This window comes from Onychostruthus taczanowskii, unplaced genomic scaffold (genome assembly GCF_017590055.1).
Source record: "Onychostruthus taczanowskii isolate IOZ18803 unplaced genomic scaffold, ASM1759005v1 scaffold121, whole genome shotgun sequence".
Classification (NCBI taxonomy): Eukaryota; Metazoa; Chordata; class Aves; order Passeriformes; family Passeridae; genus Onychostruthus; species Onychostruthus taczanowskii.
This window is the reverse complement of record NW_024498363.1, coordinates 633,227-704,851: the sequence shown is the minus strand read 5'-3', so window position 1 is coordinate 704,851 and position 71,625 is coordinate 633,227. Positions and strand designations below refer to the sequence as shown.

Here is a 71,625-nt window from a genome sequence, read left to right as displayed (position 1 = left end):
CCAACTCCTGGCAGCAGGAGAAGTTGTAAAATTCCAGCCAGGTCTTGAAAAATAAAAAAAAAAGATGGTAGAAAGATAGGCCTGTAGCACTCCACACAGAGATGTAAAGTTTGAAAATGTGGGTGTTCTGAAAACTCAGATATATGACAATGAAATTTATGTTGGTTTTCCTGCCAGCTTTCCCCCCATGTCAATCCCAATCACGAAGTTCTAAAGTCCTGACAAAGAGGGATGGGTCCCAAAGCTACTGCCTGCTGTAGTACTATCACAGTGATGCTGACAGCTAGAGGGGAAAAAAATATTCTTTTTCTGCTCGACTGACACACGAGTTCATCCCTTTCCCTCAAACATCAGAAAGGCCTCTTTAGCAAAAGCTGACATGAAACCCTGCTGTGCAATTCTGCTCTGCACAGGCCAGCTGCTTTTGAAGGTCTGTGGGGGTGTGAAAGTGCCAGTTAAGAGCTTCTCAGATCAGGCAGGATTTTCCATAAAGCCTCTGCATCTTCTGTGCCTCCTGCAGTAGAGCCAAAAAGTGACACCAGGAAGGGAAGGGGATGAATTCTGCCCACTGCTGTGTAGGTACACCTGGAGCTGGACAGTGTTTTTAACACCATATATCTTACCAGGCCAGTGCATGGCAAAAAAACCAAGATTCTGATGATCCACTGAACACCGCCCTAATCCCTACCCTGGTAAAAGAGTAGTAGTAGTTGTCACATTTTCAGGGCCTAGAGGGGGAACTGATCATAGTATGGGTGCACTCCACCTATTAATACAGGGTATCACTGAGCCATGGCTTCATTTTTGCATCTGCGGTGCCCAACATGCAACACTTCTGCCCAGCACGGCGGTGTGTGCCAGGACTGGGCCAGGCAGGGCTCTGTCCCGTCCCAGCGCCACTGGCAAGGATACCTTGCAACGCTTTCCCACCTATGTCAGGCTGAGCGGAGGCCCTGAGGAGTTGAGGGAAGAAGGATAAATCACCACCCCAGGCTGCCCTGCGGGAGCAGCAGCTCCCTGACAATCCTTCCAAACTTCCTGGCAGCTCTCCCCGCCGCCTCTCCTTCCAGCTCTGTGTCGCCGCAATTCCATGGGCTCAGCATCCCAGCCGGGGTTTTTTCTGCTCCCCGAAACGCTGCCACTTCCCTTCCCTTCCCGAGGCTCTGCGCATCCCGCAGCCCCGGCCCTGCTCCCGCCGAGGGTCAGGCATCCTCCAGCCAGCGCCCGCCGCCGTACTCACCCCGAGACACTCGCTCCCGCCTCACCACCGCCGTCCCCCTCTGGCCGGGTCTGAGGGGGTTTGGGGTGTTTTGCAGCTTTTTTTTTAACTTTCAGCCGGTGCACCCACTTGGAGCACGGAGGGGCGGCGAGCGGGGGCGGTGCGGCTGCGCGCCTCCCTCCGCCCCGCCGCGGGGACGGGGGAAGGGCCCGGCTCTGCCCGGGGTCCCTCAGGCCTGCACAGGGAAGACGGAGGACTAATCGCCGTGAGAGCGCCATCACTTCCACGCCACCCGACTGGTCTTCTGCAAACCCTCACTGCAAGACCTCACCCAGTTCCCAAAAATAAATCCGCCCCTGACACTGATTCCTACAGCCGTTTGCATAATAGCGCGCTTTGCGGTTTTGTGGTGGTTTTTGCAACAGTGCTGGTTGTAAACTCTCCGTCTCCTGAGGGAGACTTCACACTGACTGCACGAGGCCAGGGGGCAGTCAGAAAGAGAAATGCGTCACGGCAGCTGGGAAGCTGCGAGGAGCTGAGAGAGCCGGCCCGCGCTCGCCCAGGGGACGCATCCCTCGTCCCTCTGGCGCGGAGCTGCGGCAGGCGGCCCGCATCTGGGATCCTGCCTTGTTTCCAGCCTCGCCGAGGCTTCCCTGCCGGGCCCTGTGTACCGACCGGGGGAACGGTCCTGTCTGCCCTCTCGGGGCTTCCTGAAGCTGGGAAACACGTTGTGCACCTCCTACTCTTTGTAGATGTTTACTGCAAAAGCCTGGTTCTGCAAGGTCAGCTCAGTACTTACCCACCGGATACAGACTTAGGAACCACCCATTCTTGTATATGTCATTCTTATATCCCATACACACACATTTGTATTAACACAGAAATACCTGATACCTATACGCTTCTCCATAGGTACTTATATTTATATAGAAACACTTGAAAGTGAGGTATCTGCTGTTTCTAACGGCAAGCAGGGGTGGTTGCAAGGAAGGGGCTGATTACTTGAGGAAGCGGAGGGAAGAAGAATTTCAGAGGAGGCAGAGGAGACACCTGTGCCTCAACTGAAATGCATGACTGATCAAAACTGCAGAAATGTTATGCGCACAGCCCATCTCCTTATTCTGGGTGTGTAATGCCGGCAGCCCTCCTGAGGGGATCTTTAGAAAGGCACCCAGCAGGTAACCTGAATCCAGCCCTCTGCAGCAGGGCCCATGAGTCTAGAGTCATGCTGGCTCTGTTCCCTTTCCACTACAGCTTATTCTTGCAGTAGCCCCTTTGGAGCAACACCCACTTCTTACTGCACCAGAGAGCCCCAATTTCTCTCTAAACTACCAGTCTCCTCCTGAGATGAAAACTATCAACTGACATTACAATGCTGGGACATACAGATTTATTTATACTGCAGTCTTTGTTTAGTGATTAATCTTAGTTCTTGTCCTATTTGTTGCTTCCTCCCAAAGGTTTTAGCTGTTGGAGTTGGATTTTTAAGTAGAAGCTTTCAGGCTGGGTTTTAGTATTATCTTTGAAGTTGAATATTATCTTGAAGTGTTTACAGATATTTGACCTGAACATGAAGGATCCAAACTCACTTTTAGTCTGAGGGATGCAGCAAGAATCTCCAAGTATTATTTTGCAAAGCCGATTCATGCGAAAGCAGAATCCTGCTTTTGCAGGCCTAATTCAGAATACCTAGAGTCTGTGAGGACTGAGGTTATCAGGGCACAGTAAGTGTGTCGTTCAGTAAATTAAATTGAGTGGCTGGAAATGGAGCAGAGACCCAGTATATGTTGTGGAAGGACTTGCTGTGATCCCACTGCATTTCTAGTCCATAATTTTAAACTTAGTTACATTCCTCGTTTTCACATTTCCTCAGCTGGCGGACTCCTAAATTGCTCTCACAAGGACAAAACTTAATTGCAAAATGCTTCAGCTTCCTTCAACCATCAGGCTTCCTTCAATCCATCAGGCTTGATTTTTCCCAGTTACTGTCCCTCAAACCTTTTGAAGAAGTCCACAGACACAATAACCCACACTTTCAGACTGAAAATACAGAAGTGAGTCCTGAGGGATAGCTGTATGATCTGCCGTCTGTCCGATGCCACACGCAAGCTGTTCTTGGACCAGCTCAATCCAGTGACTGGCATCAGAGGAACTCACTTTTGTTTCTTGTCCTGTTATGCCACTCTGAGGAAATAAGCTCTTATTGCAGGATCTGGTTCGGCTGTAATCCTCGTTAAATAGCTGGTAAAGATAAGCATAAGCATAAGCAATGGCAGAGCCAAATCATCATATAGGAATTCTGGATGCAAATGACCAAAAGAACACAATTGTTGCTCAAATAGGAGAGCTAATAAACCAGATTTCTTAAAGATCTGCGTTTCATGGTGCCCCCTGTCCATGGAGCGCTGCTGGTATCTAACAAACCTGCAATGCAACTTGTCTTTCCATGGGTCAGGAACAACAGCTTTTCTTTCTGCTGTGTCTCTTACAAACGGGATTTACTGCGTTTGAGGTTTCTGTCATTCATATGTACACATTTCCTCTGATCTGTTTTTAATACACTTTGTTTCTTTTTATGCGTGTCTTTGTTCCTTCTCTCTTTTTTATTATTCTGCACTTTAGAACATTTTTCTTTCTCTTAGGTCCTGCTGGATATCCTCTCTGTCTTTAGATATGCCCATTCCCTTTCTGTTGTATTCATAGTCCTGTTATTCAAAGTAGCCTTTTCAGTAGATTTCTCTGTTTTTTATCTTCCATTACATTAGTATAGTCTGTATTACTGCAACACCCAGAAGCAGCAACCACACTATGCACTCCAAAGAGTCACTGCACAAACATCCTGGCAGGAACAAATGAAGTCCTCAGAATAAAACAGGGCAGAAAAGGCAGGGAGACAAGGAAAGCACAGAGCTCAAGTGACTTCCCAAAGGAGACAAAGCTGCTCATTGACACAAGAACCACCTGTGGGCCTGATTCTTCCTTGGGCTGAACCTTGTGTCTCAATTTGCAGCTGTGCATTTATACTCCTTCATTGTCACTGTAGCACCATTCTTCTTTCCATAAAATCACTGTAAAACACATGAAACACACAGCAGCTCAAAATTGAAGACTTTAACCATATCCACCACATATGGAATGATTTCCCACCTCCCTGAGAATACAGTACAGATGCAGATGTACACACAGCCCTTGCTACTGCACATGCTCCGCCTTTCTTTAATTCTCTCCGTGCTAATGCATCTCAAAATGCCCCATATTACAAACCTCTACACTGCATCAGCTGCCCTCTCCGATGACTGTCCTCAGTTACTTTGTCCTGCTGACCAACAGCACATCAGGGGATCACAGAATCGTTTAGGTTGGAAAAGGCCTCTGAGATCATCCATTTTGTCAGCTAGACCACAGCCCAGTCTACCTTGGGTAGTACATTTCAATGTCTAATCACCTTTTCTGGGAAGGAATTCCTCCTCATATCCACCCTGAACCTCTCCTGGTGCAGTATGAGACTGTGTCCTGCCACTGGCTGCCTGGGAGCAGGGGCCAATTCCCACCTGGCTACAGCCTCCTTTGAGGTAATTGAAGAGTGGTACGGTCACCCCTGAGCCTCCTTTTCTCCAGGCTAAACGCCCCCAGCTCCTGCTGGGTCTACTGCCGTCTCCAATTTCTCCCACTCATTAAAGGCGGCTGTTTCAAAACCTTCTCCAGTTTCACCTTTCTGCAGAGGCCGACTTCCTCTGCCTTGTCCTATCAGATCGTCTGAACCTAATATGGCGCCAGACGATCTTTTCCCTCCCCGGTGTGAGCTCCCCCGTGAGGAAGCCCGGCGGGCGCAGGGAAGGAAGGCAGGCACCGTCCCGGCCCGCCGCCGCGGCGCGGGATGCGCCACACGCGCCCTCCGCGCCAGGGGCGGCGCTGTCGAGCCGCGCCGCCGCTCCGCCCCCCCGCTCCGCCCCCGCCTTTGTGGTGCAGCCGGGTCCCGGAAGCGGCGGCGAAGCGATGGCGGCGGACGGGAGGGCGGCGGCGGTGGAGCTGCCACCGGAGGGGGATGTGGAAGGCGGCAGCAGCGAACCGGAGGGTGGCTTCGGGCAGCTGCTGGAGGAGGAGGAGGATGGGGAAGATGCCGGCTACGTGCTGTACAGGTACGGCGGCGCGGGGCCTGGCCGGACCGGACCCTCGGGTCGCGGCACGGCACGGCACGGCCCGGGATGGGGGGCACGGCACGGAGCTGGGGTCGGAGGAGCTTCTGGGAGGAGCAGGGACGCCTTTAACTAGATCGGGCTGCCCAAGGCTTTATCCAACATGGCTTTCAACGCTGCCAGAGCATACACAGCTTCGCTGGGCAGCCTGGTCCAGTGTCTCGCCACCTTTACAGTCAAAGAATTTCTTCCCAATGTCTAACCTGAATTTCCCCTCTCTCAGTTTGTACCTATTACTCCTTGTCCTGTCATGACAGTTTCTGACGGAAAATCCCTCTCCATTTTCTCTGTAGGTCTCCTTTAGATACTGGAAGGTCTTTAGATACTCTGAGGTCTTCACACGGCCTTCTCTTCTCTTCCCTTCCCTTCCCTTCCCTTCCCTTCCCTTCCCTTCCCTTCCCTTCCCAGCCCCTTTCTGTTTGTAAGGGTGGTCCAGTCCTCTTTTCAGCATCGTGGCTCTGCTCCAACACTTCCATGTCCTTCTTATGTTAGGGACACCTTTATGTATTTATATGCTGGTCTGTGTTACAGACAATAATGTAGCTAAAATAGTAGGATCTGTTCAGAGCAAGGATGTGTTATTGGACACAGGTTTGTGCGTGTCATGGTTTGAGTAGCATTTTGTGCTTTTTAGAAGCGTTGAAAACACAAAACCATGTATTTACAGGGACAGGAAGGAATGGGCTGATCTTGAACCTGTTCCTCAAAATGATGGGCCAAATCCTGTTGTTCAGATCATCTACAGTGAAAAATGTAAGTCTTAAATATATTCTGTCTTTAACCATTGTTGAAACAAGACTTCATGTTTTGGATAACATTTTCTAGAGTGATACTGTGAAGAAATTAATTAATTAATTACGGTGTTACAGTGCTTGTGTGTGGTGTTTTCACTAAGCATCTTTGAAGCTGAATCTTCACTTGAGATGTTAATAGCCAGGATTCTCCTTTAGAATCCTATGGCTTAAGAGGTAATACAGCAGACAGTGTGGTTCGTGTCTCAAGGCATTTCCAGCCCACAAATGGAAACAAAACATGAAGTTCTTGCAGCTGAAGTAGTGTGAGTAAGCAGCACAGACTTTTTATGATTGTTTTAGCTATTATTCTGATGGTGTGTTTCTGTCACACTTGTGCAGCTCTGTGTGTGCTAATATCCTGCACAGGTCTCAGTGGAAAATGCTTTCCTGTCAACAGGTATGATTAGTTTTGCAGACGTGTATTTAGAGCACAGAAAATAGGAAGCAATTTCAGAGGATTATTAACCTTACCCCCTATTCAGGCCATTGGATAAGATGCTATTCTCTGTTTAGTCCGAGATGTGTATGATTACTTCCGGGCTGTTCTGCAGCGGGACGAGAGAAGTGAAAGAGCTTTCAAGTTAACAGCAGATGCCATTGAGTTAAATGCTGCAAACTACACAGTATGGTATGTAGTAATCTTGGAATTATTTCTGTGGTCACTTGACTGCCTACCTTCTAAGTCTTTAATGTTTTGTTCGTTGAATTAGGGCATGCCTAGTTGAATTTACACAGAGGAGAAAAGTAGTTTTGCAGCGAGCTTCCAAAGAAAGCCTTTGTTCAGTATTTCCCGTGCCTCATTTTAAATCAGTGGTTTTCATTCATTTGGCTCTAAGGGTATATCAGTCAAGGTCAGGGTTAGCCACAAAAAGGACTTTGCTGTTTAAAATTAGATTACTTACCTGATGATGTGTCCATGGCACAATGCTGAAGATGCTCTCAGGTGACTTTGAGAAGAGGCATAAAAACATGACGGCAAAGAATTTATGTGTTTACTACTAACAATAAACTGCTAATACTTTGTGCGTTTTAAAAGATCTGTCAAGTTAGGTAATAAGTAAACAGTGAATTTCTGATACTCAGAGTAGGGCCTTTTACAAGCTGACAAGTACTCCTTGTCTTCATTCCAGTAATTTCCATAAAATCAGAAAGTTTGCGTTGTTTCAAGCACAGAAGTCATCGTTTCTGTGACAGAAAACCCTATCATGGGTACAGGTTAATTTGAACATCTTAGATAATGTACTGTCATATTCTATATAATTCATATATATATATATTCATATATATAATATATAATTCATATATACATATATATTCATATAATCCAGTCATATTCTAGTTCTCTGCTGTTCAATAATTGAGTGCACTTTAACAGAACTAGATATGTGGTTAAGGATTTTGCATTAGTTTTAGCTTTTTGCACTGTTTTTAGCTCAATGTCTTTTACAAGAACTGTGAACAAAGGTGATTCTCTGTGAATTTTAGGAAAGTCCTTTTGCAGTGTTCAAATGCTTGACTTTTATACAGGCATTTCCGGAGAGTCCTCCTGCAGTCTTTGGGAAAGGATCTCCATGAGGAACTTAAGTACATTACAGCTATCATTGAAGATCAGCCAAAGAACTACCAAGTCTGGTAAAATCATGCTTTCTTTTCTGTTCTTAATGTTTTTGCAGATAATGTTTGTTTTGTAAATTGTCCACTTGTGGTGGAGGAGTTAAATGGAGTTGCATCATGTCAAAGCTCCTTTCAGATGTTTGTTCTAAGCATACAATTATGACATGCTAAGCTAAGATGTTGTTTTCTTGTTAATTTCAATTTTTAGACTGCCAAAATAAGTCTGACTGGTTAAAAAAAAACAAAAAGAGAGACTTGTGAAAAGGTAATTGAGAACACACATAGAAATTAGTATTTTTTTTATTTATTGTGTTCTGGAGTTTATCTGCCTGTTCTTGGGTTTTTTCCAAAATTAATGGGACTAGGCAAAAGAGCAGTATTGTTATTGCTAGAGAAATTATGTAGTACTAGGAAACTTTACTCTGCTGAATACTTTGACCATGAGTGTGAAAGTATGTTGCTTCAGGTGAACATTACTTGTCTAAAATGAGATGATTGGCCATTGTGTAGATGTGTTTAGAATTTTTTAAAACATAAATATGCATCTGGCATTTCTCAGAGCCAAGTGAAATGTTCTGGTATGCTTAATTTGAAGTATTTAACTAGTGGGTTTTTTTCCTAAGTGGTGCACTTGCTATAAGCTGCTATTATATAGAACTCACACTCACCAAAAAAAATTTAGACTTTGTTCCTCTCGTCATTAGGCATCACAGACGGGTGCTGGTTGAGTGGCTGCAGGATCCATCCCGAGAGCTTGAGTTCATAGCTGACATTCTTAACCAAGATGCCAAAAATTACCATGCCTGGCAACACAGACAATGGGTTATTCAGGTATTGTATCCACAGAACTCTTGATTCTTTAAATAAACTGCATTTTAAATGTGTAGCAGAGGTTAGCTGTAAACTTGCCTTTTAGGAAATTAGTTAAAGGAATTGGACTGTTGTCTACTTACTTATTTAATTATGAGCTAATACCATTGTGTACCACTGGGTAGTGTAGCATGTTCCTAGTTCACCCGTACTTTTTTTTAAACTTTCTGTTGATTTCCTAAAAAAAAGGTTGTATCTGATGTTCAGGCAACTTAAGAACAAGAATGTATTTAAAAAAATAAAAACTTTTGATTGTGGTATTCTCTCTTCCTTCCCTTTCTGTAGGAGTTCAAATTATGGGACAATGAACTGGACTACGTAGACCAGCTTCTGAGAGAAGATGTGAGAAACAACTCTGTTTGGAACCAACGGCACTTTGTCATTTTCAACACCACTGGCTATGATGACCCAGCAGTCCTAGACAGAGAAGTCCGGTTAGTAATGCTATTCAAGCTCATATTAAACAGTCTCCATTACATGAAAGCAAAGGAATACTTCACAGTCCCCATGGGCTTTGTTTCCTGATTTTTGTTCACTTCGGGGACTAACACTCATGGTTAGCAGATAAAGTGTCAGACTGAAGCAAGCTCTGCATTCCCTGGGCAAACTACTATCATGAATCGGTTTTCCTGACCTGCTGTTTATTGTGCAAACAAAACTTTGGGGTTTATGGTGAACTAGTTCTAGTCGGACAAGCTGCAGAAGATCTGCGACACTGCTGTGCTGTTCATTAGTATTCTACTCCTAGAAGGTGTGGAAATAGGCACTCTTCAGCTCTGGTGCCTGGAGCACCTCCGCCCTCTTCCTTCTTCCCTGACCCTAGTGTCTGCAGCAAATAAAACTGTGCAGCCACCTTTGTTTTTTCTCTTAAATATGTTACCACAGAGGGGTTACCATGCTTTCTAATAGGCCCAGCCTTGGCCAGTAGCCGTCCTTGGAGCCATCAGGGACTGGCTTTGATGGACATGGAAGAAGCTTCTGGCAGCTTCTCACAGAAGCCACCCCTGTAGCCGTGGCCCCAGTACCAAAAAACAGGCCATGCAAACCCAATACAGTGACATGGATTGTAGGTAGAGGAGTTGTCTTTTGTGAGGAATTTGACGCAGCTAGCAAAAGAAAGCTTTCAGGAGTATGTAGCTGGCACAAAGAGAACTGCCTGTGTGAGATGGCTAGTTTCCAGGAAAGAGTTTTGTGCTCACTGTTTCTAGTTGCATGTTTGTAACTGAAGACAAACTGGGCTCCTTGACATATTTTACATGGTGGTAAGAGAAGCCTCTTTGTACAGTTTTCATGTCTCAGACTGCTGATTAGGGTTGATGGTTATGAGAAGATATTTGTCAAAAGTGAAGAAGTAATTAAGGTACTGCAATTTTTCATAGAGTTATTTTTCAAAAGAAAGACTGAATCTCTGAATCCTTTGGTACATTATTCCTAGAGGGTCCCAGCCCTCACCATCTTCCATGGTTGACTTTGCAACCTTCTAGAAAGTTTTACCTCTCTTCCACTTTATAACCTTCCTGTAAATCAGTGAATCTGATTACTGATTACTTGGATATCGTCAACTTTTCATCTCCAGAGTTTAGAGTGGACATCCTATCCTGATCTTCTCAAGATAATTTGGTACCATCTTAAGAACCAGACTGGTTAAGATTAAGACTTCCCAGATGTCATTATAGAACTGCTGGTTGGTTTATAAACTCGTTCTTTGTCATAGTGACTGCAAAATGTTTAAAAACAGTTACAGTTGTGGGTATTTTTTTTAGTACTCCTGCCAGAAGATAAATATGCTTTGTGTAGATAAAATGTGGTGTATCAGAGGTGCCTTTTGTTTTTACAGCAGTTGTCTCACTGCTGCTTTCACAGAAATGCTGCAGAAGGCTGTGTGAGCTGAAAGCTCAAGCTCTGTCTTTCTATGGGTTTGCCTGAGTGCAGCCTGATGAAAAAGTTCTGCAAATAGGTACATAACATACCACTTGCAATCATATTAACAGAGCTCAGTCACTGGCCATTTTCAGCCCCTTACCATTTCTGAGCATCAAGATATAAGTTATTCCTTTAGCATACCAGGAGAGTGTATTGTGTTGTTTGCTCAGTGTTTTTGCTAATAATTTTGAGAACTGATACATTATTTTATAAGTTTCAGCAAATTGATAGTGTCTGCCTCTTTGAGACTCCTGGTGATTATATTGTGAGCCATTTTTGATCTACCCAGGTGAGATGATCTGCAAAAAGAGTGAAGTATAGGCTAGAGAGATACAATTTGTAAGATTCTGAGCACATTCAGGTAATTTCTGACTGCATTGTTATCAGTTGCATTCATGACCTATTACCTTTTTCTTGCAGGTACACTCTTGAGATGATCAGAGCAGTGCCACATAATGAGAGTGCTTGGAACTACTTAAAAGGGTAAGGTGTATTTCTCCATGAGGCAAAGAATCTGTGCAAGGTGTCTGATGCCTACTTCTTAATTGAAAAGAACTTTTTGCTTTTTGTTCTGGTGTAGTGTGCTTAAGCAGGCAGGCAAATACTGTCACAAAGGGTTATTATATTCAAACCTAATTTCTCTGCAACTTTTCGCTAAGCTTCTCGCCCTATAGTTCTTGCGGAAGGACTACAGGTACTTCTCATGCTTTTAAAATCTTGACCTGTAATGTTACTGTGTTGAAAAGCATAGATAGGAAATAACTAACATTCTTTCAGTCAAATTCCTGTACAGTTGATCAAAAACTATAGCAGCTTACTACAACATGAGGCTACACTAGTGCTGCATGCTGCTTACTTTCTGACTTACTTGCATTTGCAGCCTGATTTCAAATCTAATCTCCATGTAAAGGAATCATAACAAAAATGCAGTTATTGACACCAGATTTCCCCTTGTGTGTAAAGCCTATTAACCTTTCTTCTAGGATTCTACAGGATCGTGGTCTTTCTAAATATCCAAATCTGCTGGAGGAACTGTTGAATTTACAGCCCAGTCACAGTTCACCCTATCTGATTGCCTTTCTTGTGGACATATATGAAGATATGCTAGAAAACCAGTGCGATAACAAGGAAGAAACGTTGAACAAGGCGTTGGAGGTACGGTTTTTCTTCTCAGGGATGCTGCCTATTCCTGTCTGGTTTTATAGCTTGACAAAATGAGATTGATTTTCATAAATAAAACATGTTAGTTGTTAATCACGAGAGGTCTATGAAGAGTTTAACACAGAAACCAGACAATCACAAGGATCTCATCAATTTATATATAAATAATAACTAGCCAGTTATGAAATTACTCTTAAATTTTCTTCATTTGGTGGTGAAGGAAGGTCTCTGATACTCCCTGCAGAAGAAGGAAGATGTTTGAACAGTTGAGGAGTTTTCATTGTCTGCTTTCTAGCATTAACTCACTCTCTGTAGGTTAATGAATTTATCTCAGAATATCCATGTCCAAACATCCTCAACTGAGCTTCCTTGGCCCCTCTTAGCTCTTTCTAAGAAAGCTGACAGAATTAGCTTATGGCTGGCAGGCACTGTAAACAGTAAGAAATGTCAGGCACCACTTCCTACAGAGCACTAATTACTTCTGGCATTGTTGTGTATCTCCCAGAGCTTCATACTTGGCTGTTCCTTGGTGCAGTTTGTAATGTAGTTTTTACGAGAACACTTTCCATTCACTGTGGGACTGACTGGAACTTGATGCTATTAGATCTGCAGTTTTGCCTGGAGCTTCTGTGTTCCAGCATTGTTCTTTCTCAGCATTTTTCCATTGTTGTGTTCCAGGACCAGATTGTAAACAAGTGCAGTTGGCCCCTTTATACTATTTCATTGATTTTGACTTCTCTATTTAGACATCAAAGCTCTTAATTTTTTAACTCCATTTCACTGAGTAAGACAATGTCATCTGCATGATAAAAAGGAATATACTAAAACATTTGTAGTGTTCAGACTGTGTAAAATTTACACCGCTTGTCCTGTAAGTAGTATTGACTTCTGCTCTGCTGCTTACCAGATCAAAATTTTTAAAAAAACCTAAACATGTAGAAGTATCTGCACCGACTCTTAATGTTGCATGAGAGAAGGTTACTGACTTGCATGGAGAACCTTTTTGGGACAGTCTGATAAGGAAAAACACAGAAATAAAAGATCTCTTGTCAGTCCATCAAGAGTACTGAAGATTCAAGAGCAGGATGGTCTTCCAGTGTTTGGAATTAAGTGGCCTGTTGGATGACTAAAATACATTCGAGGCTCTCAGGAAATATAGTATGCTCTAGTACGGGGTGCATTAGGCTGGCATGGATGATGAGTGGTAGGCATGGAAATGAGTCCAGGGGAGCTCCTACAACTGAAATGGACCTGGAAGTGTCAGATTGGTTGGCTGCCAACTGGGGTTGTCATCAGTTTGATGTCATTAAACAGTTACAAATCCCATTAATAAAACAAATGTTGCAGAGGAACATATTTCTAGCACTATGTGAAAGACATGTTGTATGCCTTTTGTAATTAAGGATTCTGTACGCTTTTTGGTTTATACTCTAGTCTCTTGTTTTTCTTTCATAGTTGTGTGAAATTCTGGCTAAAGAAAAAGACACCATCCGAAAAGAGTACTGGAGATACATTGGAAGGTCCCTTAAGAGCAAGCACAGTTCAGGCACCGAACAGAGCAGCACAGTGACGGATAAAGAGCAGTAATTGAAGATGGAAGAAGACAGTGTTAAGCCCTCAAACTGTTCTAAATCTGTACTAAGTAGGGTCATCAACAAGTTCAAAGTCCAGTTGTAGGTATTGCAATGGAAAAGGAATGTAGACTGCTGTATAGTCCTGAGTTGCTGCTGCTACTGTTGATGGCTCTAGCTGCAGTCAAGAAATGTATTAAGACTTAATGAAATGTACCAGGTAAAGGTTTTAGTTTCTAACTAAAAATACATAAATATATACCTATTACATTGACAGTACTCAGTTAATGGTTTGCCTTGATCTTAGAGGTTTTTTCCAACATAAGTTACTCTACAACTCTGTGAAGCACTAAAACCATGTCTTATGTTGTGGTTTACCCACTTGTGGTTCCTAACACTGTCTCATGACTTTGCTGCAGTAGTGACTGCAGGTAACTTAACTATAGGGGATATAGAGTAACCTGGTTAGTGCAAGTAGGCACTGCAGCTGTCACCTCATGTGGGAGCAGCTGTGTAACACCGTCAGCCTACGCTGTTGTATGCAACTAATGCCAAGTGTAATTTTGTAATAAAAATAGATAACTTAGAACATTTGTCTGATTTTTTTAATGTGTTTCTTTTGGTCCTTGTAAATGCATAGTTTGTTTTTTTCAGATGCTAATAGAGGTAAAATATCCCCTTGTATAAGTATTGGATTCTGTTGCATTGCAATGTCTTTTGCACTGGAGTATTCTTATCCCAGAAACTTTCAGTACACCTGATATATTCAGTGGAGCCCTGAATTCTTCCCTGCACAGACAGGAAAAATTATTTGAGGATCCTGAGGGGATCCTGGGGGCGGTGTATACCTGCACCAGAAAAATGCATCTACCCTGTTTTCAGCAAATGGTTATTGTAAACTGTGTTCTTATGGAGTGTTTGTCTGATATGAAATATTTTACTGGAAACAATCATAGAGGGAACAAACAAATGCTCGTATTTATTCCATAATATGCAGTATTTTTGACACTAAATATTAAAAGGTGTTAACTGTGATTAAACAATAGTGGAGATTATTTTTTAACACTTGAAATTCTTTAATTCAATGCACTCTTGAAATTCAAAACAACTCACAGGGAGTGGAATTGATATACGAAAGCTATGTAATTTTGTAGTTGTTTTGCTGCTTTCTCAGCAGTAGAGAAAACATTTTTGAAGTGACAAATGAACATTCAACACAGACATGGACTTCAAACTTTTGGAGATTGGTTAACCTGGGGGAAGCTCAGAAAGATGAAATGGTCAAATACAATCCTTTAAATAAATGTCATCAATGAAGAGGAAACAGAATTTTCCCTCTGCATATGATGTTAATACTTTCCTGTATCTTTCACAAAATTCAGAGGACACTTGGAATAAAGCAGAGTATTCTTTATAGACACTAGCATAAATTTCAGCAATAAGTCATCACAAGGTAAGATTGATGAAGAGTGTTCCTCCGGGACAGTGTATTTTGGGATGTGGTCTCAGTTACTTGTGGGCTGAGGCAAGAGCTTAGATTTAGCCGTATAGACTTCCTAGTGGCAAGAATAGGTAGGATTCCTCTGACAAAATCTTTTTGGGGATATGGTCAACCTATGGCCTTCTCATTCTTGAAAATTATAAGTAATGAATAAGATTCTAGCAGTTGATAGGGTTTTATACTGGTTATGCAAGCATAGTGGTACATGGAAAAATAATACTGCTTCTGAGCTCCACTTACCAATAAATAATCAAATACATATTTTTAATGGAAAAAAATACCTAGTCTTATGTAGAACAAACATGTAACCGAACAAATAATGTAAATCCTAAGAAAAAAATGTGCTGGACCCTGAAGTTCTCCTTAAACAACAGGAATCAAAAAACGTCACTGTCGAAACAGAAGTGTTCTTTCTTTCAAATTTTTATATTTACTGTTACTTGAATTGCAAGAAAACTTCCAAATTTTCTTGCAAAGGCACCTCAGTTTTCTGTTGGTCAACCACACACAAAAATACTGAGCTGTCAGAGCTGGAAAAGTGATGGCTGCCCAGCCAGGTTGCAAGTGAAGCCACCAAACTCTCGGGTTCCCTCTCGTCGGGATGACCCAGAGCCCGCCCGATGGTTGAAGAAAGAGTTGGGGTTCTTTGTTTGTGGTTCTCAAGGTCGTTTATTGTTGCTTATCTAAGATGTTTTTTCTCCAGCCTGCCACAGGCCTGTCTGGCAGGTCGGTTGGAGGCACGCCACACCCCTCCCGGGTTGGTGCTGTCTTTTATACTAAAAACTACATATACTTTGTTTACAGTTATTTTCCAATACCTATCACCTATGTTAGACAGTGACTTTCTACTCTAAACCAGTCTGTGTGCCAGCATCATCCTCAACATGGATGCCAGGGAGAAGAAAGAAGGAGGACAGGGCACGCCCAAATTCCTCCATCTTGGACCTCCTGACCCCCATGTACAGAATCCCAAACCCCTCTGTACAAGGTTCTAAACCCCCCTGTACATGGTTCCAAAATTTTCCCTTCACCCCGTGCTTACTACTACTATGCTACTTAGACTTTTGTGACCTGTGACTCTTCATACAAGGTTGGTAATTTCTCCCAGGGGCTAAGATTGAATTCCCAAGTGTTTTTGGCCTTCTGCCAGGGCTCGTCAGCCCCCTGGCAGGGGCTCAAGCCATCCAGGTCACCCAGAGGGGTGTCCTGGGTTCTGACACCAAACCTTGAATTTTAATGCATCTGAGACAAAATGTTTCTGGTGGAAGAAGGAGCTTGACAAAATGTATGACCTATAGAGAGAAGGGTCTTAGGAATAGGAAGTTAGAGATGATTTTAACCTGTAGGCGCTTGTACTGACTACCTTTGATCAGGGCAAACATTGCAGTTATTTGTCCCAATAGGTTCATCTGTGCAAGAAAATTTACTGTTGTTATTATTGTGTGTAATGATGTGACTCTTGTGTACAATTTTATTATTGAAGAGCTGTGCCTAAATGGAAAACTACTGATACAACTCTCCCTTGTAAATCAGTGTAACTGGAACATTCAGTGGAGTATGGAGTGTTAGTAAAGTGTGAAATCATATCCTATGTTTGCGTTCATCAGAAGCTGATAGTCTTGCCTTGGTGTAGCCCTGTCTTAATAAGCCATTATTGACTTCCACCTTTTTATCTTTGCAACTTAGGTGATAAAACAGTGTACAAGTCCATCCTAATTAGCGCTGCTAGCACAATGTGCTTCTATCAGATGCTGTCTGGTTGTGCTGAGGCAGATTAGGAGTGTGCTGTTCAGCTGGACCTCCTGTAGTGGCAATATTCTCCAATAAAGAAGGAGGGAGGTTTCTAATCACTCCCTCTACATGAAACACTTTCATCGAAGTGCTAGCTGCCAATTCATGCAGTGCCATGGTGATGAGGGACTTTACAGAGAGATAGGACACCCAAAACTGAGGCTGAACACACTTATTTAGGTTTCTCTAAGTATGTACCATGATGAGCTACCAGAAACTTCACCAAATTTAGCTTAAAACCCCACCTCAGGATGCTTTTGATGCCTACATCATATGTTTAATGAAACCACTTGGGGCTAGGACTGTGCTCCACGAGGTGCGTCACCATCACTGTCTCTGAAGAAGCACTGAAAACCTGCACAGGATTTCAGCCTTGGGGAATTAGAATAGTTCCTCTATCCCGTCGCCCCGCCGAGAAGGTGGACACCGGCCACTAGATGACACTGTGACACGCACCCCCAAGCCCATCGGCGCCGCTGATGCGCAGGAAAAGCGGCGTCACCACCTCCTCCGTGCATCACTACTTTCACACTGCTAATTAAACACGGACGAGCAGCTGCTTGGTAATTCAATACATAGTTCCACATAAGCATCAAGCACAAGTATTCTGGGAGGGGCTAAATGGTCATCTTCATGTTGGTGTTAATTGGAGAGCAATGTCTCGTTAACAGAAATCATGTTTCCTCTGACACTGGACACCTTGTACAGATTTGGACTCCTCTGTTTAGTCCTGGTGTTCTAAAAATAATGCTGTGACTAAACCACTCTGTTCAGAACTTGGGGTTTGTGGCCCATTTACATCTTTTGGAGACATGCCTCCAATCACAAGCTGGAAAGTTTTGGTCCCCTAGAGCTAGCCTTGTTATGATAAATTTCTCTGGTCCCTCTGTAATGAAATGCTGGCCATTGCTGGTTGTTTCTGGGAATATAGATTGAAGGACAAGATGACCTACTCCTGCTTCTTGGAACTCAGGGGAGGACTTGGGCCAAACTGAGGAAGCCTAGCATGCTGTTGCAGATCTGAAAGCGGTTTCCTTGCTTTCTGGTAAGCAGGACTGAAAACTTTGCCTAAAGAAGGTCAAAGACAGACTTCTCATGCACTGGTTTGTCAAAACTGAGTCATATGGGCTGTCACCACAGTGCAGAGATTTTAAGTGAATGAAGAGATGCCCTGTGTCACTTCAGCCAAGCCAACCTGAGCACTCAGAGTGACTCAGGTGCAGCTGCTTATTCTGTGTGTATGCACTGAGCTCCAGGACATGCTGCCATTACCCCCTCCCACAGGCATTATGCTAGCTCTGGTACCTCTGTCCACATCTGAAACAGTTGGGTGACAGGTGTAATGCTGCCATCACAGTACTGCTCATGGGCAGTGATCTTACAACTGCAGAATACATCTTGTTGTGTTTGGGCTTCTCATTCTTTTGGGTTTGTGTTGCTTTAGTTGGGTCTATTTCATTATTTACTTCTTTGGTTTTCTGATGTGTCCTCACTGCTGTCCAAGTCATCTCTCCAACAGATCCAAAACCAGCTGAGTAAGTGCTTGTGCTGCTACAAAGAAGCTTCAGAAGGAGGAAAAGGTAAAAAAAAAAGAACTGTGTATCCTTGCTGTACATTCTTGGTGCTCCCTCTTCTGCCAAAGCCTGCTTACCAGGATAAGAAGAGGGCAGGTAGATAACCTTCTTTTCTTGCCAGGTGTTTGCACACATCTGCCCCTGTTCTAGTTTGCAGACACACAATGAATATGAGTTTTACTCCCAGTTTAACTAAACGACAGTGAGAGCACTCTATCCCTGTATACAATAGCATATGGTGCTCACTGGCTTTGCTGGCTGCCTCCTGCACTAACAGTTTCGCTGCTGTAAAATGAGTCCAAATGACTATTTTCAGGTACCTACAGAGCAGGTGTGGAGGGTTCCTGAGCACTGTTCCAGCACTCTGATATCAGTTGAGTGGTACTGCCAATCATCTTGCTAATTTGTTTGAGGTCTAACCTGCAAAGATCCTGCATTGAGCTCAAGGCTACAATAAAAGGGAGACAGTGTTGAGTATTTACATGGGCAACTGAAAACCAGAAACACCTGGTTTTAGAAACACATTTTCACATTATCAATTTTCAAATTATTCCTTAACTGAAAAATTTAAAACTTGTAAAGTGAGAATAGAAAACTGCTTGGCTTCTGACATTCAGAGGAAAATATGTGAGGAGATATGCCTTAGGCGAGACCTAGTTTACTGCTAGAAGGCATGTCTGGATAAAACCCCAAAAGCTGACGAGATCTATTTGTCATTCAGTGGTGCCCCAGACATAGATATGTTGCATTTGGAACTCAAATTTTCTCCAGTTTCTTGCAGAAAGAAGGGGGAAATGAGGAATGACTGGAAAAGGGCAAGTGAAAATCACTAGTCATGTATCTCTAACAACAGCTAAGAATATTACAGCAAATTATTTCAGTACAGGTACCCACTGTAGAACCAGACAGAGCCACCTGGCACACACAGTAATTTTGTGCATTTCAAGTAAGAGCAGTCTTTTCCCTCCAGGTTAATTGTATTGAGTTTCTAATTTCTTTTTTTAAGTGCTAATACACTGTCAGACACATGCTTGTCTGAGCCATGCAGGCTAAAATTTCTAGGGAGAGAAGAAGAAGAATTATGAGACATAACCTGTTTTACTGCAGGATTGCTACTTAGCAGCTATGGCCAAGACAAAACCCACATAAACCTGGATTTTGTAACCCACAATGCCAGCTTTCAGCTGTCACTTTATAGTACAGAGATGCCCCTTATTCCAACAAGTGCTAGTAGTCTCTGACACTGGGGGAGTTTCAACCTGCTTTCTGTTCCTCAACACTGTGCCTGCAAAGCAGGTACAAGCAGTGCAGACATCGCAGGCATCGCCATGCTGCACTTAACCTGGATAGTCCTGGAGCCGATGAGATTTTGCAGTGAGTTCTAGAGTGCCCCTTTTCTCACAAGGGTCCTCATGGAAAAGGAGCCAGCCGTGAAGGCCTCCTCAAGTCTGAGGCCAGTTTTGGAAACTGGCATTGTATCACCTCATCATGGCATCTCACACATCATATGATTCCAGCGAGTTGCAAAGTCTAGGCATAAGGTACCAATCTTGAATTGTACTGAAACAGAGGTGTACAGATCCAAAGATTAACCACCAAGTTTTGCAAAGAGTAGCTTGTCTCCTGTATGTCAGTATCCAGTGCTTATAAAAATCTGCACTCAAAAAGGTCAAAGGGAATGATTCAATGATTTTAATTCCCTTTGAATAAGGGAATTCCTTATGAATAAGTGCAGGTGTTGATTTGGAAGAGGGAGGGGATAGGAAGAAAAGGGCTGAAGAAAAACAGAGGATAATGAAAATTTAGGTCATAGCTTGAACCAGTACTGCAGCATGCTTCTGAGAAATATGTGCAAAAAACACATCTGGGCAGCAGAGGAGGTTTTATGGTGATGAGCAGATTTTTTTTTTATTGCTTCCTCCTGTTCCCAGAAAAAAGGCTTTGTAAGTACACAGGATACATCCCTGATATCTCCTCCTTGTGGGAACAGTGCTTGGGACACTGTGTTTCTCATTCATTCACAAGAACGGAGTCAAAATAGCAACATTTGTGGTTATCAAGTAGACGATTATTGTTTTGTTCAGCACTAACCTCCAAAGGAACAGCAAAAGTAATCTCAAGAAAGGATAAATTAATTTTTTCTTTGTCCTCTTCTACAGCTGGAATCTGGAGAATTTTTAAAAGCCATTTCTATTTCCTAGTGTGCTGCGACTTTAGGTCCTGTCAGAACAGTGTGCCTACTGCAGCAATGCGATTACAAGGGTATGTGGTCAGTTTGGAGTATTTTTGTTAGAGGACAGAATGATTTGATGAATTTTCAGTGTTTGTTTTGGCCCAAATTCTTCATAAAGGTTTGGTCAGAAAAGTCAAAGAGAAGGAGTTAGCTGGGGCACTTTAATCTTTATATCAACATCTGGAATCTTAACCAGCATCAAATACTGACTGCAAAGATGAAAGCTTGGTAGTGAAGGACCAATCTGGGGCAAACTCTGAAAGCAGACTCCAAAATGGAAGAGATAAACAAGGCAATTCCTCATTTTGCTGAAGTCCAGATACACCTGCTGATAGAAGGAAAAGAGCAGCAGTATATTAGAATTCTATGTGGTTCTTGCACACATTATGTCTTGCTGTGTACAAGTACCCATCAGCTTAACCTCTTAATGCCACCTGTCCAACTCAAAAAAGGATTCTGGGATCATGCAAAATCTGTTACAGAGGGCTTGAGTGTGGCAGTGATTTCAGAGTATGTGCAGGTGCATATGGGGATACCATTCATGCCATGATGATTTTTTGCCTTTTCTTTTATATACCTTTAATAAAGTTTAAACTGAAAATGAGCATTTTATAGTATATTTAGTTGTGCTTAGCACAGTATAGCTCTAAGACCAAGTACAGTTTCCATGTGAGGGAAAAAAGTCTGCTAGAAATTCAAGCCCACTCTTGTCCAGTGAGATGCTTGTATTCCATTGCAAAATCTCCAAATGGGACTCACTAAGCAAAGCCATCTGATGTTCCTGATTCCTACCATTCCAGTTGTGCAGTTCCAGTGCTTTGGACACTTAAAGGTGGATTGTGAGACACCATAAGCAGGCCTGGGAACACGAAAGAATTTAGTTCATAACAACTATTTTTGTAGAAATACCATTTCCTATCTAGAATCCAACCATAGGAATCCCAAGGTCCTTGTGTTTTCTGGACCATTATCATGGCAAAACAGGTATTCTTGGCACAGAAAGTAAAACAGAAAGTAAGAAGGAGTTAAGTTATTTGGGGCTTTCCTCATAAATAAGAAAGCAGCAAGACTGTATTTCTCTTAAAAGCTTTATTTACGTATGCTGAACACAGCCAGTAAGCAACTCTATACCATGTTAAACCACTACTGAGAAAAAGGAGGCAGAAAAACAGCAGAAAATAAAGTGTAGTGGAAGCCCCTGACATGTACCAGTGTACAAATTTGATATTCAAGTATCTATGTATCACAGTTCCATATGTGTCTATTGATGAGCAAGCAACCAATATATGTAAGTTTTGTACCTCTCTAGTGTTTTAGTTCCAAGTGTGAGCCTGAACCACCAAACCTGCAAGGAGCTACTGTGGCACACAGTGGGTTGCCCAGCCTTGGTAATGATATGTTCAAGCAAAGTAAAGCGTTCCTCAAATGGATGAAGCCTGTTAGAAATAGCACTGAAACGAGTCAAAAACACAGTCTCAGCAGGCTTTCAGAAGTTTACAAAAGAGGGAATAATTCTGAGGACATTAATGGCAATTAAGTGTCTCCTAATGTAACAGTTTTAACACTCAGGAGTTCTGCTCTAGGATGTTACTGTTCAATTCAAAGTTCAGTGACCACTGTTCAGTGGTCAAACTTCTCCTGTCTGTTCCAGACACCCCTTTTTACAATGGCAGAGAAAGGAACTGCATGAGGGCACACAACCATTTCTTCCCCTATTTCACAGGATTTTATGACTTTCAGACACAAATTTTATCATAGTATTATTATATGTTGGTAAAATTCATCAATTTTTCCGTTTACCACTGTGGCTTATCCAATGGCCTAATTAGCTGTGAGAACTGGGTCTCTAATCCCTTGTCTAGCTCTGACCTTGAATGATTTTGGGTAAGAAAATTTTTATTTCTCAGCTTGCTTTTATCCATCGGGAAGATACTAATGTTGAATTTTTTTCCTCTTGGCTTCAAAGGAACTATCACCTATGAATTCTTCTGGTGTATGAGAAAGAGCAAGAAACCCAATTATAGCAGGCTCCTTCCTTAGAGGCAGAAAGATTCATCCACACCAAAACTTTATAAACCTAACTAAACTATTTTTTTCTCATTCTGCCTGTGGAATAACAAATATGGGTTTGAGAAACAGTGTTGTTCACACCAGGACAGTATAGGTTATTAATTATCACAATCATTCTAAGAAAATAATATTTTCTACTGGTGGCCATGACCTTGTAAAGGACATTCAAATTCTGTTATGTACCTCTTTGCACATACAGACAGAGTTGCCACATCTTAATCTCTGAGAGCCTAGTCATCTTACAGTTGCAGTATTTGCTATATTTGCAGAAGAGACAATCAGCAAAATTCCCACTGAAGGATATAATGCAGGTGCTGCATATAATGCTGCATGTGCAGGCATATTCTAACATAATTCCAAAAGCACCAAGGCTTTTATCTATACTGTGTCTTTGGGTATAGCTACAGGCCTTAAGGCAAGAAAACAGGAAATAATAACAGGATTACAGTTTTAATTTTGGACTTCAAGTCTACAAAGATGGAGAATATGCCACAGAAGAGGCACCATGTGCACTCTAGGGATATTCATCTGAGAAACACTTAATAGAGGAAAGCTTATTGAACTGATTTTTAACTGAAGTGTGGAGAAACAAGATGATTAGATCAAGGACTTCCGAGATTAAGCACAGAATCTTCCAGGTCCCACTGAAATATCTGGCATGGTGTCACTATAGGACACGAGACAACACCTCGCAGACACGCTGCTGCTCTCAAGGCAAGAAAAAAGGGAAGTTTATTTTCTGACTCCAACATTTATGATTTCCAAAGGTGACAGTGGATTGGAGGGTGAAAGTGCCACCCTCTCCAATGACACTGGACAAACCAACAGTCCATCAAGTTTCTCCGCCTCCATAAAAGAATGCAAAAAAATAAGTTGTTTACAGAAAGTGTGTGAGAAAGTTTGCTACAAGAATGCAAACATCAGAAGGCTTAGAAAATCTTAAAAAATCAGGGCGACAGCATGCAGTCTGTATTTTATCAGATGCATGGGGAGAAGCTTCTGCAGGAGGTCACTCTAGCAGGTGAATGCATGGAGATCATCAGATGCATGGGGATGATCAGATGCATGGGGAGAAGCTCCTCTAGGAGGTCACCTAGCACAGCCAACACAGCATTGTAGTGCTCAGAGAGAGGAAAGTTATCTTCAGGAGGAGCCACAGTCTCTCAGAGAAATGAACTATCTCTAGCCAGCGGAGTTACTAGTTTGCAAACTGGCTTGCTCTTCTAGGGATTGAAAGGGAGCAACTGGTGGTCTGTAATTTGCATCTGGGTGAAACAATTGCCATTTGCATTTAAAATTGTCAGTGACAAAATAAAGTAGAATAATACATCTTACTCACTGATCCAGTCTGTGCACTGTTGCTGTGAAATGCTGGCAGGAGAGGTACAGCTTTGTCACCAGAACTAGACTGGTGACAAACACTCCCGAGACATGCTTTCATAGTTTGGTAGTGAGTATTATGACAGATGCAAGCTGCTCTTCAGGTTCTTGTTATCTGTGCTGTATTTCTTGCAACCCTTTTGCATGGCCGTTGACTGTCCACCTGTTTTCATAAGCAGTGAAGTCATTGGCTGCCATCAAAATGGTCCTCAAAATTATCTCCATTTTACCCTATAGCTTATCAAATTCACAGGTATTGCTTGCTGCCACTGAAAATGCCCACAACCCACTGGAATTTCAGAATTTTAGATCTAAGCTAGCTTCTCAGTAGGCACTGTTTATGAAACTACATGTAGCTAAAGGAAAGCTGGAAATTAACCAGGTGCTCAGAAACCAGGAGCACCTTTGTACCAGGAACAAAGAGTGCACATGCATGTAAGGTGTCAAGCAGAGGCTGTATAATGCAACTGGAATGGGAGTAACTGCAATGTGAGTGAGGTGGTGCCAGGAATGAGGCTGGCGCTTCCTCCTTTCAACACCTTCTGGTTCACTCCTGCCTTTCCGAGCACCTTGATACTTAAGCTGCACTGGTGTGGACCCTCATGACCTTTGAAACAGAGTGAGAAGATATTTCACCAACATAAATGCTTAAGAATTGTGGGGCTGAGGCAGACATATGGGAGCTGTGGTGTAAGACAGTGGAGAAGACAGAGGCGTTGGATTGGCAAAGATGAAGGAATGCCATGAGCACAGTAAATGGAAAACTTAAGAGAAAACAAAACAGGTGGGAGAAGGCAAAAAAATGGTGCTATTATCATGGATGGAATCTGGGGAAAGGCCAGGAAATCACAGTAAGAAAGGCAAAACCAAAATGCATTAAATATGTGCCCTGTGCATCTGAACCAGGGAAGGAACACAGCCCTGTTGCAGGTTTTTCACTTGTTTCAAGACAGGCCTGCTTCCACGAAGTGGCAGGAAGCCAACAGGATGAAAAGTCCTCGTGGTGTGGACAGACCAAGACACTTGTCTGGAATACAGATCCTTGAGGGGAAGCCATATGAGAAGTAGCTGAGGTCCCTTTACCTGCTCAGCCTGGATGAGACTGAGGGGAGACCTCATTGCAGTCTACAACTTCCTCGTAAAGGGAAGAGGAGGAGCAGACACTGACAAGAGTGACAAGAGCAGAAGGCACAGCATGAAGTTTTGTCAGGGGAGGTTTAGGCTGGACATTAAAAAGAGGTTCTTAACCCAGAGGGTGGTTGGGCACTGGAACGGGCTCTCCAGGGAAGTGATCACAACATCAAGTCCGAGAGAGTTCAAGAAGCATTGGAAAACGCTCTCAGGCACATTGGAGTCATTTACGGGGCTGGTCCTATGCAGGGCCAGGAGTATGACTTCACGATCCTTGTGAGTCCCTTCCAAGTCAAGCTATTCTGTGATTCTGAGTGGGCCAACACACGGCACACCGTGGGCATCCTCTTTACTGAGCTGGAGTTCAACTGAAGGACGTTTCTGGCAGTCCTCTGCAGGCCTAACAAAGGCGGAACCCGGAATAAAAAAAAAAAAAAAAACAAAAAAAAAAACAAAAAAAAACCAGAAAAAAACCCCAACCAAACTCAAAAACCACACCAACAACAAAAAAAAACAACCCACGAAGGAAAGACTCCAGCCCTGTGCCTGGAGTCGCGGGTCCCCAAATCTGGTAGAATGAGTAATGCGATCACTGACGGAACGCCGGCTCAGGGCATGCTGTTCTCTGCCGCTCTTTCTCCGCTCCTTTTACATAAAAAAAGCTGATTAATGCGTGTCCTTCGGGTCACGCCGGAGCTGGGTTCCGTTAGCCCGACCGCTTCCTTGCCCCGGGCGGGGCCCGCCCTGGCCCGGCAGCCCGCGCGGGAGGGCCACCGCCCTGCCGGGGAGCTTCCTCTTCCTCCAGTAGCGCGGCCGGGGCGGGAGGAGGAGGAGGAGGAGGAGGAAGGGGAAGGGGAAGGGGCAGGGGGCCGGGAAGGCTCCAGCACGGCCGCCGCCGTCGCTGGTGCGGCAGGGGCGGGGCGGGGCGCCGGCTCCTCGCCGCCTCTTGTGTTTTCGCCCCCTTCCCGGCCCAGCTCCGGCCCCTCTCCTCTCGCACCGGGGCGGCGGCGGGGGGCGAGGCCGCAGCGGCGCCCGAGCTGCCCGCGGGAGCCCCGGGACGGGCCTGGGCCGCCGTCTCTGGACTAGGATGTCCCGACATGAAGGTGAGCGGCGCGGGGCGCCCAGGCCGCTCCCGGCGGCGGCGGTGGGGCCCGGCCCGGCCCGGCCCGGCGGCCTTCGGGGCCGATCATCATCATGGCGCCGCCGGGAGCGGGGCCCGGGGCCCGGCGGCGGAAGGAAGGAGAGGCCCGGGCGGGCGGGCCGCGCTCTGCAGTGTCATAGCCGGGGAGGCCGGTACGGCCCGTTCGCCGCGCGGCCTCCGCCGGGCGGGGCCGGGGCCGCAGGTACGGCCGGAGGGGGGGCCGAGCTGCCCCACTCCTCTGCCCGAAGGACGGGCGGAGCGTGGTGCGGCGGGCCCGGCCGCCGTGGGTGGGCGGTGGCGCGGGGCGGCCCTGCCGACGTGTCGGCCGCCGCCGCGGCGGGTCCCGCCGGGCTCCGCACTCCAGGGCCCCCCTGGGTGCCGGGGAAGCGGGGCCCGGGGCAGAAGTGTGCGGGCAGCTTGCCTGGCCCTGACGAGGGGTGGCTCGTGTTCTGGCGGCCCCGGGATCTGTCCGTGTTCCCTCGCTTTTGCCTTGCGGCCGAGGAGGCCGGTGCTGGTATAGTAGTGGTATGTTTTGAGGCCGCCGGAGAAACGTGTTCTCTGTGTGCTGCTTGCCTCTGGTCCCGTTGTGTTTACAGCTGTGCAGGAGTTCAGCGGGTAGTTAGTCGGAAGGAGCAGGGTGGAGGAAGAGATAGAAGCTAAGAAAGCAATATCTTCAGGAAGATGGGAGTATGAAACCAGGAGAGAAAGTTGGTTGGTTTTTCCGTCCTTGTTTACCAGTGGGTAAAGTAGTATTTAAAAAATTAGTATTTTATAAAACCAGCGTTTGTCATCTGAAAAGATAACTTTTTTCCATGTTAGGAGCATAATTCAGTGTTGTCTTCATTTTCCCTTATCTAATTTATCATTTCTTTGTTTCATCTAATCTTAAAACATTTTGACAGAAGCATTATAGGAGAATTCGATATTTGTGGCTTACACTGCTGGCTTCTAGTTAGTAGCTTGATTTTAGGCAGTGTGATTTTAGGCATGGTTTTTGGTTTGTGTCACGGTATTTTGCAGACTTCTTGTTTGTGCAAGTAAGTGTGCATCTCTATCAAAGAATTGCCCTCCTGGAACCCACAAACTTTTTTTGTTTGCTTCTTGAAGCTTAGTAAGACTGCTGCTTTCTCTCCCCTTCCTCCCCTGCCTTCATGTTTTCCCCGGAGGGTGGAGATGGATTTTTTTATGGTTAAAGATGGCAGTTTTTAGCTGAAATGAAATTGATCACAAACTTGCTGGTGGTGGTGGTGGTGTAGTGGGATTATGCAGTCTGCAAGTATCTGCTGTTGTGTATTTATCCATAATACTCTCTTTAATGTACAGTAATGGAATACAGGCTTTTCTAACTTGAACAGGTTAAAATGATGCGAGTTTAATCATAGTGATAAGTGATATCATATGTTGTTCTTTTGTCATTTTCAGTGACAAGTGCATGGACTATTATAAGAAGCGGTGGTATGTGTTAAAAAGACATTCCAGCCCTGTCTTTTTGTTAAAATAGAATTTGAAAGTAGGTTTTCTTGTGTGTTTCTTATGGAGACTGTAGCATGAATTTTCTTTTCAGTTGTTAGATGTTTGTAGCAGGAAAAATTACATTTCCTGTCTTTGATATTTGTTGGTGTTTTTAAAAGGAGTGACTGTGTATGAAATTTGGCTTAATATTCTTTTTCCAAAGCAGATTCATTTAGACACACCTAGTGAGAAAAAAAGATATAATTGCATAATTAATTACTTAATTGGTAAGTGAGTGAGAGATTTGGATCCCAGACCTTGACTTCTCAGGTGTGTGTGTGAACAAACAGTGCATTCCTGAGAACACATCCTCACTGTGAGATTACAAATGACATCTACCACTGTATCCTTGTGATTTTTAAATTTTTTTTAAAGCTAGTCTGTCTCTTAATTTCTCAGTGATTCTCCTCTTGCTTCACACTTCACATGTGTTTTTAGGCAACTATTGTTACAGGGATAGAATAACACATTATGGGAAGGATGACTTTCCAGCTTTATGGAGAAGAGATTTTGGGTCTTGATTTTGGTAGCACCTGGAAATCTGTAGAAATTATATACTCAAAAAGAAAGCTTCAGAACTGTGCAAGGTTATTCACAGCTGACAATTTTTGATTCAGTATGACTAGTTTGGAGATGACTGTCTTGGAAGAGTATGGGAAAAAGCAAGCTTTAATCATGTTTATGTTATTTTTTTCCTGTGTATTTTCTTCAAAATGGTCCGTACACAAAGTTACAAACAAAATTTATTGATATTTCTTGAGAAAATTGGGATGCTGTACCAGTTTTATGGTGGAAATGTATGTATCTGGATGTGTAAATGCTGGTGAAGTTAGAGTTCTTAAAGGCTTGGGACTTGAAGTAGGCTGTAAAGCATTTGATGGAGATTTACTCTTACTTTCCATTGGGCTTTCTTGACTGCTTCTTTGGCATAATAATCTGTACAAAAGAATTGTTTGCGGTGTTTTGGTTAGTTGGTTTTGTTGTTGTTTTTTAAAAGTATGGTTTTGTTATCCTTCACAAAAAGTTTCACCACAGCCTGCTTTTTCACTGTGCTTTCATTTCACACATGAGGTCCAGAGTCCTGTTTCTCCCAAATCCAGGAAAATGGGCACCAACTAGAATTTGAATTAGTGTTGCTTTTTTAATATGTTTATTCAGTGTTCAAGAGACTTCCTTGGTAATGCTTTCAGGAGTTAAGTACTTATCTCTCGGTATTGCTAGGCTCTTCTAATTTTTCAAAACAATTTTTGTTTTGTGATTTGGTGTTAAGAGGCTAGCCTTTGGTTTTGTAGAATGCAACATTTGACCAAGTCATTCCCTGGTCTTGGCATTCATGACGTTCCGTTTATAGGAGCAATATGCTGTGTGTCTCTGGGTTAGCCCCTCTGTGGAGGAATATGTGGTGGTGTAATATTTGGCAGCCTACAAAGAACAGGTAGGTAATTTTTTAATTTTTTTTTTTACGCTGTGGAAAGTTTATGAGGAGACATTTTGCTTATTACATGTGATGTCCTTTTGTGAACATGTGGCAATGATTCTCTTATTTGGCAGTAGACGCCACCCAGGACAGCAGAAAAATCGAGAATTGCGACTTCCAGGAATATCATTACAAGACCATTTCTGCAACTTGTTTTGTGGAAATAGGTCGTAACAGCATTAACTGGCCTGGGTTCAAATTCCCTACAGCTGGCACCTCCAGAGGGCTCCCAGTTCCATATCACCTGCATCACTTAGGTCTCCATATTTCGTGCTCTGTGCTTCACTCCCAGAGCCAGTTCCATCCTTTTCTGCTTGTTCTCACTGGAGGAGGTAGTCTTTAAGCTTCAAAGAGCTGTCGGCAATGCAGGTTCTGAGTTTTTTTGCAGGTCTCCATTTGTCAGTATTTCTTACAAAATCAGTAAAGGTCTGTAGGTAATCCTAGTCCCACGTGAAGTAAATTGTGAATGGATGGTGGTAACACAGCAGGAGGGGAGAGTAGTGATTGTCAGGACCACATGGCCTTTCCAAATATTCTCCTCTGGCTTTGAGATACTTTTAGTGGAGGGAGCCAGTGTTTCTGTGCTCCTTTTCTTTGTGTGTATACATAAATGTGGTGCTTACAGATACTGAAAAATGTGCTTATTTGTAGTGGAAAAGTAAATAAGTAAATTTTTTAAAAGAAACGCATGTAACTTCGTCTTTGAAATTCAGGAAATCATAGTTAGAGTTGAATATATACCAACCACTTAAAAACCATTAGTATAAGGGTATTGTTAGCTTCAGTCCTCTGGCTGTCCTCTGTGTGAAAAGATTGGGAGTCTGGGTTGATGATGTAAACATAAAACTTAATCTGAAACAAACTTCTTGAAAACAATAATAGTAAGAGTTATTTCTGCCCTTTGTAGTCATGCAATAACTGTGTCATACTTGAGCTGCAGAAGGGTACTACAAACTCTAGTGCTCAGCCAGTTGATGCATGACTTAATACTTCATATGGTGTCAGTTAGAAAGGTGCCACACAAATACATAATTAATATATTTTTGCATGTAAAACTTAAAATTTACTTAACAAGACTACATCTTTTTCATACAAAGTACCCAAGACAGGGTGTTGATGAAGTGTGGCATGTAGGAATGAAATGTGTCTCTGTGAGACCAGTTACAACTTGTTGCCTTCCAGTGCTTACTTTGCTTACATCTTTTCCAGACAAGGAGTTTACTGTATTTCACAATACAGAATAAGCATAAATTCTTTCATATGTTGCTGCCACTGAGATCTGTTTTGTAGAACATAAGTCCAGATTAAGTTGTACATATAACATAAAACAGTGAGGTTTTTTTGAATTTGCACTAATATTTGATTCTTCCAAGGCATTTCTATCTGCATATGCAAAGTGTTTCATACTCTTTACTCTATGGTAGCATATTAATGCATCTAATTACAGATGTAGTTCAGTAGCTGAAAATGACTTAGTGTGACAATTTGACTAGCGAGAGCCATGTTCAGGCACAAAAAATGTTAGTATTAAATGTAAACAGCTGCAAATGTGATGATTGGAAATATTTGAACATAGTAATTTGCTTTTTTATTACACTTGTTTTATTTCAGTAGGAAAGTGAATCATCATTTAATGATAAAAAGAGCTGGAAACAGAATTCATATTTTAATCGGTATGATACTTACTGGCTTTATGGAAGCTAGGTTTTAATAAAAGGGTTCTGACTCTGGTTTGGGAAACTGTGTGAACCAAGCTGCTGCTGTTCCTGCAGAGTCTGAACAAGGTCCTCCAAAAGTGTTTGTAAAGGGAGATAGCTTTTTCTCTCTGGTCTTTATAAAAAATAATTACACCATCATGTGAAAAGGGAGAAAAAGATCAGATATAAATTACTGATGTTGAAAGGCTGATAGCCTATACCTTAAGCAGGAAAACTGGAACTGAACTGTGATATTTCTAATGTTATTGGGTGGGAGTGAAGAGAGAATACAAACAGTGAAAAAGCTCTCTTCCAAATGTTGATTTGAACGCAAAGGGATTCGGGGGAAATTTGTAGAGCCATGAAAATTGCTTGAGTGGTACTAGACAAATAAAATTCATACATGTTAAGTAAAAAGAGGAAATACACTTTCAAATACTTTTGCGTGTTTACATTACTGATAACATTTGAGGGAGAGTTCTTGGTGTCACTGTTCATTGTTGTATCTTTATTGTTATGTTGCTTCCATTATTCTTAAATATGAAACCAAATCAGTGACTAATAGAGTGTTAATACCTTCAAGAAGCTGCTGGACACAGCAGTATATTTGGAGAATGTTGCTCAGGAATTGGGATGTACCAGAGACAGGTTGCAGAGGCAGCAGTAATTCAACCTCATTTGAGTATCTTTATTTTGTGCACAGCTGCATATTATCTACTCAACACCACCCTGCATTCTTTAGGGTGTGCAGGATGGTTCTCTATGTTAGACCACTGCTCAGTGTTTGGGAGTGTACAGCAAAGGAGCAGATAGAGATATTACAGAAGGAAAGGATGGCCAAGGTGTTGACAGTGGAGCTTTGTTGTGGAAAGCTGGATCAGCTGTCGTGTCCTCTGTTGCAGTTCATATGAACTGCTAGGTAAGTTGTCAAGAATTCACGGGTAGCTGTTAGCTGTTTGTTCCTTATGAAGACCTGGTTTGGTATCTGAGTATTCACACCTGCAGCTGTATTAACTGAGCAGTGAGCTTTGAAAAAACACTTAGTTGTAGAAAATGAAGAATTCTTAACAATTCATCCTTTAGCATCTCAGATTGACTGACTATGCTCAGCAGACTTAGAGTTTTATTCTTTACATGCTGTGTTTACCCTCTATTTCAAGAGAAGCAAGATCTTGCTTAGAAGTGTTGTTAAAGTTAATTTATTGATGTTAGGGCTACCCTGAAATGCAGTAGATAAAATGCTTGCAGAGAGAAGGCAGTGAGAAAATTCATAGTCAGTGCAAATTTCTTTGAACTCTGTGATAACTGAGGGCTCAGGCTGGAGGACAAAACAAACAGGGACTCTCTTGTTTGTTGAATATCATACACCAGTTAATTGAGTAAGGTGGTATTTTTTAAGAAAGGAATATAGTTGTGTTAGATGACATCTGATAGATTCTGACCATAGATTGATACTTTGGATATGTATATTCTAACGTGAGTAAGGTAGTGAACTTTCATGGGTTTTGTTCCTGGAATCATTTGGGCTAAATCCCCACGTGCAGTGTGTTCTTCTCTACAGGATTTACAACAGATGAGCAGATTTGGTAGCTGTAGGTTCTGAAAATGGAGACATAATGGAGAAGGGTATACAAAACTTCAGCTATGGGCAGGAGCGTTGCTCACTCATACAGCAACAACATTATTAACATTATTAGGGTACTGTGAGCAGTTCAGAAAACTCAATCAGAGTGCTGTTAGTGACTCAGGAGGTAAGGCTGTGTGAGGGGGAATTATTGCAGGGACAGAAATTAAAAAAGTGTGCCTCAGAAAGGGTAATAGAGAACCTGAAAGAAAGGCATCACTGCATAAAAGATAATGTGTGATTTCCCTTTTCAAATACAAGAAGAAATCTCATGAATTCAAGGGAAGGAATAAATTTGAGCTGCTTTTTTGTACACTGTGTGATGAGATTATGGAGAATTTTTTTATTGATTGTCCTTGAAGCTGCCTCATATCCAGATTTAACAGTTAAAGTTTTGGATTTTATCTTAAACTTTCTACTCCAGGTATTTTAACTACTTCTGATTCAAATGTGGCAGTCAAGGATCTTATTTCTTAGCTCCCTTTCCCGTAAGCATCACTTGAGTGTCTGATTTGAACTTACTCCAACAGTTTTCTGTATATCTGTTTCTAGTGGTTATCCACATTTTTTTCTGTGTAGCATTTTTGACATGGTAAAGTAAGCGTTTGGAATTCAGTGTGAGGCATAGAGACAAGCTCATTAGTTTCACTGTTTCAGAAAATATGTATAAACCCAGTGTTTCAGTTAAAATCTACTTGAAAAGTTTTGTGTGGCTCATTGTCATTTACTAAGTTTAGAAGAGAGATCTGTGCCGAGTAAAAATTGTGAGGCAGCATCACAGAAGTCTTGGAATTGTGTATCAGAGGTGTGTGCAGGTAATGGCTTTATTTCTACTACTTGAAGTTGTTATAGTTTGGAATTATTTTTAAGTATGACTAGAGACTCTGACATATTACAAAGAAATGATTCCGCCCCACCTGCGAGGTTTGTTCTGAGAATGTAGTTTGAATAAGTTGATAGGGGGAGGATGAATGGATTTACTTAGTGGAATTTTTATTTCCTTTCGGTTTTAATGGTTAAATAGTTGTAAAAAAATGTAGGCATAGTCTATGATTTGTTTTTTATGAGCATTAATTTTTATTGCTCATTTATCACCCTGCAGTGAATTTCATGTTTGTATTAGTTCTTTCTGTTGTGATTGCTTTATTTGGAGCTTCTAGGACACTGTCTCTAAAAGTCACCCCATTCTCAGTTGGAGACCTGGGTACAACTTTTTTGTTGCAATAAACTTGGAACCTGGATACAAGAGACTGTGATGTTTCTCCCATGTCCACATGGATATCAGGTGTAGGTTTTATCTTACCAACAGGCAGTAGGCAGTCAGCAAAGTCTCCTACAGGTAGAAATTAGTGGTCTTGTATTCCGTTGCAGTGAGTTTTATAGATGTAAGTCCATTCTTCCAAATTTTTTACTCATTGGGACATTTCACTAGCATATATTGTTGGCAGCTATCACTTCATATTATATCCCCACATTACTTAAAATTTGTCTTTAACTTCTCATTTTTATCAAAATACTGTTGATTCTGTTCCACATTTGATTTGTATCATCCCACTGTCATAACTGACAAAAATCCAGATGAAGAAGAATATTAATGAAAAAAGGTTTTTTAAAAATATGCTGCAAAAGTAAGATGAAACAACAAAGTTCTAAAAAAAAAATGTAACTGCATTTCTTTTTCTTACCTCAGGTCAGATTGGTCTTTCCCCCTTCTGCCACTTCCTGGTGCCAGATTCTTTTTGGGAGGCAATGTTTCTTGTCTTGACTGACAAGAGGTGCTGTCTCTGGTAGGATAAATTATCTTTGCTTTCTTTCTTTTTGTCTTTGATCTCTTATCCTTTACCCTCTTATTTTGTTGTCACTATTCTTTCTTCCCTTTGCTGTGCTCTCCCTCTCTTACTTTTGTCCTTTGAGTGCTCTGGGGTGGGATTTTCAAAAACCCCTTGGGAAGCTGTAGACCCCTGTTGGGGGCAAGTGCAATAGAAATTTAATGCCTGCCTCTGTAAGCCTCTTAGAAAAGCAAAGCTCTGGTGTTTCTTAATGCCCTCACTTATTTCAGAAAAAAAAGCTATTGCTGGAAGGGTTTTAGGCAGCCAGATACAGAGATGGATTTGTGTTTTGGTTTTGTTGGTTGGCTGATGTGATGAGGTGCCTTTAGTAGTGAAAGCTTGACTAGGTTATGACTAATGTATTTTTTAATTATTTCTTGAGCAGAGTCATTGTTTACAAAGCTCTTCAGTAACAATCTATTCCTAGTGTAAATGCTATTTGACACTAAAGCATCCAGTATTCTTGACTGAAGGTGATTTCCAATGGCTTAGTCTATGAGACTGTATTTACTCTTAAAATTTGAAAGGTAAAAATATCAATATTCGTCTTAGGGTTGTAATTTTAAACAAATTTCCAGACCAGTTTTCAGACCAGCAGAGCTGCTTTCCAGATGCTTGATGGTCTGGGAGGAACTTCATGGCAGCTTCTAGAAATAAACACCTGGGTGTGTGCCTAGAACAACATTAGAATAATTTAGCAGATAAATGGTGGCCTCCTGGAGGTGCCTGGTTGAAGAGCAGTGCTGTGAGATGTTAAACAGGTGATACTCTGGGTACTTGATAGGTATCTCAAGTATCCTAGCTCCAGCAGCAATAGATCATACATGATTTTCAAGGTCACAAGTGCATTAGTGTATAGTCGTGTAAGGACCTCTTGTGTGGTCATCAGTAACTTTTGTCTTTATCTCCAAATAAATGATTCTGCTAAGAATCAACATTCAGTTTTATTGGAAATATATTTTTGCATGTTTACCTCTGTGTATGTGTGTGTATTAACTGAGCATGCTCAGAAATTGTTGTTCACCTGGAATGAATTTTAAACTGCCGTGAGTTTTGATTATAAACCCTTGTCAGTTGGACTTTCTTTCATGATAGAATTAAATTAACTTTGAAGAAATCTGTGGTTTGGGCACAAAGGCTTCTCTGTGCTCAGGATACCATCACATCACTTCTACTCAATAAAGCAAATGTTTGAATTACTGTATATTTGCATATGCTTTTAATGTAGGCAGGAATGCTGAGATGGAGTTTAGTGTACAGCTGTTATGTGTATTTCAGCATGCAAGCTGAGGTGTGGGTTATCACTGCAAGTGGAAAACCTCTGTAGTGAGAAGCAGCTTATGAACCACCGATGAAGTGAGAGAAACTTTACTAGGAGTAATAGTGCTGGAACAAAGGTCATATCTGGGCTGACATAATTGTGCCTCTGCAGCTTCCAAAGTTTCCTCTGTGTTTACTTCCTGAGAGTAAATAACACCACTAACTTCACCCCCTGAATTATTGCTAGTGTTACTTTTCACGCGTCCAAAGTAGGCTCTGAAACTAGTGGTGGAAAATGAGATGGGTTTGGAAAAGTGATTTCAGGGATAACCTTGAAGAAAGACATCTAAGCTTCACAAAACTGTAGAGAATTCAGAGCTTTCTGTGTAATGACTAAGCTTTTTTTCAGTCTAGATGTGCATAAAATAGTGCAGATTATTTTAATTCCATACCTGTTTCCTGCTATCATTTGTACTGTTCTGGTAAGATGAAAATATCAATAAGTTTAGTTTGATCTCTGACTGTGCAGATGAAAGTCAGTTATTCCTGCTGTTAACCATGACCTGTTGATTATATTAATTAGATCCTTTGCAGGTTTGAGAAGATGGAGTAGAATCTGCAGAATGTCTTGACTCGGGAATAGGTCAGACTTGTTTTCCAGATCTCTTCTGCCTTGGTTGTCTTCAATTTTAGAAAATTCCAAAGATGAATAGAAGCCTATTTGCCTATTTTGAATTCAGAAAGAATGGATACTGTGATCTGCAGGTGTCTTTTCCAAGGTTGTTTGCCATAAGGCCTGTCAAATGCCAGGCAGGATCTGACAACATACAGTGTTCATTATTCTGAAAGACATTTGTGATGAGCAGAGAAAACAGCTTGAGATTTTGCTGTAGAAGAATGGCTTTGTAAATGAGGATACACAAATAAAGATTGATTAGGATATGAACTTGTCTTTATAGTGTAGATAATTGAATAGTTGACTGTTAAGGGTCAAATTTGTACTGGTAGATGTTGCTACTGATAATGTGCTGTTGCAGATTGCTGTCAGAAGTTTATTTAGAAGCAGAGAATCTGCAAGATATAAACTCTCAAGTTTAACTCATGTCACATTAAAAAAAAGTGTAAATGGTGGATATTAATAAGTTCTGTGTTATCTCATAGTTTGTTAGAATATTATCTAGCTCTTAAGTGTTGGAGCCAGTTACTGTGAGGTATCATTCTTACTGTTCCTCAAAGCTCAGCTAATATTTTGGTTCTGGAAGCATGAGGAATTAAAGGAAAATGACCAGAAAGTGAAGGAATGGATTGTTGGGAATTGCATGCCAGAATACGTTTATTTAGCCCAGACTGAAGAACTTCAAGATGATAGTTGAATGAGGTGCAGGACTCCAGGCTCAAACCTTTAGAAGTACTGTGATGTATTTCTTCAGGGGAAGTATTTCAGGTAATCTGCTGATGAACACCTCTGTAACGCTGGCATTAAATGTTGTGTTGAGCTTCTTCCAACCTTATTATTCCTTCCTTCTAAATGTCCTTCTTCAAAAATTATCACTTTCCAAGAAAGCAGACATTTTCTTAACTTGTGCAATAGGGCGTGGCATTAAATGTCCCTAATCAGTAAGATGACATTGCCTGCATGTTCTTTCACAGTGCTGAGCATTTGGAGATCTTGGCAGTGTATAGCAAATTTAAAAGTCCACACTGTAGTTTGTTCTAGTTAATTGAAAAACTCTAGAGAAGCTGCTGGACTGAGGAATATCTCAGAAATTAGAAACTGCATAGGAAATCTGCTGGCCTATATTCAGGATTGAGCAAGCCTTAGGGTTAAAGAAGATTAAACTAGTTGTGTGTAAATAATTGGCTCCATGCAATAATTGTAGGCATCCTGTAATTGTACATAAGAAAAATGGACTCCCTATTGACAGTACCATAGGCTCTAAGTTACAACATTGGGGTCTGTTATTGTACTGGAAAATGCCTGTAAATCAAAAAACCCGTACAAACGTCTTAGTTGTAAAATGTGTTTTAGTGTACAGCCTTTCAGGTGCATTGGTATACCTCTTCCATCCTGAAAAAATTTATAGTTCTCACAGAACTATAAGCTTTGTGAAGGTAAGAAGTGCTGAGTTGCTGCTGAGTTTGACTGCTCTGCTTAAACACATGTCAGTAAAGTAAGGTAGCTGCCAACTCTAGCGCATGGAGAAGAACCTGGAAGGAAAGTAGCTAATGCTTACTGTCTTGAAATAGCTGGTGTGTTGCAACAGTCAGTAGAGAGCTCGGAAAATGTGTTAAAACAACAGCTGTCTTGAAGCTGTACTGGGACTGTAGACATCCTGTTCAGCTGAACAAGCTGAAGGCATCTCTTCATCCATGCATCCCAGTGACATCACCTGGAAGACTGTCAAGGGAAATTGAAGACATATCAGCCCTTCATACCCAACCTTAGTTTACAGTTAGGTGTAGACTAGGAAACTTGATCTATTTGTGGTTGCTTGTTGGACACATATCAAACTTCAGAATCCAGCATAGTGTGCTGTGAGGCAGTCTTAAAAGCCAGTGTACATGTTTAAAGAAGGTATTAATTGCGGAAGATAAAAGTTTAAGGATGAGTGGTTTTGCTCGTCAACATTTGAGAACTTTAAGAAGCTCAGTTGTTTAGTGGGTGAAAACCACCTTTCTGTGTGGAATTCGAGCAGTGTCCAGTGGGTAGTAGAGAACAGAGCTTATAAATTAGACTGAAAATGTAAAGGAAAATCTTATGCTTCCAAGAGGCAGATATGGAGGTAAAACAGCTAAAATACCTCTCATATGTCCACCTTCCCCTGCTTCCTTATCTAGGTTTTTCTCACTAGTATCTTTGTATTTTTTTCTAATAGATTGTTTTTTTTTTCTAATAGATTGTTTAAAAGCTTTTCAACTGATATCTGTCAGATTTATTTATTACACTGATTTTTTTTTTATCCTTGAAATAGTGCTTCATGCATTTTGTAGCTGTGGCATGGCAGCAGAGCCTATAGTAAGTAGTGAGACATAAAGGGTGTTTGACCATTCCTCTGCTTTTTTCTTAAATCATGAAGTGAGGTATGTTTTATCTGTTTTGATAAAATGCTGTGTTATTGACACCTGGTTTGTTTTGTGGTTCAGCAAATAAAGTAAAACATCTGAGTCTTGTTTAAGAAGATGAGCTAATTACATTAAAAATACTTAAGTGCAGAAGACTTTTGAGCTACAGTCTACAAATTAGTGATGGATTTTAGTGTGTAGTGATAGACCAGAAGCTCTTTAGAAAAATTATGTGACATATTGTTTTCAGATGGAGTGGTTAGTAAATTATTCTTAAAAGTAAGTTGGATACATGTGCGATGATCAGGACTATCAGGGAAGCGTTCCAGAATATAATACTTTGATTGTGTTTGGTTCTTTATGCATGTGCAGCTTAAGGTGACAAGAGGAATTAAACTATAGGTAATAAAGCTCAGTGAAACTTTTCCGCATGAGAAGAACGAGGGGAAAGGTAAGGCATTTGTTATGGCTGACAAATGGTTGTGTTGCCAATACAGGGAACATATGAACAACATGTAAGGAGGCCTGCTGAGAAGAGCTTGAGGATGCTGGTGCATGAGAGGCTGGACATAATCTGGGAGCCCAGAAAGCCAAATGTGTACTGGGCTGCATCCAAAGCAGCATGGCCAGCAGGGGAGGGAGGGCATTGTGCCCCTCTGCTTCCCTCTGGTGAGACCCCACCTGGAGCCCTGCATCCAGCTCTGGGGTCCCAGGGAGGACATGGAACTGTTGGAGTGAGTCTAGAGGAGGCTAGCAGGTTGATTAGGTGGATGGAGCACCTCTCCTGTGAGGAAAGGCTGAGGGAACTGGAATTGTTCAGCCTCAAGAGAAAGCTTTAGGGGTACCCCGAATGTGGCCTTCAAGTACCTGAAGGGAGCCTACAAGAAAGGTGGGGAGGGCCTGTTTACCAGGGAGAATGGTTTCAAACTGAAAGAGGATGGGTTTAGATTAGATTTTTAAAAAAAATCTTTTGAATATGGTGAGGCACTAGAACAGGTCGCCCAGAGAAGCTGTACATGCCCAATCCCTGGAATTGTTTAAGGCCGGTTTAGATGGGGCTTGAAGCAACCTGGTTTAGGTGAAAGATGTCCCTCTCTGCAGCAGGGATGTTCAATCTAGGTGATCTTTAAGGCCCCTTCCTACCCAGACCATTCTGTGGTTGTTTGAATGAGTAAAGAAGTCTGCTGTGAAGAATTGTAAAGAAGAAGAGGGAGGAATGGGAACAAACTCAAAGCCTGGAAGTAGACGTGAATCTTTTTTGCTTTAGGTTGCTATATTTCCCACAGTGCACTTCTGGTGTAGCCTTCCTGTCATAAGCAATTGTAGTTTCTGTAGACATGTTACCAACCTGAGAAGCAGGTATGGTATCTCTGTGTAACAGAGGGAGAAGAAAAGTTGCCAAGGCAGTTTGTTTATGTTCAGAGTAAGAAAAATGGTTTGCGAAAGCCCAGGATAGAATATTGAAACTACTTAAATGAATAAATTATAGGATTTTAACATGCTGTTTCCCCTCTGTGTTGTGTTCAGAGGGACTTAATTATTTTTGCAAGTTACTAGACCTCTTGTGGTGTTAAGGAAAGATAAATTCCTTTTATGATAATGTGATGTCATTCAAAATGATGATTTTGAAGGCAGTCTTTAAGTTTGAAGGTGGTTTTGTGCTCTTCTCTATGGCCTGAGTTGACTGGGAGGAATCTAGGTGAGACTGTCTTGTATTAGGCATTACTGCTTTCTTTAATGATGAGAAGACCACTTGTTTTTATTTCCCTCCCTCTTCCAACTGCTTTCTAGATGTGTTTCATGACCTGGAAAGTGTGTATTTGCAGACCACTTGGTGCAAGTCTTTTAAGTCTGAGCTATTACGAGACATGTAATCGCCAAGTGTTACTACTAAAATGCATGGAACAGTTGCGGCATGCAGACTTCTTCTGTCTTTCACTTCCAGCTCTTTGGTTTCCCAGCCAGTATTGCCTAATTTCTGCATTGTTACCTGTGATAAATCTTGCCAATTCCCCATTCCACAGAGTGGGAAAAGGTTGCCATGTTTACCTGTTTGGGTGATGTTTAAAAGGATCAGGAGTGAGTTTATTATTGCAAAAGGAGATAAAGTTGAGTGTGTATTCCTTACACCAGAGCTATGTCTAAGGTGTACCTAAATAGTTAATTTCAGCTAAGCTTCTCTTAGCCTCTACCAGGTGTTCTGTTTTTTTGGGTTTTTGTCTTATCTGCCTGGAACAGTGGCTCATAGAAAAAGCATTCTTCAAGTATATTTACTTTTCTCTGTTCAGCTGGTCTGTATTACTTAGTTGTCTCCCAAGCCTGATGGGACATGTGTCTTACTCTCCTTGTGTGTTTTTCCCTTTTTACACCACTCTTCCTAAATAACGACAATCCAAAATGCATGAAGGTTTATTTTCAGAGAACACTGTATCTTAACTTTTAGGAGACTACAGAGAAGTGCCAGTTCTTTTATTTAATTTCTTTTTAGTATTTTAGTTTTCTTCATGTCTCTTACACCTGTAAAACTCATCTGCGTGTGATATACTTTCTCTTGCCCCAATTCTGTTGTAGCTGGTGCTTGCCTGAGCAGTGTATTTCTGTTGACTCATCCTGAAACAAGCTCAGGAACATGGTCCTGTCCTACTGAGTGAGAAACTTTGCCATTGATTTTACTAGATTGAGGATGTAGCTTAGTGCTTTTACTGTTATTTTCTTAGCCTGGAGCTGTTGGTAGCTTTCTCAATGTAAGTATTTTTCTGTTAACAGAGTTCACATACTGTTAGCCATCTTCCAGATTAACAGAGTTGTTAAATTAAATCATGTCTGGTGCCAGTTCCTTTGCTGCCACACTACAAACTTCCTGTGCTCCACTGTAATCTGTTTACAGTACTTCAGCAGGTTTTTGTGTTGTGGTGGTTTTGATGGCTAAATTAAATTATATTGAGTGATAAGACACATGTGAGGTAGTATTAAATATTAAATTGGAAATCCAGATTGGCTTGACCAGAAATCCTGCATGATTCCTATGTAGAGTTGGGCATGTTTTGCAAGTGCTTACTAATCACTTGTTCCTGATGCCCAAGATGACTGAAACTGTTGTGTGTATAACTTCCGCAACCTGGAATGTTAAAGCAAAAATGGAAAAACTTCTTTTAGCAGCAGACTGGTTGATGTTCCTGGATCAAGGCTGAAACTTGCTGTACTGTTCGATTCTTTGTTTTTAACGCTAGGGAAGTGGTTGTCCCCCTGTCCTCAGCACTCGGCCATGCCTCCAGTACTGTGTTCATTTGTCTTTCTGCTTTAAAAAGGACATTAAGGTGCTGGCATGTGTCCAGAGGAGGGCAACAAGGCTTTGAAAAGTCCAGAAAAATGGAATAGTTGAAGGAGCTCGGTTTGTTTAGTCTTGACGAGGCTCAGGGGGCACCTCGTCAGTCTCTACAACTACCTGAAAGGATGTAGTGAGATGGGGTCTGTCTCTTCCAACATGTGTGCTGTGGGAGGACAAGAGGAAATGGCCTGCTGCTGAGACAGGGAAGATTCGGATTTGATATCGGAAAAAAAAAAAAATGATAGTCAAGAATTGGAATTGTTTGCCAGGGGGGTAGGGGAGTCAGGTATCCAAGATGCAGCTGGATCTGGTGCTGGGTGATAAGGTTTAGTTGTTATGGGATTATAGTGGTATTCCTGGTGGACAGTTGGATTTGGTGATTCTGTAATTCTAAGTATCAGGCACTCTGCAAGTGTGAAGATTGTTGAAAACAGAGGTGAGCAGATTCGGGTGTCTGTTTCTACTCCAGACTCCAGAGAGGAAGGAGTGCAGTGAAGAAAACAAAAAGCCTTTTGTAGGCCTACTTCCCTCCCTTTCCTCCTCCCTTTTCTTTTCCATTTCCAAGTCAACAACATCTCTGCCTGCAACTTTGGTCCTAGTAATTCTTTTTAGTCTGGTTACTTCCACTTTGCTGTGAGAAGATCCTGCATGTTCAGCCATGTTGCGCACAGACTCTTTGAGGGAACAGAGAGGGCTTTTTGATTATTTCAGGGGTATGGTGTGTGAATTTTCTGTTCAGTGCTTGTAGCTGCAATGACAAAGTAGGTTCTATGTTGTAGGTGTCTTTAATGTTTATTTTCACAGTTTGCTTTAGTAAACATGAGGAAAAGTAAACTGTTCTGTTTGGTTGATTTTTCTCATGAATTGCTCACAGAAACAGTAGAAGGTCTTAGAATTTGACCTCTCAAACTAGACAGTAGTCTGCATTGAGAAATGAATCTATTAAAGTAAGAAACAATTGGCATTTCTTTTTTATTAAGTATCAAATGGCATATATTTTCCTTTCTTCAGTCTTGGAAATAAATGAACTGCTTAAGTAGAATATCTTAAGGTTTGGACTTGCTGTGTGGCATGTAGACTGCAGATGAGATAGTTAATGTCAAGCAAATTTCTTTAAAACTGAATAAACCCAGAGCAATCCTTTAAAAGGACATCTTACACTAAAACATATCAGATGCATTTTAGAAGTAGTGTTGTGTATGTTCTTCTGAATATATAAATAAAATGCAGTATACATGTTGCAAACTTTTGTACCACAAAAGAGGCAGCACAACTTTTTAATTTTCACTTGCATGCTTAAGTTGGGGCTTTCAAAAGGTAGAAACCTTAACGTTTGTCTAGTCCCTTCAAACTGAGCAGTACTCTTGCATGTAATACTTCTAGTCTTTAGAAGGGTGAACCCTTTCAGTGCTTCATGTAAGTTTGGAAGAAATTCTTAAGTAGCTGGCATTTTCTTTTTGGAGAAGAAACCATTGATTGCCTAATTTTGTATTTGTGTTGTACATTAAAGAAATGCAGGGATTCTCACTCTGAGCACTAATGAACAAAAAACAGTACCTGAATTCAGAAGGTTGGGTTTTATATATTCAGCTGTTGACAGGAATGCTAAATGCTGATAACTACCCATGAAACTAGTGTCTTCCAGTGTATTGCTAAGAGAAAGAAATTTAATTCTCAGGAGTAGCAGAATTATTGAATATTCTTATCTGGAGCTAATTGTTGTTTTCATGGTTTGAATACTTCAGATGCTGGCCTTATATGTGTTTAAAATGTTTCCTAATGACTGGTATTTTTTTGAAATTTCTAAAAATTTAACAATACATTCAAAATATTGATAAAGTTCAAGGCCTCATATTGAGGCTGGAACTTATTTCAGTATCTCTATATTACTCATCTTTGACCATATGCTCTTTACAAGAAAAAAGTGCTGAGTTTTCTACAATTTATGAACTAATTATTTTGTATGGGTCTGATTGTTTGGCTTCAAATATCATTATTTTGTTATTTTGATTGCCCTTAGTTCTCAAAGACACTAAGTAAGGGAGAAAACCTTTGCTTTTTTTACAAATGTTTGTCTATTCAAGGCAGTAATGGCTTGGGACATTACCGACACTTTCACTGATGTTACCTTATAGCTTTGCTTGTAATGGTAAATGCAAATTGATCCTGGTGTGTATAGTACTTGAACCATATGGTTTTTTCAGTGTTACTCTCTCCGTTTTATGAATTCAGATTAATATGCTCTCTTTGATGTATCTATTAAATCCAGGACCAGTTACATTCATGTTAGTTAATTTCTAGCAAAGCCAGTTCAGTGTCATAAGATCAAAGTATGTTTGCCTGTGAGGATTAAAATATGAAAGGTATTGGGAAAGAACATTTTTTTGACTTCTTTTTTTTTTTTTTTCAAGTATCACTCAGCAAACCATTCAGCATGTAAAATGCTGTAGTAATCGACCTGGATGAAAAGAAGATGTGGGCTTCGTATAACGTAGTAAGACTTCTGTAGTGAAGGGGTAAAACATAGTTTATTAATGGGACTGTTAGGTATGTCCTGACTCACTTCACTCAGAGTAAAGCTAGAGAGGCTGTGTTCTTATTGAAAAGGAATACTTCTGAAGAAACTTTAAAAATCTGATGTTTGATAGTTAAAGGTGAACCGAAGTTCCTTAGGTTTTTAGCACAATGCTGTCCTCTGCTGGAACAGTGTTGCATTAAAAGAGCATTTTACGCTGATCAGAAAGGTTTTAATTAGATGTGATCTATGTTATGCAGTGTATGCTGGTACTTGTATAGCAGTAACAAAGTAGAAAAAAATTTGAGGATGCCTCCAATATCATGTACAATGTAATGTAATGTGTAACTAAAATGGATATTTCTTACTCTTACCATTCCAAGCCAATATTTTCCATAAGGTGAATCAGAAGTTCTCATTGAACAGCAAGTTTTTTTGGGTTAAAAGGATTTCATTCTGTGAATCTTCTAGAAGTCAATAGTAGCAGTTCTTGAATGTCAGAAGTGTATCTAAATACCTGTCACAGAGTATTTATGCTTTTCTTTAGCCTGATTCTGTGCTTTTGTTCCCTGCTTTAAAGTGAACTTCCTCCAGCATGTGGGGGAGTTTTTTCACAAAACTTGGGATTGATGTGGATGCATCCTGTTTAATCTGTTACATATCTGCCATACTTGGAAATGTAAGGTAAATGCAGGGAAATGTTGGATAGACATAGTGAAAGACATGCTGTTCTAAATAAAATGTTACCTTTGGGGGTTTGAGGCAGAATGAACTTTTGGAATTTAAGTTGATATAAAGATGAAAGTGTAAAAGATTAAGATCAAAAGCTTTTGTTATAGTAGAAAGAATAAGGTGGGAGGAAATTATTTGGTTATTTCAGTTTCTAGATCACATGTTGGGTAGGTAGTTGGGATTTTGGCAGCCAAGTAATAGGCTTGAAAAGGAACAGGAAGAACTGTCAGGCCTGACTTTGCTCAGACTGTTATAAAAAGGGAAAAATAAGTAACCTAATTTCTGGAAAAGAGATCCTGCTGGATTCAAGAGAGGTCTGGGGATTTAACCATGTGTTTAACTCCTAAATTTCAATTTCATAATTTTCCCTTCTGCAGTTTTCATTCTCTGCTGCAGGTAAGGATATAGGCGTAACCCAGTACATCCCTTGCTGCCAGCCTGTTCCTCAGAGCAGAGGACATGGTGATTGTTGTAAAATACCAACTTTGAGAGATAAAGAAAGAACACTGTCTCTAGAACATTGCTGTTCTCTTGGTCTGACTTTACCAGCCACATGGATGTGTTATGCTAATTTTAGTTTTTCTCTTTGAAGCAGATTGTAGACGTTCTAATAATTGATGATAAGTAGCAAACGTCATCTGTTATTTGAAGACCTGGTAGATTCTTACTGTAAATGTTCTAAAGATTTAAATACAAACATTGCTGTGGGTTATGTTTATGGCTGACTTTCCCTGAAGTTAATATCACATCATATATGGAAATGGCAGTTTGGAATAATGTGGAGAAGTAGTGACATGAAGAAAACATGTAAATGAGAGCTTCTTAAAAATGTCTGTCTTCAAATAGGAATGATGTAAATGTTCGAGAGAGCGCATGAGAGGAGTTTGTTGCAAAGAGGCTTACGTCTGCATTAAATCAATTGTTCCAAGCTTAAATGAAAAGATTGGGAAAAATACTACTTTCTGGAGAAGCATGGGTTAGTACATCAGTTGGGAGGCGGTTAGTGTCTGACATAGACTCTAGGTTAAACTAGTCGGCTTATTTCAGTGGGATGTCTAACTTGCTGATCAACTGTTTTCTAGAAAGTTTAGTAGGCAACAAAGAGACTCGCAGTGCTGCCAGTAGCTGCTAAGTGTTGTATGTACAGTGTCCATTGTTGGGAAGATCTGCATGCTGCATAGGTAGAATTTTTTGGGTCTCTCTGTGGGAAGAAAAAAGCAAACAAACCAACTGAAGCAGTGAAATTCAGACTACAGATTTAGGAAGCAAGTGCTCTCAGAAACTAGCCAGCTATCAGTGTCTAAATCATCAGTTAAAATCTTTCAGAGTTTGTAGATGAAACTTCAGGGAAAAAGTTAAGTGAGAAAGCCAACCAAACCAACTTTGAAGATGGTAACATGCCATCCTCAAAACATAGTTCAGCTATTAACAAAGGTTCTGGAGATACTTTCTTCTAATATGCTGTTCCATGTAGAGTGATGCTTGCAGAATATACAAGCAGTGAGGTGAATAAGAAATAGGTTCAGTATTCACGTAAGCACCATGCTTAGACATTAGAAGCTATTAGTACCTCAAGCTTTCCTGGTAGGTGGAGAAACAAAAGGCAAAAGTGATAAAATAATTTTGCTCACTGCTTTTCTCAGTGTAATGATGTAATTGTTTGAACAAGTTGGGGAGATTCAAAAGAAATTGCTTATTAATGTGTTTCTGAATTACTTGTGGTAAAGCTTATATTAGATGCTACCGAGTGGAGTAGTAAAAAGAAATGCAAAAAAAAATTCTGTAACTTGCACCAGTCCTCTGACAACTAGGCTTAAAAACATAGGGATATGGCTAATGTGACTCTTTTGTTCTGGCTCTAAAATTGTCTGTGATTTTGCCAAACTGTGAAGAAGAAATCTTAAGTGATGCCGAAAGAAGGTGTTGATCCAAATTGTGCCTTGGTTGTTCACAGTGGTTTCTTTTGTGAAGGCCCTTAATTTGCTGCTGCAATTGAAGACATTTCTGTTAGCCTTTGCAGGTTACAAGATGATGCCACTTCTGCACTTAACCAGGCAATCCAGAGAGAACTGAAGCCATACAAAGAAAAATGAAAACTTCTTGAAGCTATAAAACATTTCTCAGATACACACGCAAGTGTGACTACTTTACATTGCAAAGAATGAGTTTAAGGGAGAAATAGAATGGAGAGAACTGATGCAGGCTAAATTAAAAGAAAATGGGAAAAGGTCCTAATTTCTGCACCACATGAAATGTCTGGCTATATTGTTACTCAGAATTAAAATATTAGAAACTGCTGAATTTAAGGCTGAAAAACTAGTATCCTTTTGGCAGTGTTGATTTGGTTGTTGTTTTTCTTTCCTCTTGGTCAGCCGTTACACAATTTAGCTTTTGAAAGGGGCACAATTCCTGTGTGAACAGTCAAAATACCAGTTGATACTAAGAGGTAAAGGTGTCTGTAGGAAGATGCAGCCAAAGAGCTTTTATAACTTGACCTGTTATTCTTTCAGGTGCTTGAGTGTGCTTTACTTCAAGAATTCAAGATCCTAATTTTGGGAGAATGGTGTTTTTTCAAGACAGAAGTGCGTTTAAAAATTTGAGTCTCGGGTCAGCTGCACATGTCTGTTGTACATGGTTGGCTCTTTATTAGTTATTGAGAGACAATAGCAACAGATCTTCCTCATAAAGGATACGTGCATTTGTTGCTGTCTTAAAGCAGTTTTATTTGTTTACAGGTGTCAGCTGTGATGCATGTTTAAAAGGAAATTTTCGAGGTCGCCGGTACAAGTGTTTAATTTGCTACGATTACGATCTGTGTGCAACTTGTTATGAAAGTGGTGCAACAACAACAAGGCATACAACTGACCATCCAATGCAGTGCATACTAACAAGAGTAGATTTTGGTAAGTGATCATTTCAAACTCCAGTAATTTGTTCCTGTATTGTGTCCACAAACATAATGCTGATTTTCATGTTTCTAATTATTAATTACTTCCCCTGTTAGTGCACTAAAAATAAGGGCTAAGTTCTTGAGTTCTAAGAAGCAGGCATGTTTTCTTTGGTAGAACTGCATTTGTTTTTAAACTGCTGCATATGTATTTCTGATTTTGTTATTTTGGTCTGATTACATCAGATTATCAGACTAATAAATACACTTGATAATAGTGACTATTCTTAAAATTACCACAGTCTACAGGCAGAAAAAAAACCCTGGTGAGATTTTGTAGGAAGGTAGTTCATTTGTGGTTTTTGTGAGACTGTAAGTGTAGGAAAGGTAGTGGTGAGCTGCAATGGATATGAGAGATTAGTGGGAAGGACTAGAATGTAGTCTTTTTGGAATTCCTTTGTAGATCTCCTAATCCAAGAGTTATTTCTAACTGTAAAGCCTTTTCAGTATTTAAAGTAAATAATAATTGTTCTTGTGTCTTTGAGAAGTCACTTTAAAAATTTCAAAGGTTTATTAAACCTTAACAAAATACAACAATGGAGTGAATAAGCAAAAAGGACAGCACTGGGGAGCATGGGACTTAACCACTGTGTGCTCACCCACAAAATGGCTGCTCCTGGCCCCTCCCACAGTCTGTCAGTCAGCTCTTCTTTGCTGTCTATTGTTGGAGACTTGTTTCTTGCAACTTGATTGGAGGTTAGGTGTTGTCATGCCATGCTCCCCAGCAAGAAGCTTTTCCCATTCTCAGCTCCCCCATGCAAGGGCACATATACACGCCTTCTCTCCCATGCCCCGGACAAGCTAGGCTGTCTGGTGGCAGCAGCACAGAGCAGGGAAAGGGGACCATGGGGAGAACTGTGGACATCTAAAAAACAAACCACACTAGCATAACCATGCATAAGTAAAACTTCTCTTAATACACACATAATATTCATCCCCTAATTGCAAGAGCCAATTATCATATTACCTATCTATAACAAACCCCCCTATTCCTTTAGTATAAGTGATACGGCTTAAGCAGTTAGCTCTTGTTTTTGATTTTGATGACCTAGTCATGCTTCTCTTGAGTCAGATTTGATTTTGGATGAGTCATAATAGCATCTGTTGATGTGGGTGAGGACAGTGGGAAAAAGAAAAAAACTTCAGGTTTTCTCTTAGCAATATGATTGGTGGAGTGTGTGACCTGAATTGGTCTGAGCAACAAAGGGGAGCAACAGAGGTCTGGTATAGCTTTTACTCCCCCCTTAACATGCCTAGGGGGTTGCTGCCTGCAGCAGGGCTGTATAACCTTCTCGGTGGCGAATTCAAGGGCTTGCCTGGTCTTGCCTTCTAGTTCTCGTCATACTCCACTTGTTAATTCTCAAGCGAACTACTTTAGCACTTCTCACTGTTCCCCATGTACTTCCCCTCAACAGACACTTGTAACTTCTATCCATTAAAACAAGACAATTACATCAATGACCAATACAATTTAAATTTCTCGCTCAAAGCGTTACATAAGCAGTCCTCGAGCTGGCCCGTGGAAGCTTGACTCTACTTTTTGGTCATCTTGGGGCTTTTCTGGTTACTTCTCACGCAGTGTGGGTGTTAGCTTTTATTCTGTGGATTCTTTCACTGGCCTTTTAATTTTGTCTTAGCGAGTATTCTGAAGAGGAGAAGCAGCAGAAGTCAGGCAGTCTGGTTGCCAGCCTGGCCAGAACTGCAATGCCGGCTTATGAACCATTACAGGCAGGTGTCCCCTGGCCCTCTCATCTGGTAGAGATACTGCAGTTATCCTACTGCATTTGAACTTACATGGAAAAAGAATGCTATCAACATGGAAAAAGAATGCTATCAGCATAAAAAAAACCCCCAAAGCGCAAGTAGTTTTTCTCCAATAAACAGGTGGATTTATCCAGGCTCTGATTTCTTAAAGCAGCAATGCTTACCAACTTACACCCCCATCCCCCTCTGCAAATTTTTGGTTGTGAGGGTCTCTAGGATGCTCTAGGCTTGTCTGTGCTGGCAAGATCTGGGTGTCTGCCACTTTAGGCTGGAGGTGTGCTAGTGGCATGGCCTTCTCCCGGGACAAGAGAAAATGTGGTTTTGTGCTGGCAAGTGAAAGGCACAAGCAGCAGTTGTCGCTGATCTGGTTATTGCTGTCACTAATCGGGGACACTGCTGCATTTGCACTGTGGGCTTCATGTAGGATGGAGGAGGGTGACTTCGTGAGAAAGGTGACAAAAGGAGTGGCGACTACTGAAAAAGGCAAAAGGGGTCTTTTTGGTCAAGGTAGAGCTGGTATACGGAGGAAGAAGATCTTCAGCTGTTACCCACCCAACAGCACAGGGACAGTGACTAGAGGAAGGCAATACCACATCAGGATTTGCTATCAGCATCCCCCAAACTTTCTGGGATTAGCAAAAGGTTTTTGGCTGTGGCCGCCCACTCTTCTTGTACCCAGGTGGGTTCTGAGCTGCGCTAGGCTGTCTAGCCCATGGGATCATGGAAAGGACAGTTGTCTTAGAGAAAAGAGAAAGAGACTGGCTGTGCCTAGGATGCCTCCCCTTCCTTCTATGGCGGGCAGTCTGTCTTTGCTTTAACAGTTGTAAAAGGGAAACATAGAGGCAAATTTTTCTTTCTATGAGAATAGAATGCACACAGAGAGCCAGAGACAACTCCAGCCAGCAGAGCTCAATAGTGATACACACACACAAACACACACATACCTGTTTTTCCTAGGTGGGGCAGCAGCTGGATGCACGGAGCTGTGTATCTAGAGCCATGATTCTGGAGCCATGTCTCTGGGTGTGCACCCAGGGACATATGCTGAGCTAATGCACACACAGGCACCTGCTCACCTGCACAAAGCCCTGCTACTTGCTAGTAGCATATGCCTGTGCACACACGGAGCGGTGCACACCTAACCCATGCACTTGAGTACACGTGTACAGAGCTATGCACATCAATGTGTGCAGTGTCATACGCATCAACACGTGCATATCCCACATAGGGCTGTGCTCACACATGCAGAGCCTGTGCACACGCACAAGCACAGACCTTTTCACAACTGAGAGGATGTAATTTAACACATGGGCACACAGCAGTGCATGCAATACGTCAGCACATCTATGTGCACAATGCTGTGTGTGCTAGCATACGTGTACACTGTGCAAAGCGGTAAGTGCATAGCACTTACATCTGGGCACACCAGAAAACACATGTGCACACTGACACACGTGCATGTCTTAACTCTTGTATGTGCACACAGAGCCGTGCACAAAGGCACATACAGACACATCACGTGCAGACACGCATCCTGGCACACACATGCACAGACTCACACACACACATAGCACATACATGAACAAGCACTCCTCAGAGCCCTTCTGGAAAGAGAGTAGTAGGACATCTACTGCCTGCTACCACCCCCCATCTAGGCAGTGTTTCACCCTCTGTGTCTTTGGGGTGGAAACAGATAGTACTGTCTTAAAGGAAGGGTTAAAGAGAGACTGTGCTGGATTCTTGCCTCCTGCCTCTTACCACACAAGGACAGGAGGGCACAAAACTGTCTTTTTGCTGTCTTGTCTTTCCTGAGAGCTTGACTAGCACAAAGGAGAGAGGATTTGAGGGATTTATTGAGGACCACTACCAGTTATTTTTGGATATTAGATATGGGCTAAAAGGACAGCATTGCTGTAAGTAATAAATAGTAATCACAGGGGTAAGAAGACTGAAACATACTAACATTAAATGTCACAGATTTCAATGTGCTGCAATGAGTGCTTGTTCTAAACTACTTTTTTTCAAAAAATGCCTATAACTGGAAACCAAGAATGACTAAGAATTATGTTTTGTGTCTTGCAACTTGAGAACTTTTTCATCAGTAGTCTTTGATAAATGTACCTTTGGCTTAATGCCTTTTATGTGTGTATGTTGTAGGGGGTTTATTTTTTACTCTTAAGTATGCATGAAGAAGGTGCACAATAAAGTATTCAGATGGGTAATAGGAAAATTTAATCCTGAATCAGATGTCTCTTTGAAAGATTGATTTTTATCTAAGGAATTCTGTGATACTTCTGTTTTGTCACTAACCTACCAATTTTAAGAATGTGCTAGTTAGATTTTAATATTAAGTATACATTTAACTTTTGTAGCTATAGATGGATAAAAAAGCAAAACTGCTGGTATTTTTGGTTGTATTTTCGCATTTAATTCAGGTTGTTTCTTGGAGTTTTTACCCACCAAAGGAAAGCTATAATGTCTAAACACTGCTGTGCTTGAAAATTGACTTCATAAACGACTATAGGGTCCTCATCAGACAGTGTTGTGATCCTTCTACTCCTTTGTATTCTTCCCCTAATTGATAAGGAATATGGGTCATGAATCTTAGCCTAGAGGGGTGTGACTGAATCTGGTTTTACTTCTTTAATAATGCTTTTTTACTTTTCTTCATAGACATCTTGAACAGAGGGCTTTAGAGGTCTAGAGGAGTTTGAAGAATTGTGGACTCCTGCTTTTGTCTTTGAAATGAACCAAAATTTCAGAATCTGAAAGATTTCTTTGTGGTCAAAAGAAACAATTCTTTGGTCATGGGCACATTGCATTCTAAACTGATAGATTTGTAAATTAAAAATGGTAACACAGTTGTAAGTTGCTTAATTTCTGCAGCCAGGGAGGCATGGTGTTTTTGTTTCTTCCCACATTGCCTCTAATTCTTAGTTAACTTCATTAGCTAAGGACCCCTTGATAGTTGGGGACATGACTGTTCATAATTTTAGGATTTTTTATGTGCTTGTAAAAACAATACAGATGGAGAAATAATCATTCAGTATCTTCAGTGCTAAAATCAGACACAAAGATTCATGAGATAACCACTTGATAACCAACCTTATTTTTCTTAACTTAGATTTTAATTTAAAGGAAAATTTATCTGGTGATTTCACATTACTAAAGAGATTTTGGTTGTAAGAGCAATTAAAGTTGAAGAGGAAAAAATAAGGGATGTATATACTTAAAGATGGCAAATCTAGATATTTTTCCTTTTTAACTTCTACGCACTTCTTAATATTTCTTTTTCCAGATGAATCCATATTTGTTTGGCATTCTCATGTATGTTTGATGTATATTACAAGAAGGATGTGGAAGGAGGTATGAGTGGGGAGAACATGCCAGAGCTATAATCAGGAGACTGCAAAGAACTTATATTTTTATTTTATTAGTGAATAAGTGGATTTCTTTCTATTCTTTGAAAACAAGGAACAACACAGGGTTTGACAGTCTTGTCAGACCTCCCCCCTCTGTGATAGAACTGTGTGTACTGCTAAAATTCTTGATAACTGCATTGAGCTAACAGTGTATCCAAGAAAAAGATACCTCCGTGTGCATGCTCATCTATTTACAACTCTGTCCAGATGGGCTGTGGCCCCGGGCCCTTTGCTCAGATGTGAAGCTGGAGTTGGTACTGTTGCCTTACTTGGAAACACATTCATTCATTCTCAGTTTCATAGGTAGAGGTTTTTAAGCAATCTGATATTTAAGAGGTTTTCTTGTTTGGTTGTTTTTTAGGGTTTGTTTGTAATATTGATGTGAATGAGAAGGTTATTCATGTTTCCTGTAAAACATAAAATACCTGCAGAGGATGAGAGAGAATGTTCTCTCCCTGCATGGTTTAATAAAATTTCACCTGAAGTTCGGGGAACTTCTGTGTTAGCACCTCTAAAAGTGCCTACTTTTCATCAGTGATGCACAAGTGCTCACATTCAATGCACCTAAAAGTTGGAGCCACTGTGTAACAGATATTCATATTCCTTTTGCACTATCAAACTTCTGTGGTATATATTTGAAACATTTCTGAAACTACTTACTGCAAAGCAGTGGTTCAACTATGGCATAAATACTGACATTTGGTGTCACCAAGACCTTCTAAATTTTGATCTGAACTTGAGGTTTTGTCAAGAGTTTAGCTTTTGAAATTTCATCATAAAAAATAACCATACCATAGTTGACCCTGTATGTGGGATAAGAATAGTAGTGGAAAAGTGAAAGTTTGGCAGTATCAGCAGCATCATGATGGAAGTCTTTTTGCCTAGTAAATATTAGAAACTAAGTTGTGTGTGCTAGTGAAAATTAAACGTAATCTCTGGTTTTTTTCATCACTAACTGAACCCCTCCTGAATATAGCTATTTCAATGAAAAAACCAGATTAATTTAGCAGGGCCTACAGTGAAGTCCATGTATAAACTGAGGTTGATGTGAACAAAATTAATGGTGATACTGCTTCAAAGTTACCTCTATTTAATTTCTTCCTGTTTCAGATTTGTACTATGGTGGAGAAGCTTTCTCTGTAGAGCAGCCACAGTCTTTCACTTGTCCTTATTGTGGGAAAATGGGTTATACGGAAACATCTCTTCAAGAACATGTTACTTCTGAGCATGCAGAAACATCAACAGAAGTGGTAAGAAGCCTCAGAACATGCTTCAGTGGTGGAAATACATTTTAAATAGTCTTATTTCTGAAATACTGTCTTCCTGTTCTTTCTTGAAGCATGTATTCATTTAAATGCTTTGTCCAAAGAGAAAATACCTACATTTGAGAATGACATCAAAATTCTTCTATGATTTATGGGTATCATGATATAATGAGCTTGCTTCCTTTTTTTGTTTGTTGTCCTGATACAAAGGCTGCCATGTTTAGGATATTGTTACACTGTAAGACAAAATTTAGAAAGTTGTCACAGTTATTCTGTTTAGCTGTGTCTCCCTTTTCATAACTAGTGTGTAATTGTTCTGCAAGCTTGCAGCTGTGTTGGTCTTTTGTAACTGTAAGAGAGAGGAAGACATGCAGATAGTTTGTAATGTTTTCTAATAGCTTTTTTAATGGACCTCTTATTTTATGCAGTGAAGTTCTACAATTTTTTTAAAACTACCTCCTCTCAAAGGAGGTGGCTTCTCCCCATCCCTAACCATTAGGACAATAAATGTGGTTTAAAATGCACTTCTTAAACAATAGAAATACTTTAATTGGAAATGCTAACTCTCACTATCTTGATTGACCTTGGGAATAGGAAAAACTGGGTTAGCAGTGTAGCAGAATGACATGGAGCACGCTGTTTTACCCTAGACCTAGGAAAAAAGTGATGCTTGAAGTGGATTACTCATCATTAATACATTATGTGAAATTAGTTATAAATAGGTTCTCTATTCTAATCTTCTAGTTTTCTTAATTTTGAAAGAATTCTGTGGAAGAAAATGAATGACTTTCAAACCTAATAAGAAACTTGGGTGAAGAGGTGATGTGGGAAGGGTGTTTGTTCACGTTTTTGGGTGAACAAACACCCTTCAAAGGTGTTATTATGATCTTTCTTAAAAACACAGGAAGTGTTTATTTCACAGTCCAGTTGCAGTGTGGTGTATTTTTTAACTCAGTGGCATACTGCAATTTTTACAGTCTCTCTGAGTTTTTCTTAAACTTTACAACTTTCAAACATAGCATCAGCTGTTGAAAGTTCTGCATTTGGGTGACTTTATTTTTTTTGGTGGCTTGGTATTGCAGTTCTGATTTGTACCACTTGATGTCAGTGATATTTTCCTAACACTGAGTGTTCACAGATCCCAGGTTTTTAAACTTGACATGCCCTTGTTTGCAATTAGGACTTCTAGAACCCTACACATAAAACCTAAATTTGTGATTCTTGACAGCTGCTACTCTGGTAAGTCCTGTAAGAGTTACATGTGTAAAAAAAAAAAGATTCCCACAAAACTTTTCTTTTTATGCATCAGTCTGCAACACTGGTGTATCATTGTTCCAGACAATGATAAAGGACAATATTTTAGTGCTTGAATATGATTGTTACTCTTTGTGCTAATCTGGCATTTGTGATAAGTGTTTAGTGTGCATGCACATAAAATTGTTTGGGTACTGTACCCTTATTGGGATAGTGAAGGGCTACAAGACTAGTAAAGAAGAAAATATTATGGATTATGAATGTTTGTGTTATAGGCTTTCAAACAATTACTTACGTTTAGATACTGAACTTGTAGTCGTTTAAGTATCACCTTCTGAAGATGTGTTTTATTTTAGACATGTATTTTTAGGGATAAAAGGGAACTTTACAGGGACAGAATAATTTATATTTTAAGGGCATTTTGCCCCCAGTTTTTCAAAGAATAAGCAAAATAATTTTTCATCTGGTAAATTTTACCATTTTTATGTTCAGAGCAATGCAGATAAGTTTACTTTTCTGTTGATTTTTCTCAGGTGTAGGCATTGGTAAGTACAGCAGTAATAGGTATCTGCAGGCAGGAATCACAGTCTGAATGAGGTTGAAAGGGACCTCTGAAGATCATCTTGAGCAGGACCATGTACAGCTGGTTGCTCAGGACCATGTCCACACAGTTCCTTAATAGTGACTCCACAGTTAACTTTCTGGTAACTTGTGCCACTGGTCGGTGATCCTCACAGTGAAAAATGTTTCAGTTGTTCCTGATGTTTATGAGAAAGTTCCTGCATTTGAATTTATGCCCACTGTCTCTCATCCTGTCACTGCATGGCTCCGTTATCCTTTCAGATTCCCTTCACGTGTTCATGGACATTACTAAGATCTGTTCCCCATTACCCTACCCTTCTCTAGGCTGAACAGTTCCATCTTTCTCAGCCTTTCCTCCCTCCTTTTACTGAGCTTTTTTCAGTGTGTGCATGTGTGGACTTGAAAACTGGGCTCTGGTGCTGGGTTAAGGAGAAGGATCACAAGGAGAAGGATCTTGACCAGCTGGAAGAAGAAGGATCTTGACCTGCTGGCAGCTCTCTGTTCAGTCTAGCCGAAAACACCATTAGCTTTCTTTGCCGCAAGAGCACACTACTGGCCCATGGTCCACCAGGACCCCAGGTCCTTTGCTGCAAAGCTGTGTACTATGTGGCTTGCCTCCAGTGTGTGCTGATTCCTGGGGCTATTCCTGCCCAGGTGCAAAACATTATATTTCCCTTCATGAGGTTCATGTTGTCCCATTTCTTCAGTTTTTTTAAGGTCACTCTATATGGCGCACAGCTTCCTAGTGTTTCAGCCACTTCTCCTAGTGTTGTGTAATCACCAGAATTCCCACTGATCATCACCCTCTGAGGCCATCTCCTGAGACAGTTTTCACTCCACCTCACACTCTGCTTATCCAGCCTGAGCATCAACAACTTATCTTTGAGCATCCTGTGAGAGGCAGTGTCAGTGGTCTTACTTGAAGTCCAGGTAGGAAATTTCCCCTGCTCTTCAGTCATCTACCAAGCCAGACAATTCAGCATTGAAGTTTATGAAGTTGGTGAAGCATGTCTTCCCCTTTGTGAAGCCAGTGCTGACTGCTGTTGATGATTTTCTTGTCTTTAATAGTGCCTAAAAATACTTAACTATACTTTCCTCACTTTCCCAGGGATCAGAGCAAGATGACCAGCCTGTAGTTCCCTAGGTCCTCCTCTTACTTGCCTGTCTTTAAGATAGGACTGGCATTTTCTTTGCCCCAGTCCTCCGGCATCTCACCCAGTCACCATGATAGTTCAGAGACTAAGAAGAGGCTCACAATGGTATCTGCCAGCTCTGTCAGCACCTCTTGGTGCATCACACCCCTCACATCCTGGGTTTAAGTATTCCAGTTCATGTAAGTATTCTGCAGAGTAATCCTCTTCCAACAGGGGAATGTATTCAGTACTCCAGACTTTACCCCTGCTCTCTGAGGCCTGGAGTTGCTAAACACCAGTCTTGCCAGTAAAGACCATAGCAGAGGAGGTATTCAGTACTTCAATCTCTTCTGTGTCCTGTGTAACTAGGCCTCACGTCTTTTGAGCAATGGACCCACATTTTCCCTAGTTACCTTTTTATTTCCTATGCACTTCTAGAAGACCTTCTTGTTACTTTGGACGTTACTTGCCCGATTCAGTACCATTTGGGCTTTAGCTTTGCTTACGTTGCCCTGTGATGCTCAGATAATGTTTATGGTAGGCTATACTAGAGCTTACCCTTGAAGGGTGACCTCTGTATTTTTTGGGGGTTTTTTTTGTGTGTTTTAATTTGTCCAGAAGTATCTTGGTCATCCATGTAGGCCTCCTGGCATTTTTGTCTAAATTCACTTTCAGTGGGATGGAGAACTCTTTGAGTTTGGGGGGGGGAATGATCTTTCAATATTACCGGGCTTTCTTGTGGCCCATTTACTCTCCAGCGTTGTACACCATGGGACTCATCTGAGCAGATGTTTTAAGTGGCCAAAGTTTGCTTTGCTGAGGTTCAGGGTCATGAGCTTGGTTTTGATCTTCTCCCTGCCCTCAGGATCTCAAACTGCACCATGTCAAGGTCAGCCAAGGTTTTCTTTGACCCTCACATCCTGACTGTGCTCGTCCTTGTTGGTAATTATGAAGTCCCATATAGCACCTCTCCTCTTGTGCTCCTTTGTCACTTGGAGGAAGAAGTTACCCTGAGAGCACTCCAGGAGCCTCTTGGATCGCAGTCGCACTGTGTTGTCCTTCCAACAGATACCGGAGTGGTTGAAGACCTCCAGGAGGATTAGGTCCTGCAAGTGTGAGGCAGCTTCTCTGTATCTCTAGAGGGCCTGATCTGTTTGTTCCTCATGGTCAGGAGGCCTACAGTAGATATGCCCTATAACATCTATTTTGCGTGTTCTCTTCTTAATTCCAACATGTAAGATTTCCATCAGGTCAGACGGTGCTTTTAATGCACCCCAGCTGTTCTCTCTCACTTAAAGGGCAAAGTGGGAGAGCAGCTGGGGTACAGCTCTTGCTGTTCAAAGAGCCCTCTTCCTCTTCTGAAGAACCAATATTTCTTCACCCATATAATGTCTAGGGACTGTGGTTAGAGCTGTAAGGCAGATGAATTTGGGAATCAGTATGATGATTGTTTTTGTTGCTGTTGAAGTTTCAAGTTAGTTGGACTGGTCCAGATAAAATGCAGTGCTCAACTAGAAGTCTGCTGGCATTGTAAATAAAAACAGATTTCGTAGACTTCATAAGATGCCGTCTCTTCAGTCTTGTTTCATAACAGAGATGCTAATTTTTTGCTATTACTTTGCACTGCAGCAGCTTTCTCACCTTCGGGAAGGAAGTAACTAGGCTCCTTGTAGATGAATTGCAAGCATTCTGTTGTTGATACTTCAGTGGTAAAACTGGGGAGAGCTTTTTCTTGCAGTAATGAAATGGACAATCTGAGACAGTCTCAATGTCCCTGTTCATCCTGTAAGATCCCAGTGACTCTTGTTGAAGTTACAGAAGTGCTGTCACTTAAAGTTGTTACTTTGTATGTAAATAGGGAAGTAGTGGTAATAATAGTGAAGTTCTGGAAACTGGCAGATGTTCTGTGAGTGGGATTGACTTAGGCCTTTAGAGTCATCATTCAGGGCTGCATGGTGATTTCTTAACACAAATGCTCTTAAATTCACAAGAAAATTCTGACATTTGCCTTTAGTCTGCATCATTTTTTCATGCATGTTATAATTAACAATGACTTTTAGCTGTGTCACTCTTAATCAGTGATCCAGCAGTCTTTGTTGTGACTTTCTCAGAGATTGTGCTTAACTGAATTGTTGCTTGTGCATAACAGTATTTGAGTAACTTTCCCTAGTCAAGCATTCTTGAAAGTTTAGTTGATACCTAGAATTAGGGTTGGGATACTTCGATTCCTTCTTACTCAATATTCATTATAATCTTTTCTTAACTGATGTTTTTCTGAGGTCTGAGTATATTCACAAATGTGCAGTTCATAACATCTTTGTCATGTTAACAAAAACTTTCTGGTGATTTCCTGCTTTCAGGAGTGGATTGTTGTTCTTATGTTGGTTTTCTGCTTCCTAGAGTAGCTTAAATAAAAGAAGATTGCTTTGAAGGTCTTGCATTCTCTTGATATGAGAAGATTAAGCAGCTGTAATGAAGTTTAGGGAATTCAGAACTATCTGTCCAATACACATCCATTTCTATATCTCTACAGGGTAGCTTTGATATGTTGGCATATCTGAGTGTTTATTATATTATGTTGTGTCAAGATATGTTCTGTAGTGCACTTGCTTGGCATCTGTAGTGGTGAAAAATCTGTGGAGAGAAATGCTGATTATTGCAAATAAAAGGGGAGGACTTGTAGCAAATAGCTTTTAAAATGTTTTATTTTCAGAACTGGCCACTAAAATTAAACTGGAATTAGATGCAACAGTTCCTGTCAAAAGCAGCTGAGATTTTACAGTAAACTTACTTCAAGACCTTCTTCTCACCTCCATGAAAGCACAACACATGTGTGCTCTTTTATAGAGGTGTTCTTAATACTCATGGTCTTTTGAGATCTACATTCAGTAGCTTAAGTATACACATGAAAAATGGAAGAAAAATGGAAGATGCTGTTTGTGGAGTCATTCAAAGAACAAGTCATAATTATGACAGTAGTAGTGGTGATATTTGCCTGCTTATTTAACTGTACTTCAGTTTAAAAAACAAAACAAAACCTGCCAACCAAAAACTATGAAGTGGCGGGGGGAAAACCACCAGAACTGAAGAGATACCTCAGTACTTGCTCTCAAAATACTGTTGCAGAGAGAGATGTGGAGACCAGCCTTTCTCCGCCAAATCTGAGTGGGATGGTCTCAGCTTGATACTTAGCAAATATGGGCAGTTTCATTCTGATTCCTCTGCTGGGATGAGTGTCAAGCAGGCAAATAGCATTCCTGTATGATTCAACTCTACTGTCTGTGGCAGAATTGGCATTCCAAAACACTAACTTTCAAGACTTTGCAAATTGATTTTGGGAATCCTGTTTGGGAATCTGGTTTTCTGAAATCTATAGTATTCTGAAATTCATAAATAAAAGATGACTGAATTAATGTCTTCACTTCTGTTATTTTTCTGAGTCTGTTGAGTGTGTTGATATCCAGGTGTTTGTGAATACCAAAATGTTCATTTAAAGCGTAAGAGCCAATGTCTAATGATTGACTTGATACAAGTTCTGTTTCTTGTAATATTTATAAAGTTGGGGTTTTTCCTTGCTTTGTCATTTCAGATTTGTCCAATATGTGCGGCATTGCCTGGAGGGGATCCGAATCACGTAACAGATGACTTTGCAGCTCATCTTACACTGGAACACAGAGCTCCTAGAGATTTAATATCCTTTCCAATTTGAGGCAAAGACTTGTTTCACCTAGTAGTCACGGTGACTTGGTTTAATTTTTATAGTCAAAGGGTCATATTCTGGATTTTCTGGAATTTAGGTTGCTAAAGATATGTATGTCAAAAATAAAAAGGTTTCTCTCCTAGTTTAAAAAAGTGTAGCTGTCAGACTGTGCACAGACTTGTAGGTATACTTGACAGTGTTTGTTGCTCTAACAGCAGAAACATTTAAAGGATTTTGACATACAGAGGTTTATTCTACTTGCACTGTGTTTTATCCTGCCTCAGGATTACTCTCGGTGCTGTTTTGCATATCAAGATTTAGTGCTGTATATATTTATCACATAAAGATGATTCAAGCACAGCTGCTTGTAACAAAAGGTTGTAAAGTTAACTACTTTAAACACAATCTTGTAATAATTTAATTTTGTAGTGTTACTGACATTTTGTAATACATTTCAGAAAATCTTCAGAGTTTCTGGGAAATAGGATTCTTGTCCTTCAGTTACCTTAGCAGCCAGTTACGGACTTTAATCTGTGCTTGACGGCTGAAGAGCTGGAACCGTTGGGATTTTTTCATTGGTGTTATAGGAATATTTGTCTCCTTTTAAATTTTTTTTTCTCCCTCAGATTGACTGATAAAATATCTTTTGGCTTGGGCTTTTATTTAATGACATGCAAGCTATGTAGCATCCCTGCAGTAAGTAATCTCTGAATTACTCATTTGTGTCTCGTTTAAACAAACAGAAAAAAAGACTGCATTATAACTTTGATAGTGCTTTTTTTTGCTCGGAGATTTTTAAAAAGGAACAAAGAATAATATAAGCTCAAGCAGTTGGAGGAAAAAAAATCCAAGCCCTATCAAACAGAGTTAATTACAGTAACAGAAGGGTAACAACATTTGAGGTGATGTCTCCACTTCAGTTATGATAGTATTTTATTGTGTTTAAGTATGTTAGTATTAGCATGGTTTAAGGTCAGAACAGCCTTAGTGCACAGGTTAATTACTATGCAATAGTTGGATCAGTGTAAAGGAGTTTGGGTGTAGAGTGGCTCTGCGAAAGGTGGATGATGAAAAAGTGGTACAAAAATGAGTACAAAGTCATATGCAAGCAGGTACCTGTACTTGCCTTTCTCAGGTACAGGAGTAGAGCTCTCCTGTAGAGTAGAGCTCTGGAGAGGAGCAGGGTGTTGAACACAGTGGCTCTGGCCATGGGAGCTTGATCCCAGGCATCCCTGTGGTCGTTAGTAGCCAGGAGTCATGCCATCCTCCCTTTCCAGAGGAGGTAGGATTAGGTTGATGAGGGGAGAATATCTTCCAAACCACTGGATCTTCCCTGGCCTTCAGACAGCCTTGAAATGTTGCTTGATGGCTGATGTAATTTCTGTCATTTTAGTTCTGCTCATTGTACCAACTCTGATATTTTCATAGTACCTGCCTAATTAGGCTTTTTCTAACAAGAACTACATAACTGCATAGCAGTGTGCCAGAGTTCTAGCTGTGGGCTTCCAGCATTGTCTTAAGTGTAAGGTGGGAAGTTTACATTTTCCCAGCTACAGAATGTAATTAATTTCCTACTGAAATGCACAAGATACTAGATTAGAATTCAGGCTATTGCTGCATTTTCTCCGTCCTAGTACCAGAGATTCCACCAGATGACTTTTACTTAGGGAATGTTTGAGCCAGAAAAGACAATCTTTTTTCAAATACAGAGTAAGGTTTCAGTATCAGTCATCCCAAAATGGATCTGTTTTGGAAATAATACAATGCCCATGATTAAAGATTATGCCTGTAGAATTTCCTGCTTGTACTCTATTGTGTTGGTGTCCAGTGTTGTCAAGTTTCCAAAACCTGGTAAGTATCTTAAAGTAATTATTTGACGTTGGTCTCTACATCATATCTAGCAGCAGAGAGATTTAAGGCAGGGGAAAAAGGAAGAGAAGATGGCCTTTTTCACTCAGGGTCTGGCAGTGTAGAAAATAAGAACCATGACTCTCTGATACATCATTATATTGGTGAATCTGAAGTTGAAGCTGTGCAGAACAATTTTCTGTGCCCTGTAATTGTCTTCATGTACAAAAAGGAGATAGACAAGGCTCTCGGCTTGCACTTTTTCTGGAGTAAAACTTTATTTTGCAGTTTGAGGTAAGCTTTTACTGTTGGATTTGCTACAATTCTGAGGGGTGGCCTTATCCACCAGCTGTTAATTAGACATTTTGGTTAATTTTGGTTTTTGTTTTTTTTTTCCCTAAAGTTGTCCCAAAACACTGCATGTGTTTCTTAGTACAAACCTTGTGCCACTATTGCAAGGTATGTGATTTATTCCTACAGTCTGTGGACAACTCTTTAAACCACAGTTTCTTTCTTTTGCAGAAAAATTTCTGCAAATTCATTAAATACATCTTTTCAGCATTAATCATACAAATAGTTCTCACATGACTATTCAGTTTAAATGTTTTGTCACAAGGCAATGTTTGCGAAGTCTTTTCTTACTCTAGCATAGCTGGTAAGACTCAAGTGCACGCTTAGCTGATATTTGAAGAATTACATTTATCTCAAAACACTTTAAAAGCTGCAGTTGGGAACGTTACCCCAGAGTCCTGTGTCTGCTTGAAAAATGCCCAGATACTGTCCTGTTTTAACATTTTTAGTTATGAAAAGCTTGTCAAAACTACACAGGCTCTATAGTCATCTAATTTAGCAACTCGCCTCCAGCAGCACCCAGAATTGGCACACTCAGAGGTGCACGATGCTCTGTGCTCAGCAAAGTGTGTTCTGTGCTGGGGAAGTTTTTCTTTTAACCCACATGTTAAGTTTTACATTGTAGCATAAGTAACAGTTTTGAAAGAAGGAAACGTTCTGTAAACTCTTCTTGTGATGACCAAAAGTTCACTCTTGTCATGGGAAGTCAAGGCATTCCTTTCAGTCTTAAGTTCTTGACTTCCATGATATCATGAGGTTCTGCCTCATAACTGTGATTTATGAAAAGTACATTGGATGCTACCCTTGCACAGAAACTGATACCGTATGAGTGGTAACCATGCTATTATAAAAATAAAAAACATAGGAGATGGAGATTTTAGCTAAATTACAATAACACTAAAATAAAATAATAGAGACTAAGCTATTTAATTTTTCACCAGTGAGTCATACTAGTGATTTTTAGGAAGAAGCCTTATCTGGACTATCCTAGAGAAATTAATGTTAACAAATTTATGACAAAATAATCTTTATTTAAGTTTGTTAATTACTTCAAAATTTATAAGAGAAATACAAATACATAAAATACAAGCGTCTGATAGGGGGAAGTGTGGGAAAAAGAGAAAATGAAAAGCATCATTATGACACTGGAATTAGTGATATGTCTTTGGCTGTAAGAAGAAACAAAGGGCTGTGATGGATGTGCTGAATACACCAGAAACCTACAGTTTCCTAAGGACTCAAGTCCTTAGGATTTCCATCCTTTCTTGGATAAAAGCATGAAGTACAGAAGTCAAAAGGAATTTGGTATTATTCTGATAGGAATTGCAGTAAACGTTTTTATTGTTTTTGAAACTTAATATAAGAATTGGGAAGGGAGAATTGAAATCCCTGTCTCAGTGGTAAGCTTGACTGAACATGGATTAGTGTGGGTTTGCATAGAAAAGTTTGATTAGAAAAAAAATTAACAGGTCAGTAAGTCTAACCTAAAGTTTGATTAGGAAAAAAAAAAATACCAGATCAGTAAGATCACTGTAGCAGAGCTACAGTGTACTTAGATTTGCTTCAGAAGTGTAATCATTACATTATGAATCAAGAACAGTATACCTGAGTATTTGACCCTTCAGATGTCCTTTAGTGGTAATTTAACACCCAATACCAAATAGTTCTGTTTTCTTAACTTCTTGTCTACGATGAATCCAGTGGCGTTCGGCATGTACGTAGGATGTTCCACCCAGGCCGGGGTTTGGGAGGCCCCCGTGCTCGTAGATCAAACATGCACTTTACTACCAGTTCCCCTGGTGGGCTTTCGTCTTCTCAGAGTTCGTATTCTCCAAGCAATAGAGAAGCCATGGATCCTATAGCTGGTAAGAGCTGTAACCACAAATTTTACTCCACTGTCCTTCCACAGAGGAAGGAGAATGCCAGGTGGCAGCAGTTGCCCTGCTCTGTGTTGCCGTGAAGCTGCACGTACAGGCACAACATCCCACAGAGCGGGTGAAGAGGGAAAGGGTATTCACACTGTCAGCGTCAGAAAATAATTAGGATTCCCAGAAATAACTTGTTTGTTCTATTTTTCCTTTGATATGAAAATAACTTTTCTTTATGATAAAGAAAAAAATAGAGAGTGAAGACAATTCTGAAAACAAATACAGTTTCGTCTGTGGGGAAATCTAAACATTTTAATGCCATGGTCGTTGACCATACCAATATTTCAGGGAAACCTCAGAATGTCTGGTACAAATCCAGCTTCACTTCAGATGGCAAAGGAGACGCAGTGCTCAAACTGTAGCTTGCTACTATTAGGCAGTGACTTCTTCAGGGGACTTCTTCAGCCAGCCACCTGGCTTAGTGAGGCATTGCCCCTGGAATGGGAGCTGTGGATCCACTGCATTCCTTAATCATGGTCACCTTTGCCCGCCTTCTGGTGGCTCTGGTGCTCTGCTGGCCTGGTGTGCCCTGATGTAACTCATTAAATTAGCTATGAAGAAGTAGCCCATCAAGAGAAAAAGTTAAGTGAGGTCACAGGTGAGTTTGTTCGAAGAGGGAGGATGTTCTTGAAGCTTCCAGAGTAAGACGTGCTCTTTCTTTCGCCAGGGCATGTGCTTCAGTTCATTTAAAATGTGAGGTGACTGCTGAAGTTTGTTTTCAGCCTTGCAGGACCTTCCCACTTGTCAGCATTAAATGTGGGACAAAATGTCATTCTTCTGCATCTAGTCTCTTTTGGTGGAAGATGTGCTTCTGCTTTTTTTAGAGCACACTCAGCTGTGTGTCCATCTTGTTCTAGGACTGTTTTGAGTTCACAGCTCTTTCCAAAATACTGCTTCCCTATATTCCAAGCTTTAGATTACAGTGAGAATAAATGTATCTTAACCTTGCCTGTGAGATTAACATGTCTGCTTTTTTACTGGAGTAATAAATAGGAAAGACCACAGTGATTTTTCTGTTTAAATTTATAGCATCAGTTACTTTTCTTAAACATTTTTTTCCTTCCTGTGGCATTCTCCAGTAATTAAAATTTACTTCATTTTAGTGCTGCTGTCAGTGCTGCTGAAAATTACTCCACCTCTCTAGTTCATGTTTTGCTTTGTTCCTTCAAAAACAGCTTGCTTTAGCATGATTACATTTTGTTAATGCAATGGAAGAAAAATTGTCAGGACCTATATAATAAGTTTGTAATGTAGAGAAGGGCAGGAGCAGGATTGTCCCATGTTTCCTCTACCCTTGCATCAACTGCTGCAGGCATCTGAGATAAGAAGTACCTTCTGCACAGGGCATAGAAGAGATTCTGCAGTAATGCACTATGCAGTAACTCACTGCTAGTATTTTAAAAAAAACTTAGGGGATAAAATTTGCCAGGAGCATTCCATCCTTCTGAATTGGAAGACTTAATAACAGAGAAGGTTTTTAATTGCTAGGCCTTCTGCATACTTCTGGCAGAAATAAGAATTCATACAGAATGCTTTTAATCTGAAGCAGTGATTGAATATGTTTTCTTAACTAAATTTCTTTTAGTGAATTTGCTGCAGCACAGCTTTCCTCTGAGATAATTGGGAAGATGAAGCTTGTGTTTTGAGGGAACACTTGTTAAAAGGAAAAAAAAGTCACCATCCAGAGCCAAAATAAAGTTGTTTCTTAGTCAGTGGCTATTTTGGCTTGAAGTTTCAGAGAGTGGTTGCAGAGGACTGTCTTTTGCCAGGCTCTACCTGGCAACAGATGGGCTCAGCTGTCCTTTGTCTTGTTATTTGGACTACCTCTGCATAAATTAGTCTTCATCTTTATGGGCAGTAATCTTCACAGTCTTCTCTGAGCATTGTTGGGTTTTGATGTTAGTTGAGAAGAAGGGAATTGATGCACTGGAATTTGGGTTGTATTTTTTCTGCTGCATAATGCTCATTTAAGATCTTAAATCATAGAAGCTTTCTCTTCTCTGGCAGAGCTTTTATCCCAGCTATCAGGTGTGAGGCGTTCTGCAGGAGGACAGCTCAACTCCTCTGGCCCTTCTGCTTCTCAGTTACAGCAGCTGCAGATGCAACTGCAGTTGGAACGACAGCATGCACAGGCAGCAAGACAGCAACTGGAGACTGCACGCAATGCAACCAGACGCACCAACACGATCAATGTCAACACCACTATGGCACAATCCACAACAACAACTAACACATCTAACACAGAAAACAGTCAGCAGACTATCCAGAATTCCCAGTTCCTTCTGACAAGGTAATTCGTTCTGTGTATTTACTTGTATTTACCTCTTAAAATTTTTGTTTACCTTATTTCTAGTAGAGGTACAGAGCGTGATGTAGTTTGTGTGTTTGGAGTCAGGCACATGGCTAGGATGGCATTAATTAATAGAATATTTACCTAGTTTAGAAATTATACTTAGACCCAGGATTATTTAAAAGAGGATTCACATCCTGTGTCATCCCAGTTCTTCTAGAACACTGACCACTGACCAGGAATAAAAATATTTTCCACATCTCCTCTGACACACCCTCTGCAAGCATATTTTGCTTTGTCTGGTATTGTGAAAGAGTGTGGTAATTTTAACAGCTCCTGGCCTGAATTTAAATCAAATGGACTTTTATATCAGTTCAAAATAATGCCATGTGACATCTTTCAATCAGAAGTTCACTTGAGAACCTTAATTAAAGCACCTGCAAGTGTCACAGACTGTGACTTTAAGAGTTGGAGTGAGCACTTTCCTTGCCTCCATCAGGGCATGCAGTGTACCTTAGGAAAAGTGGAATTATGTTCAGTAATCCATGCATAGTAGGCTTTACACATGCAGAGATGCGTTTTGTGGCCAATGTGAACTTACAAGTTGATGTGGAAACAAAGGAGGCATATAATTGCATGTGCAGGAAATGGCACCAGCCCTCCCTAAAAGACTCCTTGAATAACAGGAAACCTCACAAACAGTTTTTGATATTCCTCTAACTTTGGGCTGCACTGCAAATGCTGTCGCAGCAGCAGAGCAGGGGTGGGTTGTTAAAAGCATGCCTGTTTTACTGAAGTGATGGATGTGTTCATGGGCAGGTATGACTGTCCTGAAGGAGCAGTTCCTGAGCACATCTCAGCCTGTCCCTGGTGTCACTAGTGAAATGGGCTTTCAGCAACTCTGTCTTCTCTTCCCTTGCTGCTGCACAGGTTGAATGATCCAAAGATGTCAGAAGCAGAGCGTCAGTCAATGGAGAGCGAACGGGCAGACTGCAGCCTGTTTGTTCAGGAGCTTCTACTGTCCACCTTGATGCAGGAAGAAAGTTCCTCCTCAGATGAGGATGAGCGGGGGGAGATTGCAGATTTTGGTGCTATGGGCTGTGTAGATATTATGCCTCTAGATGTTGCTTTAGAAAACCTAAATTTAAAAGAGAGTAATAAAGGAAGTGAGCCTCCTCCACCTCCTCTTTGATGACATCCCACTTTGCAGACAATGTCCTCTGTGCTGTATTTGCCAATGAAAGTGGACAACAACTATCTTGGGTTTGTTTTGGTGATTGTAATTTCAGGTCTGTCACTCTTGTTACATTGTGTACATTCAAAAGAAAGAGAGAAAAGATATATATGATAATCATTTCCACTTAACTAATTTTTACTTCTAGCAGGTAAATGTAGGTTGCAGTGCAGAGCTGAGGGCTCTGTATCCTGTACCTTGACATGCAAAAGGCTCTCCTAATACTCCACGTTCAAACTGAAGAGGAAAAAAAAATGAAAAATCTCTAATGAAGCTGCTGTGTGTATTTATGAATATTAATGAATAAAAACTGCTTGGATGGTTTACCTTAACTACTGCATGACGTTTTTTGCAGTGTGCATGAGTTTTAGTGACCTTGTCATTTAAAAACTTAAATACAAGGAGTAAAACTATAAAACACAAAGCTTTCCCATTATTCAAAGGTTATGTGATTAAAAAGGTTAGCGCTGAGTAGCAGTTTGTGGCCACAAACTAGCTTTTTAATAATATGTGACAGAATGACATCTCATGTGCTGTTCCTGCACAGGATGGAAACTGCAGTGGGATACATTGTCATGACCGGGGTGTGGCGGTTTGCTGAATGTGACCCTTATGTTGCCCTCTCAGCTGTCACCTCAATGTGGAGTTAAACTTCATTTTATGCATCTGTAGGAGACACAACAGTAAGGCCACTGCTGGAAGCTACTGCAAGGGGCTTTTGCGTGCCCTAAAATCAAATGATGTTCACTTTCGTTTCAAGTTTTTCTTTGTTGTGGTTGTTAAAATTTTTTAATTGTTCAATATGTTTTATTCAGGTGTAGACAATTCATATATTCACTGTGTTTCTTAAAAAAAAAAAAAAAGTTAACCTGGATCCTATTGTCTTAGTTTAAACGCCTTTCACAGCCTCAATCATATTTTGAGTTATTTATGTATTTGCTTCCTAGTTTGCAGAGACCTGACAGTATCAGGAGAGCTTGAGGATTTGGATTCCCAGACTGTCAGTATATTACAAGAAATTCTTAATGCTAACTTTAGCACCTTTTATTTATTGTTTCCTTTGGTTATTTCTGCTGGTATAAAAAAAGTTGGGAAAAAAAGCCTTTTAGTTGAATCATGCCACCTACATGCCTATACTGTTAATCCTACTGGTTTGGAAAAAAAAAGAGTATGGTGTTCTTGTGCATAGAAATTTATAACAGCCCCAAAGCAGGGACAGAAGGGGTATGTTTGGTCTTGGTTTTCTTTGGGGGGGGGTGTGTGTTTTTTTTTTTTTTTCATTTGGGGTTTTTTGTTGGTTGGTTGGGGTTTTTTTTTGGTGTGTTTTTTTGAATGTAAAGTTAGATTATAAAAACAAAAGTGCACACAGCTTCTGATGAAAATTTAAACTAGGCTTATATCATAATGATGTCTTTCCAGATCTCTCACCTCACCCCCCTCTCTTTCTCTGTATCCTCTCATCTCAGCAGCATTGTAGAGTAAACGTAATGACTTAGACACCATGTGGTGTTCTCAGCAGAACTGTGACATGTATGCTATTCCAAAATAACAGCAGGAAAAAAACAACCCTATAGACTGAGTTTAAGTTCCTTCCTCTCTTTTTTTTTTTTTTTTTTAAATCATCAAATCTTGATTGTTTTCATGTAGAGCAGCATTAGCTTTGGTTGGGGGTTTTTTATCTTTTTTTTTTTTTTTTTTTAGTCTCTGCAACAGAAAACTTTACATGCAGCCTCTGGTTACCCTGAGAGTTACCCCCAGCAGGGGACTTTTTTAATTGATTGTTGAAGACTTTCAAAAATTTTTCAAGCTGTAGTTTTTCAAACACATCTTCTGCACATTACAATAAGACACACGGTTCAATAAAGCATTTTCAAGACTGTTGTTCAGTTGATTTTCTTTGGTTTTAATGTATTTTCCAGACAGTGTTCCAGAAATTTCTGCATTTGCCTTTAATGATAACTGTATCTTCCAACACAAAATCAGTTTGTGTACACATCCTAGGTGTTTTATATATGTTTTAAAACCAAATGCTTTGGCAGGTGATGAAGTACCTAATCCTAAACTCTTCACAGGTAGGTGAATTGAAGGCTGCATAGACCATGATGCATTTAAAACAGTAAAACAGGCTCTTATCCATGTGGTGGTGTTTTGTATTGGTTAAGGCTGGTCTCTTACATATTGCCCAAATTCCAGACACCACCACACTTGCTTGGAAGGGGATGCAAACCATGTTTGTTTAGAGAGTGAATGCTGGCTCGGATTTAAAAGTACCCTTGGATGTCAGGTTAACTTGCACAAATCTTCAGTGGTTTGGGAGGCTGTTTGTCTTTTTTTTAAGTTTAAAGTAGCATGAAGTGGCTACTAGGAGGGTGTTCTGGTAGTCTGTCAAAGTGCTGTTTGCAGGGAAGTGTTTTTCCTTCTCAGAGTAACCTTTGCCAAGATAGCAATTTTGGGGTATTTCCAAAACATTTCAGAGTGCTTTGGGCTGCAGTGACTACAGCCTCCATCAGCTTTGGAAGGGAATCCCACAGGGAATTACTGCCTTTTCCATGTGAGAGAGGAAAAAAAATTACAAAACAAAAAACCACCCCAGCACCACATCACAACACTCGACTTGGACAACCCCTTTCCAGCAACAGGAGCCTTAGTGCTCTGCACTTGCACAATTCCTGGAGTGCAGGTTCACCTGTATTGTGACTGG

At 40.8% G+C, this 71,625-nt stretch overlaps 3 protein-coding genes across 3 annotated transcripts in view; 2 read left to right on the top strand and 1 right to left on the bottom strand.

Moving 5' to 3' along the window:
• The window catches only part of FUT10 (fucosyltransferase 10), an 11,033-nt gene extending 9,552 nt beyond the window's left edge, over positions 1-1,481 (bottom strand). The window contains exon 1 of the mRNA XM_041395935.1: positions 1,241-1,481. The gene's annotated coding sequence lies outside the window, so the exon portion shown is untranslated. The remainder of the gene's footprint in view (positions 1-1,240) is intronic.
• Positions 1,482-5,180: 3,699 nt separating this feature from the next.
• FNTA (farnesyltransferase, CAAX box, alpha) lies at positions 5,181-13,937 on the top strand. The gene is made up of 9 exons (XM_041395951.1): positions 5,181-5,358; positions 6,083-6,168; positions 6,723-6,837; positions 7,737-7,841; positions 8,528-8,654; positions 8,979-9,127; positions 11,037-11,099; positions 11,600-11,771; positions 13,233-13,937. Exons 1-9 carry the CDS (start codon positions 5,216-5,218, stop codon positions 13,362-13,364), a joined length of 1,092 nt encoding a protein of 363 aa, XP_041251885.1. The 5' UTR covers positions 5,181-5,215; the 3' UTR covers positions 13,365-13,937.
• An 11,760-nt stretch (positions 13,938-25,697) lies between these two features.
• Positions 25,698-69,256, top strand: KCMF1 (potassium channel modulatory factor 1). Its single transcript, XM_041395903.1, is given in 8 exon segments — positions 25,698-25,874; positions 25,876-26,131; positions 47,942-48,109; positions 54,450-54,589; positions 61,163-61,264; positions 65,163-65,337; positions 67,408-67,690; positions 68,621-69,256. Coding segments are annotated over 8 exon segments (1,563 nt in total). The 3' UTR covers positions 68,883-69,256.
• Positions 69,257-71,625: the final 2,369 nt, after the last annotated feature.

What these genes read in the sequence shown, in the direction of transcription:
- FNTA (XM_041395951.1), top strand. Translation starts at nt 5,216, where the DNA reads ATGGCGGCGGACGGGAGGGCGGCGGCGGTGGAGCTGCCACCGGAGGGG. An exon ending in GCCGGCTACGTGCTGTACAG is followed by an intron (nt 5,359 to 6,082) that starts GTACGGCGGCGC and finishes ATGTATTTACAG; the next exon opens with GGACAGGAAGGAATGGGCTG. An exon ending in CGTTGAACAAGGCGTTGGAG is followed by an intron (nt 11,772 to 13,232) that starts GTACGGTTTTTC and finishes TTTCTTTCATAG; the next exon opens with TTGTGTGAAATTCTGGCTAA.